This window comes from Antechinus flavipes, chromosome 4 (genome assembly GCF_016432865.1).
Source record: "Antechinus flavipes isolate AdamAnt ecotype Samford, QLD, Australia chromosome 4, AdamAnt_v2, whole genome shotgun sequence".
NCBI lineage: Eukaryota > Metazoa > Chordata > Mammalia > Dasyuromorphia > Dasyuridae > Antechinus > Antechinus flavipes.
The window spans coordinates 80,604,630-80,676,718 of record NC_067401.1 but is presented as its reverse complement, the minus strand read 5'-3'; the positions used below and the strand labels follow the sequence as shown (position 1 = coordinate 80,676,718).

At 37.2% G+C, this 72,089-nt stretch overlaps 1 protein-coding gene across 1 annotated transcript; it reads left to right on the top strand.

The window, feature by feature from the left end:
* Window positions 1–17,841: 17,841 nt before the first annotated feature.
* ACBD3 (acyl-CoA binding domain containing 3) lies at window positions 17,842–59,144 on the top strand. The gene is made up of 8 exons (XM_051993413.1): window positions 17,842–18,174; window positions 39,908–40,049; window positions 40,783–40,923; window positions 45,616–45,774; window positions 47,350–47,524; window positions 52,194–52,380; window positions 53,425–53,709; window positions 56,694–59,144. The coding sequence occupies exons 1-8, from the start codon at window positions 17,862–17,864 to the stop codon at window positions 56,897–56,899; spliced, it is 1,608 nt and encodes a 535-aa protein (XP_051849373.1). The 5' UTR covers window positions 17,842–17,861; the 3' UTR covers window positions 56,900–59,144.
* The last annotated feature ends 12,945 nt before the right edge of the window (window positions 59,145–72,089 follow it).

Sequence of the window (72,089 nt, the reverse complement as noted above, 5' to 3'; positions counted from 1 at the left end):
CTTTCCCTTCTTTAGTATTTCTTTGGGATATAAGCCCAGTAGTAACACTGCTGGATCAAAGGGTATGCACAATTCGATAACTTTTTGGACATAATTCCAGCTTGCTCTCCAGAATGGTTGGATTCGTTCACAACTCCACCAACAATGCATCAGTGTCCCAGTTTTCTCACATCCCCTCCAACATTCATCATTATTTTTTCCTGTCATCTTAGTCAATCTGACAGGTGTGTAGTGGTATCTCAGAGTTGTCTTAATTTGCATTTCTCTGATCAATAATGATTTGGAGCACTCTTTCATATGAGTGGTAATAGTTTCAATTTCATCATCTGAAAATTATCTGTTCATATCTTTTGACCATTTATCAATTGGAGAATGGCTTGATTTCTTATAAATTAGAGTCAGTTCTCTATATATTTTAGAAATGAGGCCTTTATCAGAACCTTTAACTGTGAAGATGTTTTCCCAGTTTGTTGCTTCCCTTCTAATCTTGTTTGCATTAGTTTTGTTTGTACAAAGGCTTTTTAATTTGATATAATCAAAATTTTCTATTTTGTGATCGGTAATGGTCTCTAGTTCATCTTTGGTCACAAATTTCTTTCTCCTCCACAAGTCTGAGAGATAAACTATCCTATGTTCCTCTAATTTATTTATAATCTCGTTCTTTATGCCTAGGTCATGGACCCATTTTGATCTTATCTTGATATATGGTGTTAAGTGTGGGTCCATGCCTAATTTCTGGCATACCAATTTCCAGTTATCCCAGCAGTTTTTATCAAATAATGAATTCTTATCCCAAAAGTTAGGATCTTTGGGTTTGTCAAACACTAGATTGCTATAGTTGACTATTCTGTCTTGTGAACCTTAATCTATTCCACTGATCAACTAATCTATTTCTTAGCCAGTACCAAATGGTTTTGGTGACTGCTGCTTTATAATATAATTTTAGATCAGGTACAGCTAAGCCACCTTCATTTGATTTTTTTTTCATTAATTATACCCTTGAGATTCTCGACTTTTTATTGTTCCATATAAATTTTGTTGTTATTTTTTCTAAATCATTAAAATATTTTCTTGGACGTCTGATTGGTATAGCACTAAATAAATAGATTAGTTTAGGGAGTATTATATTCACTTGGCCTATCCAAGAGCACTTAATATTTTTCCAATTATTTAAGTCTGACTTTATTTGTGTGGAAACTTTGTTGTAATTTTGCTCATATAATTCCTGACTTTCCTTTGGTAGATAGATTCCCAAATATTTTATGCTACCAACAGTTATTTTGAATGGAATTTCTCTTTGTATCTCTTGCTGTTGGATTTTGTTGGTGATGTGTAAAAATGCTGAGAATTTATGGGGATTTATTTTGTATCCTGCTACTTTGCTAAAATTATGAATTATTTCTAATAGCTTTTTAGTAGAATCTCTGGGGTTCTCTAGGTATAATGAGAAGTTTTTCAAGGCATGGAGAGGCTGAGGTAAGGAGCTCTAGAAGACAGGAAGGGGTACCATGGATTAGGATTCCTAGTGAAGCCACAAACAACTGTTTGTTTTTTCCAAATGAAGAAATTCCTTCAAGAATTCTGCATTTTGGTCAAAGGAGTAGACAATTTTCAGATGAAGAACTAAAATTATTTCTAGTCATATGAAAAGATGCTCCAAATACCTATTGATCAGAGAAATGCAAATTAAAATAACTCTGAGATACCACTACACACCTGTCATATTGGCTAAAATGCCAGGAAAAGATAATGATGAATGTTGGAGGGGATGTGGGAAAACTGGGACACTGTTACATTGTTGTTGGAGTTGTGAATGGATCCAGCCATTCTGGAGAGCAATTTGGAACTATGCTTAAAGAGATATCAAACCTGCATACCCTTTGATCCAGCATAGTTCCAAATAGAAATCAAAAAAGGGGAAAGGGACCCACATGTGCAAAAATGTTTGTGATAGCCTTTTTTGTAGTGGCTAGACACTGGAAACTGAGTTTTTGCCCATCAGTTGGAGGATGGCTGAATAAGTTATGGTGTATGAATGTTGTGGAATATTATTGTTCTATAAGAAACTATTAGGAGGATGATTTCAGAGAGACCTGGAAAGACTTACGTGAACTGATGCTAAGTGAAGTGAGCAGAATCAGGAGATCATACACACATTGTAGAGCAACAGCAAGATTCCATAATAATCAACTCTGATTGTCGTGGCTCATTTCAACAGTGAGATTATTCAGGCCAGTTCCAATGATCTTGTGATAAAGAGAGCTATCTACATCCAGAGAGAGGACTGTGGGAACTGAGGGTAGATCACAACATATCATTTTCATTCTTTTTATTGTTGTATGCTTGCAGTTTATTTTCTTTCTCATTTTTTTCCTTTTTGATCTGATGTGTGTGTGTGTGTGTGCAGCATGATAATTATATGAAGGTATATGCACATATTATATTTAACATATATTTTAACATGTTTAACATATATTGAATTGTCATCTAGAGGAGGGGAAAATTTGGAACACAAGGTTTTGTAAGGGTCATTGGTGAAAAATTATCCATGCATGTGTTTTGAAAATAAAAAGCTTTAATTAAAAAAAAAAAAATTCTCCATTTTAGTCAAACTGTCCTGTTAGCTATTTTAAGTATAATCCTTTCTCAGTTTCTATGCCTTTGCATATGTGGGCTCCTAGAGTCTAGAATACAATCCTCTTTCCTCTGCTTCTAAGAATCCCTTACTTTGCTACCTGCTAAATAGGATCCTGATCACCTCTGCTGTTTGGGACTTCATGAAATTATTTTATAATATTTATATATAATTTGTAATTACTTATTTGTTTATATTTTATATATTACTAACATAATTTAAATTCCTTGAGATTAGAGATTATTTGTTTTTCTTTTTTGTATTCCCAGCCCTTTGTGTTTAGTAATTGATCAATAAATGTTTGTCAAATTGGATAGAATTGAATTTTGAATTCTTCTTGAAATATATTTGTAGGTAATTTTTTTTTGTAAAATAATAAAAATAAAAGTAAATTATGAAGTGAAAAAATGGAATATTCTAAATAATTGAATAAAGGAATTATAACATTATTTTCCAAGGCATTTTCACTAGCTGTCCTCTGTGTGCCTTTGTCCATTCCATCTACTTCAACCCCCTAATCCCAAAAATGAGGAAACTGAAAGATACAAAGAGTTTAATTGTTTTGCCCAAGATCAAATAGAGTATCAGAAGTAGGAGCTGAACCCAGGTCTCCTGACTGATGGCTAAATGGTCTGGTCCTGGATTTAGGAAGATTTCTCTTCCTGAGTTTAAATCTGGCCTCAGACACATACTAGCTGTGTGACCTTGTATAAGTCACTTAATCCTGTTTGCCTCAGTTTCCTTATCTATAGATGAGCCGGAGAAGGAAATGGCCAACTACTCCAGTATTTTAGCTAAGCCCCAAGTGGGGTCACAAAGAATTGAACAAAACTAAAAAATGCCCAAAGAACAACTTCTGACTCTAGAGCCAGTATTTTTTTCATTGTAATAATTTATTAAGATAAAACTATTTTTATGTGTAACAGACAAACCCATTCACAAAGTACATCAGCATGCTGGGACAATGAGTTGTAATATAGTATAATGGAAATATTTTAGAAAATCTCTGGGGCATGTTTAAACTCAAGGCTGACATATGGTCCTGTAAAAATGGACTACAGTCCTTTTGTCTTAGAGTTTGTACTTACTAGTAAGTACAAGCTGTGTGGCAAGTCACTTTACTCTATTTGCCTCAGTTTTCTCATCTATAAAATGATCTGGAGAAAGAAATGGTAACCATGCTGGTATTTTTTCTAAGAAAAACCCAAATGGGGTCTCAAAGAAACACTAGTCTCTCATGGATAACTTTTATTGCTGCTTTCTCCCCCCAAATCTTATTGATCTCAATTCAATTCAATTTGCCAAATGTTTATTAAGTGCCAACTCTGTGCAGGCCACTGTAGTAAATGAAAAATATACAAAGATTAATGATCGATTGTAATGGGCTGAGGCTTGAGTTGATGCACTAAGGTCCCAAGCACGTGAGGCTAAATAGTAATTGGACAATACTCCATTAATATATATGCTTGGAGAAAGAATGTCCCCCCCTTTGTGCAAGTCCTGATGTGTTGTATAGAAAATGACATTTTTGGTGGGTGGAGGCAAGGGGGTGGGGAGGGAAGCGGAAGGAGAGACTGCTGGCTGGTGTCTTGACACAGCTGCTCCCATTGCCATTGCGACAGCCCTTCAGCTCAGATCTCCCTCTGCTAACTGGCTTCCTGTTGCAGCTGCCCATATTGCTATCACAATCCTTTTTCACCTCTTCACTTTAATAAAGATTGAAGATTTTTCCCTTAACCTGAATTCCTGACTCCGGCTGATTTTAAATACGCGGTCGTCACATTTGGCACCCAACGTGGGGCTGTTTTTCATTCCCTGTGGCAAAACTGTCCATTCATATCTTTTATAAGGCTCAGCTAAGTTAAGCTGGGCATTGAAAAGGCAAATCTTTTCGTATCCTCCTTATCCAGAGGGATAGAATAGAAACAATCCTTAATATCTATGACCCAAAGAGGCCATTCTCTAGGCAACTGAGTAGGAGATGGAAGTCCAGGCTGAAGAGTTCTCATAGTTTCCATCTGTTCGTTTACCTTTCTTAAATCAGTGAGCATCCTCCATTTTCCAGATTTCTTTTTTACAACGAACGCTGGGGAATTCCAAGGACTTAGAGAAGGTTGTAAGTGTCCTTGTTCAAGCTGCTCCTGTACTATATCTAATAAGGCCTGAATTTTATCGCTACCTAAGGGCCACTGTTCTATCCACACTGGTGTATCAGTTTTCCATTGGATAGGAACAGGTGAAAGTGTTGGCGGGCCTTCAACAGCAGCCCTGCTTAAAAAACCGAAGTACTCATTTTTAACCCTAATTGCTGTAAAACATCTCTTCCCCACAGATTGATGGGGATTTTTTCAACTATAAAAGGCATAAAAACTCCTGTTTTGTCTTCAAAAGTCCATCTCATAGGGGTAGCACTAACTTCAACTGCTATTGATCCTCCTACTCCAGACATGTAGGTGTCTGCTTTAATCTTTGGCCAGTGACTGGGCCAATTAGCATCTCTAATGACTGTATGATTTGCACCTGCGTCTACCAATCCTTCCAATGGTAGGCCATTTATATAGATAGTGAGCATAGGTCGGTCAGCTGTTACAGCTGCTGTCCAGTATATTCCTGGATTTTGTGGTCTGGAGTCAGAATCTGGGTGACTATCACCAGGATGCTTATAGGGATTCTGTATGAGTAAACCTGATGCTACTACTTCTCCTGGGTGATAAGTCACACATTGTCTACCTGTATTAGTGACTGGGATATTATCTACACATTCCCCAGTTTCCCACATCAGTGTGTGGATGGACAGTTTTGTATGTACAAAAAGGAGGTGAAATGGTCAAGCCTACTCTGCCTGGAGGTAAGGGATCCATAGGCTGGAGAGGAACAGATTTCACCTCTCTAGGGGGTATCTCAGTTGTCCCAGCTGCATACAGCTCTATTCTCCCCAATTGTAATTCCTTTCTCCCATCAGGTTGCTTCCTGGCTGGTTGACTGTGTAATCCCCTTCTCCCATCATATGGCTTTCTGGCTGATTGGTCATGTATGGGTACTGGACTTGTAGGCACTCTCTGGGTGCCCCCCAACATCCAGCTGCTCCTATGACTAGATTGCAAAAGGGACTAATTAAGGCCAAAGAGGAAGGGAGAAATGTATCAGAATTTCAATACCACATTTTTCCTATAATTCAACAGTTTAATTCTTCAGGTCAAGAAAGTAGAAGATACTCTCCTTTTGATATAGAAATCCTCAAAGACCTGAAAAAGGTTTGCATTCTTTATGGAGCTACATCAGCTTATGTTAAAATGTTATTACAGAATTTGCCTTTGAAATCTTGACCCCCTAATGACTGGAAATTTATATCAAGGATATGCCTAGAACCTGGACAAAACTACTTGTGGCTTTCTGAATATAGTGAGCTCTGTAGGATACAAGCGCAACAAAATAGTCAAAGTGGAGTTCATGCTACAATCACCTGTGACCTACTAACAGGTGTAGGTCCTTATGCAGATGTCGCAGTACAGATTAATTATTCTATAGCAGCATATGAGCAAATTGCTGCTAATGCTATCAAAGAGTGGGCTTCTCTCCACAATAAAGATGACAAGGTTGGGGCCTTCACAAAAATAACACAAGGGCCAAATGAACCCTTTGCTGACTTTGTGGGATGTTTGCAGACAGCTATCACAAGAATGAATGAGGAAAATGCAGTAAAAGACATTTTGATAAGGCAACTTGCTAAGGTTTGCAGAAGAATTATACTAGGACTGCACAAGGATGCTCCTTTAGAGGAGCTCATAAGACGCTGTACCACAGTGGGCACAAATGCCTTTTATAGCCAAGCTGTGATGCAGACTTCCCAAAATCCAAACATGGGAAGACATAGTCCCTCCTGGCAAGGGACTTCCAGAGAGAGACTTGTAGATGCTTTCAGTGTGGAAAAGTAGGGCATCTGAAAGCTCAATGTTGGTATAGAGAGAGAATGAGAAGACAGGGTGAGAGAATAAAACCCAAAACCGTCTAAAATGTAACCGAGGCTTTCACTGGGCCTCTGAATGTAGATTGACTCAGAGAAATGAGAGGCAGGGCCCAGCTCCAAGGTATCACTCAAAAGATAGGTGGGGCGTGATAGCAACTGAGGTTACACCCATTGAGTCTTTAGAAATTCAGGACTCCAATGTCATCAACCAACAGAAAAGCAATCAAGATTACAATTGGGGAGGTTACAGGCCTTTTAATACAACAGGGCAGTGTCTAATGCAAACAGCCCCACTATCTTTAGATAATTGCCAGGTGATGTGAAGAGATCCAGAAAGTGGTAAATAGAAGGGAATTAGATAGGCTAACTGCTTGGGGAAGAGGGTTTGCTTGTATTTCTACAGGTGGAGAAGGAATCAGATGGGTGCCAACGGGCAGTATTTGCCTTATCCATCACAGAGAGATGGAGCAGACCCTTGAAACGAAGGAGAAGATCCAAGTAATATCGGGTAGTTCTCTTGCTGATTATGCTCACCATTGAAAGAGCGTGGCAGTTATGGCGTTTGACTCATGGACTATAAAATTGTTGGACTTGAAAACCCTCAGGAATCATTAGATTCTCTGAGACATGATAAGATTGTTGTAGGACTTGAAAACCCTCAGGAATCATTGGATTCTCTGAGACATGATAAGATTGTTGTAGGACTTGAAAACCCTTGGGAATCTTTGGATTCTCTGAGACATAAGATTGTTGTAGGACTTGAAAACCCTCAGGAATCATTGGATTCTTTGAGACATAAGACTTGAAAGCCCTAAGAAATCATTGGATTTTTTGATAAATGATAAGACTCTTACAGGATTTCAAAATCTGCTGGAATCATTGAATTCCCTAACACATAAAAAGACTTTTGGAGGACTTCAAAAACTTGGGGGGATCATTGGATTTCCTGATATGTGAAGCAATGGACAATAGATTTGTTTTGGACTATCTCTTGGCTGCTGAAGAAGGCATATGTGTGACTGCTGTTTACATACTCTCCTTCTAGGACTTCTGGCAATCTTTTACAACACAATGTTGATTTATATTGTTTCTTATACCGTTACTTGGGTGTACAATTCATGTTTGTTACACCACATCAAGCCTGCACTGACTGTGGGGAGAGTCATCACTAATAGCCTCTGCGTTATTGCTATGTGCTTGTGTAATACCTCCCATGCTGATGGGTTTGTGCATAATAAGACTCTTCAGCCCAGAAACCTGCTAGCAACCCCCACTTCCCTTTGGTGCTTTTCATCTCCCTTCCTGAGATGTCAGGGAGGGCGTGATTATCTCCTTTTTAGTGCTTTCACCTCCCTTCCTGAGAAGTCAGGGGGGTCGTGAGCACCTCCTTTTTGGTGCTTTCACCTCCTTTCCTGAGATGTCAGGGGGGTCATAATCATCTCCCCTTGGGGGCTCTGACCTCCCTGAGGAGTCAGGGATGGCATGACCACCTGTGTTCTAAAACAAAAGAAAGTGCGAGATGTAATGGGCTGAGGCTCGAGTTGATGCACTGAGGTCCCAAGCACATGAGGCTAAATAGTAATTGGACCATACTCTATTAATATATAAGCTTGGAGAAAGAATGGCCTCCGCCCACTCTTTGTGCAAGTCCTGTTGTGTTGTATAGGAAATGACGTTTTTGATGGGTGGAGGCAGGGGAGTGGAAAGGGAAGCGGAAGGAGAGACTGCTGGCTGGTGTCTTGACACAGCTGCTTGCATTGCTATCGCGACAGCCCTTCAGCTCAGATCTCCCTCTGCTAGCTGGCTTCCTGTTGCAGCTGCCCATGTTGCTATTGCAATCCTTTTTCACCTCTTCACTTCAATAAAGATTGAAGATTTTTCCCTTAACCTGAATTCCTGACTCCGGCTGATTTTAAATACGTGGTCATCACAATTGATGTTGAGTACCATGTCTTATACATTTCAGGAAATACTTGTTGAATTTAATTATTTGGCTTAAAGCCAACCCAAAACCTACTTTCATGCTGGTTAGTCTCAGACCAGAGTGAGAAGCTTTACTTAAACTCAGATTTCTTGACATGATCCAGCTGCAAACTATGCTTCTATTTATTGCTATAGCTCTCAAGAAACTCCACTAGAAAGTTTCAGTTTACATAATCCTAATTATTCAATAAGATGACATATTGGATCATAAATATAATCATTTTCTTAACAATAAGATAAAAGCAATAAATATCACAGATACTCACAAGGTAAATTACATAATAATAATAATAAAACTTATCAGTTCACACATATGCCTAAGTCACACTCTTCCACCAGTTTACTTGATATCTGTGGGAAAGAGTGGCCATATATAAACCTTTCAGAAAAGCATATAAATAAGGAAAACCCATATTCCCAGAAAAGCTCACATCTCTGACCTAGAAACTTCATTGTCCTCTTTCTGTCTCAGAAACTGTACACGAAAATTCTTTACTGAATTTGAATGTGTTTCTATGTTGAACACATGCTTCTGTTGCTAAGCTAACTTGATTCAGTGATTCACAATATATATGACTAATAACTCATTGAGCATGATGTCTGAGACAAATTACAAAACCGGATGAGTTCTCTGATTCTAAGCTGTCACTCTGATCTGCTGGACATAATGCTCAACAACAATCACTTCATAGCCATCACTTTAGCTTTCAACTTACCTGATGGCATTTGATGCTGTAGATTGCCTCCACATTTTCTCCTCTCTGAGTTTTCATGACACTGCTTTCTCCTAGTTATCCTGCTCCTGTCTGTTTTATTTGCTGGTTTTTTCCATCTATGTTATAGCCACTGGCCATGAGTATCCCCCAAGGCTCTGTCCAAGGTCTTTTCTTTTTATTCCGAACAATCTTAGTTGGTGATCTCATCACTCCCATACATTCGACTGTCATCTCTATGAAGATGATTCCCAGATCTACATAGAATTCTTTCTCTCTCCTGAGTCCTAGGCCTGCATCACAAATTATCTTTTGGATATCTTGAACTGCTTGTCCAATAAGCATCTCAAACTTAATGAGTTCAAAACAGAACTTACTATTTTTCCCTCAAACCCCCCTCCTTTTGTTAGTTTCTCCAAGAGCACCACTATCTTCCCAATAGCCTAGCCTAGCCTCACACCTCAATATCATTTTCAAATTCTCCACAGCAGTTATTAAACAAGTTAAGCTGTTTGTTTAAGTCTGCAAGTTTTTTATTTCTAACTTCACAACGTCTTTTGGCTATGTCTCCTTGTCATTTACACAGCTGCAACCTTAAATCAGGCCTTCTTCACCTCTCTCCTGGACAATTGCATGAACTTTCTTTCTTTTCTTTTTCTTTTTTATAAAGCTTTTTCTTTTCTTTTTTTTTCTTTTTAAAAATTAAAAAATTTTTAAATGTCTGAGTTCAGAGCTGGTGCTCTATTCACTGCCACTTAGCTGCCCCCAAGCTTTTTATTTTCAAAACATATGCAGAGATAGATAATTTTCAACATTCATCCTTGCAAAACGTTATATTCCAATTTTTTCCCCTCCCTTCCCCCACCACCTCTTTTAGACAGCAAGTAATCCAATATATGTTAAACATATATTGCACAAGATTTCTAACTGATCTTCCTGCTTAAATCTTTCCTCACTCACTAAGTCACCTTTCATTCAACTGCCACTGTGACTTTTCTAAAGTATGTCATTGCCCTGCTCAATTTCTTAATATAATATTTTGTTTTTTTCCCCATTACATGTTAAAGCAATTTTTAAAACATTTTTAAAAGTTTCAAGTTTCAAATTCTGTCCCTGAGAAAGTAAATAATCAGATAAAGTTTATACGTGTGCAATCATGTAAAAATTTTTCATAAGTCATTTTGTTCAAGAAGACTTGAAAAATAAAAAAATAATGGATGGGAGAAAAAGGAAAGGAAAAAAACAAAGGAAAGAAGGAGGGAAGAAAGGAAAGAAGGAAGGAAAGAAGAAAGAAAGGAAGGAAGTGTCTATATTCAGACAGTATATGTTCTTTCTCTGGAGGAGGATACATGTGCTTCATTGTAAATTCTTTGGCATATCGTATTGTTGAAAATAGCTAAATCCTTCACAATTGACCATTATATATTATTGCTATTATTGTGTACAATGTTCTCCTGATTCTGCTTACTTTACTTTCCATCAGTTTATGTAAGTCTTTCTAGGTATTTCTGAAATCATTCTGCTTGTCATTTCTTATAGTACAATAATATTTCATCACAATCACATACCACACAATTCTCCAATTGATGAGCATCCTCTCGATATCTAATTCTTAGCCACCACAAAAAGAGAAATATTTTTGTCCTTCCCATCCACCCCCCTTTTAAAAATGTTATTGGGATATAGATCTAGCAGTTTGCTCTGCTCAATTACCTCTAATGGCTTCCTATTACTTCCATGATCAAATATAAACTCCTCTCTTTTGCCTTTAAAATTCTTTATAACCTGGCTCCTTTCTATTTTTTCAATCTTCTTATACTTTAGCTCCTTCTGGGTGTACTCTGTGATCCAACCACATTAGCCTATTTGCTGTTCCTTGCACAAGGTTCTTCAGATTTGGTTTCTGTCTTTGCACTAGCTGTCCTTTCACTAGAATGCTTTGTCCTCTCACTTCCTCTGTTTCCCTGACTTCTTTCAAGATTCCACTCAAGTCCCACCATCTACAAGAGGCCTTTCCCAGTCTCTTCTCCATTCTATCCACTCTGTTTACATCTCATATGTATCTGTCTCCCTCATTAGAATATGAATTCCTTGAGAGTGAGGACTGTCTCATTTTTTCCTTGTATCTTTGGAGCCTAATATACTGCCTTGCACATTTAATAAATGCTTATTGATTGATCCATTATTCAGACCAGATATAATGAGGTTCAGTAAGAGGGTATTAGTAGAAATGGAAAAATAGAAGAATACAAAAGATAGAATTGGAAGTAGAATCAACAGATTTGTCCACTGATTTGGCTCAGTTATGGCACTGAACCAAGCTTATGCTACATTTTAATATTGCACTCTAATGGGTTACTGTTTCATTGAAGATTTTAAACAACCGTAGAAATACATTCAATTTCACTTATCACAGAATATCTCTGTCAATAAGTGTTTATTAATTACTTACTATGTGCCAGGCACTGTGCTAAGAACTGGAAATACAGAAACAAACAAACAAAAAAAATAGTCCTTACTCTCAAGAAGTTTACAATCTAATGGAGGAAGACGATAAACAAAAGAAAAGGTGAGAGTAGAAAGGAAAATACCTTTACAGGAGCACAATGGAGAAATCTAAAGAAAAAAGCAGAATAGAAAACAAAGAGATAGATGGCCTGGGTATCCTCCTTAAATGAAGGTTCTAGGAGGGGCATTCTACCTTATATTCATTCATGTGATGGGCTCAGAGGCAGAGGGTCCTGATGAAGTCTGAATTCTAGGGCTGAAGCATCCTTAGTAAATATACCAAGAACTGAATTTTCTATCATAAAAAATAGGTACATTATTAAATGTATCCTTTATTTCATCCCTGCTTCCCGATTTATGCTGTGCCTTCCTTGTTGACTCTCAGTCTTGGCTCTGTTGTGAGGAAAGTGAGGGAAAGGAAGAGTCAAAGATGACTTTGATTTTCTGAGTCTCAGTGACAAGGACATTGAATTAAATATCAATGTCATTGAAAGAATTAGGGAAATTAGGGAGAGAAAAAGATTTAGAAGAAATAATCTCTCTTCTGCTGCCATTTAAAACTAGCTCCACTCAATACACTGTTGCTTTGACCCTCTCGGGGCCATCTGCCCTGTAGGGCTAAACTGGGATATGAGCAAGAAAGCTCTCGCTGACTACCTGTCTAATTTGGGTAGATTGTAGACTCAACAATTAAAACAGATAACATCCAAAAAGATGGCGGGGATTCTGTTATGTGCTTTTTAAAGATGCTGCCAATATTGATAAATTCTTGGAACTTAAAAAACACAACTTGGGTAGCAAAAACTAAAGCTTTAAAGGGAAAGGAGACCCTCCCAAAAGTATTTGTTGGTAGACTGAGCCCAGATACATCTGAAAAACAAATCAAAGAATATTTTAGAGCATTTGAAGAGATTGAACTTTCTATGGACACAAAAACAAATGAAAGATGATTTTGTTTTATCACATATACAGATGAAGAACTAATTTTTTTAAAAATTAGAAAATAGATATTATCAGATTGTTTCTGGGAAGTGTGAAATCAAGGTTGTCTAGCTCAGAGTTATATAGGCAGTTACAGCAACAACAGAAAGAAGGGAAGGGCATTGAAGCTGGGGTATGAGGTAGGACTAGGGGTTGTGGACTAGGTCAAGGCCAAAACTGGAACCAGGGATACAATAACTGTTAGGATCAAGGATATGAAAATTACAATAGTGCCTATGGTGGTGATCAGAATTATAGTGGCTATGGTGGATATGATTATACTGGGTATAACTATGGGAACTATGGATAGGAGCAGGGATGTGCAGACTACAGTGGTCAACAAAGCATTCCAAGGGAGTGGTAATCAGCAAAACAATTACCAAGACATGAAGAAAATAGGTGCAGATGTTAGAATAGTCTATCTTGCAGGATGATGACATCGAGGGGAGAGAGATCTTCTATTAATCTGAGACGACTATTTTGTAAAAAGTTTTAGTGACCATGACACAATTGTGTTCAATTGTATATAGCAACTGATTTTGTTTTCTGGTTTTTGCTTGTCCTTTATTATCTGTGTTAAGACAAATATGGATTTGTTTATACAAATTTCATTTGCATAATTTCATGTTAAGTGATTCTCAAAAATAAATTACTTGTGATTGTTTTTCTGTGTCAAGTACTAAATAGTTCTGTTTTTTTAAAAATGTAATTTTAAATAAGCAATAATTGACACACAGTTTATTTTCTAGATGTCATAGACAATGAGGAGAAACTATAGTTCTTTATAAATAGCAAGCAACAAATTTTGCCTTAGTTTTCTAATTCCCATGATAAAGCACTATGCTAAGGATTCATGTCCATATTTAAAATGGCTATAGATGCTGTACAAGGAGTAGAAGAACAGTTAATATGGTGTTTGCTGCCTTACAACTCCATGAGAAATTCAAGAAGAATAGAAATCTGTATATAATATTCGCATATCTGACCAAACTTTAATACTGTCAGATGTAAAGGCTTACAGAAAATTATGTCAAAATTTGATTGCCCAAAAAATTTCATCAGAATTGTACATCAATTTCATGACAGCATGTTTGCCTGAGTTCTGGATAATGGACAATGCTCTTGTGTTTTCACCTTCACTAATGGAGTGAAAGTAGGCTGTGTGCTTGCTTCCATGCTTTTTAACATGATGTTTTCATTCATGTTGTCAAATGCCTATAATGAGGACGAACATAGTATCAAGATCACTTACTGCATTGATGGTAAATTCTTCAACTTGAAAAGGCTAAAGCGGAGGGAGTTGAAGCATGATTTTTTGTTTGCAGGTGATGGTATGCTCAATGCAGTCTCTGAAACTGAGCTGCAACAAAGTGTGGATTGATTCTCTGCTGTTCTAACAACACTAAGAAAGACAAGTACTCCATTAGCCAGCAACATGTTATCCATAAGCAAATGGAGAAGTTTTGCATGCTGTGGATAAGTTCACTTACCTTGGCAGTATACTTTTCAGGGATGTTCACATTGATAATGAGCTTGACACATGCATTCCAGAGCTAGATCAGTATTTGGGAGGTTCAGAAGGAAAGTGTGGGAGAGAAGAGGTATTAGGCTGCCTACCAAACTGAAGATCTGCAGAACCATTGTGCTGACGTCATTGCTGTACATCTGTGAAACCTGGACAGTGTACCAATGCCATGCCAGGAACTTAATTGTTTCCACTGAAACTGTCTTAGGAAGATTCTGGCACAGGATAAGACATCAGCTACTGAGATCCTTTCTTGAACTAAACTGCTAAACATTAGTGCAACTCTTCTGATTTGGCCACAAAGACTATTTTATGGAGAACTTACACAGGGCAAGCATTTGCAAAGTGGTCACAAAAGACCGCACAAGGATACTCTTAAGATTTCTCTGAAGAACGTGGAATCAATTATGAATCATGGAAGATTCTGACACAGGACGGCCCAGCATGGCTTGCTCTCATCAGAGAAGGTGCTGTGCAGAATTGAAGTAGCTTAGAAGAAACTTGAGATTCACAAAATTAGAGAATTCTCCCCAAATGTTCATATGGACTATTTTTACCCAACTGTGGCAGAACATTCCAAGCTCATATACTGGTCTGATCAGCCACAGTGGGACACACTGTAACTTGATTCTAACATAATGATGTCATTTTAGTCCTCTCTAAGATGGAAGGACAACCATCCAACCATGAAATTAAACAATTTGTCCCCCACGTGCATTCTTGGGGTCTTTGTGATGAGAAGTGCTAATTCAGCATGTTGTGAATAGCTGAAATTGTTTTTATCAGAATATAAATTCCTTGACTTTTATTTTCAAGAGAAGTACCTTTTTATTAAACACCATAAAATAAGGCATAGTTAGAAATTGCTTTTTATGAGTTGACTAGATGTTTTGAGCCTATTTATAAAAACAAGCAAAAAACCCTATTCATTTTTATTGTGATTATTTGACAGTTGCATTGAATGTGAGGGTAATATATTGTTTCTAGGATGTACTGTAACCTATTTAACATGTAAAGGACTGCTTGCCATCTGGGGAAGGGGGTGGAGGGGAAAAATCGGAATAGAAGTGAGTGCAAGAGATAATGTTGTAAAAAATTACCCTGGTATGGGTTCTGTCAATAAAAAGTTATTTAAAAAAAAAGGAAGAGGAGGAGAGCCCAAAATGTTAAGACAATTCCTTAAGATTCTTCTTTAATAAATTTTCCTCAATATCTGAAAAAAAAAAAAAAAAAAGAATGTGAGTGTAAATTCAATTGCATATTTCCTTGAAACTGGATCAAAGATTAACATGGGCAAGCTTTTTACTATGGATTGTAAGTAAATGAATTGTACTCTGAAATACTGCATTATGTCACTGCTACTGCCAAAGGATAAATAGCTATTTCCTGTTGGGACACATACTTAGAAAGTTTTAGTAGAGTTAAAGTAGAAAAGGCTTTTGGCATGGAAATTTTTAGGAAAAATCATGATAGTAAAATCTATGTACTCATTTATTGTTTTGTATTCTAAATAAAGGTTAATTTTTTTCCATTTTAAAATGATAGTGCATGTGCTCTTAGTAGTGAAACATTTCCATATTGAAATAAGGGAGAGGGATGTATGGTAAGTAAAATTTAAAGCTTTAGTTACATGACATATTGTGTAAATATAGCAGGGCTTTCTTTCTATTAGTGTACTGAAATAGAATCAGGCCTTCATAGCTCTTGAGCAGAGACCCAAGTTGACATTTAATTGATTGATTAAGGTCTATATTTTAAAAAAAAAATGGTTTATATCCTCACAGATCCCTTATAGAGTATGGATTTTGTTAGACCTGAAGGATCAAGTTTGTTCTTTGGTCGTAGTTGACAGAAGTATGTCACATAAGAGGGCTGATTTCTCTTGTATTACCATCCCTGAAATTTATTTGTAATTTTATGAAGTAAAAAATTAACTGACACCTGTTAGTTTTATCCATCCACACTACTTCCCTCTCTCCCTCCCCCATTTTGTTTTCTGAAGTAAGTCTTCTTTCTCCTTTTCCAAAGGGCTGTCCAGTTTACTTTGCATTTTCTTAGCTTTGGTTTTTTCCCCCATGTTGCTAAATTGGCCTTCCTTATTAGTTGAATCTACTACAGAGATTTCTGTAGAAATTATTTCCCATTTGGAAACTGGAGGAAGATGCTTTGGATTTGTGTTGTTAGAGGCAATAGGTACTTTTAGGTATATTTAGGGGAATGATTTCTGTAACTTACAATTTTGTGATTAGGTGACAAGTTGATATTGAAACTGTCCTTTTCCTAATTACAAATTAATAAACGTTTTTAATTTTACTCTTCTAAAAAAAAAAGAAGACGGGAGGAAGAGAAGGAAGAGGAGGAAGAGGAGGAAGAGAAGGAAAAGAAGGAAAAGGAGAAGTAAAAGAAGGAAGAGAAGAAGGAGGAAGAAGAGGAGGAGGAGGAGGAGGAAAAGAGGGAGGAGGAGGAGAAGGAAAAGAGGGAGAAGGAGGAGGAGAAGGAGAAGTAAAAGAAGGAAGAGGAGAAGGAGGAAGAGGAGGAGGAGAAGGAGGAGGAAGAAGGAGGAGGAGGAAGAAGAAGAAGAAGAAGAAGAAGAAGAAGAAAGCAGCAGCTCAGTTTCGGATTTTTATTTGAAGTGAAGGCAGGACAACAAGCACCATAAAAGCCCCTGGACCATCAAATGTACAGATTTAGGAAACATCTATGTAGAAGAGGGTGCTGAAGCCTTGAGAATAGGTGAGTTTACCAAAGGGCAGACGCTAGAGGGGAATGAAATAGCCAGAGTGTACCGGAAGAAACGCCGACTGCCTGAAGTTTAGGGAGTTACGGAGCTGAAGGCAAAGCTTGGGGTCGGGGAATGAGGAGGGTCCCAGAGGAGAGGGAATGGAACTTTGTGGGCCTGATAGCAATTCAGATCAATAAGCATTACTAAATAATGTTCCAGGCCCTGGGGATAGCACGATAAAAAATGAGAAGTCATTGAGGAGTGTACAGTTTACTGGGCTGGGTGGGGCACGACGTGTGCACAGCTAATAAAGTAAATGGAAAGTAATCTCCTTTGAACTGAGGGGGGACGGAACTAAAAATTAGCGAGATCCGGAAAAGTCTGATTGAGACAGTGGGTCTTGGTAGACGTTGAATGACTTTAGGGATTCCAAAGCCAGAGGCGAGGAAAGCAAGAAGAGAGAGAGCCTGCGCAAAGGCCTGCTGGAACAGGTAGGGACCAAGCTCGGCAAGGGTTTAAAAATACCAAGCTCAAGAGTCAGTTGTGGTCTCGGGAAAAGAAGCTAAAACAGAGATTTGCCACGTCGGGGCTACGGGTCGCCATCAGGGAAATTCCTGAGCGTTTGCTCTCGCAAAGGGTTTGGAGAAGAGAAGCCGAAAGGGCGGAGCCTGGGACAGAGGAACGTCCTTGGGGCGGGGCAATCCAGACTCGTCCTGCCTCCCGCTTCCCCTCCCGGAAGTTCCTCTGTGGGCCGGCAGAGGTCAGAGTGCAGCAGGAAGTAGATACGTGGCCGCCGCCTGTCCGCAGCAGAGGAGGCGCAGCCCGAGATGGCGGGGGTGCTGAGTGCGGAGCGGCTCGAGGTCTCCATCGACGGTCTCACACTGAGCCCGGACCCGGAGGAGCGGCCTAGCGCCGAGGGCGCACCGCTGCTGCCGCCGCCCCCAACGGGGTCTGAGCCCGAGGCGGCGTCGGAGAGGCGGCAGGAGGCCGGGGAGGATGAGGCGGCGGCCGAGGGCCCGGCCCCGGCGGCGCCTCCAGCCCCGGCTCGGGTGACAGCGGCGGACGACTCTCTGTGCTTGGAGGAGTTCTGGGGCTTCGGCCTGGAGGAGCTGTACACCCTGGCACTCCGCTTCTTTAAAGGTGAGCCGGCCTTTGGCTGCCACCCGCCCCGCCCACCTCCTCAGTCAAGTCGGAGCACGGTGCCTAGGCAGCCTCCGGCCCCGACTGCCGCTCTATCTTCCTAGAGCCGGGTCCCTGGGGGCTCGTCCTGGGCCCCTCGGGCCCCTCTCTCCGCTGAGCCAGCTGCCCCTTCTTACGTTTCTCGGGGCCTTGCTGCTGCTGCGCAGTTCCTAATACTCCTATCTCCCCTTCTCTCCTGGGGTGCTCTTCTAGGTCTGATTCCACCCCAGACCCCAAAACGAACCAAAACCACCAAAAACTTTCTTTGCTTCATTTGACAACTCTCTAGGTACGCCACGTTGTTCTCTCTTTGGGGGATGGGGCAGGGAGGGAGAGAAGCTTTTTCCTGAACTTATTTCTACTTCCCGAAATTTCGGAGATTCCCGACCAGAAGTTGCATTGGATTCTCTGGTGGTATGATTGTCTCTAGGACTACCTGGAGGCAGGACCGGAGCCCACCCCTGGTAGCTCCTCCTGCTTATCACACCTCCAGGTGAAGGACTGAAGGAATGTTTGCTTGGTGACTTCTGGGCTATTATTAAAATCTTGATCCTAACTTCAAGTATTTGGATTCCGTCTGGCTATTCTTGAAACTACTTCTATTTTTCCACTCCAACCTACGACTAGTGTTCCGTGGTCTGTCTGTCGTGGTTTTCTACCTTGTAGGGGAAAATTTGAATGATTGATCTGGTCCGTTGTGGGGATGTCCTTTCCCCAGGCAAAATCATTGGGCTAATATGGTAAGGATTGTAGGATAAAACAGCAAATGTGATTTATTTGGGGAAACTTGGTTTAAGATACAGGGTAATAACTTAACAAATTACTTTCCTCTCAAAAACCCTTTTAAAAAAGATGAAATAGGAAATTGAAACAGAGAGAAGTTGTCAGTTCCCCATGATTATGATTAACATTAAATTAAGAGGTCTCGTGGTCATCTTTTTCACTCATGCTTGAAAATCCCTTTCACGTTGTACTGGACTGATGTAGATTTCAAACTCTGGGCTTTTGACTCTTTAATTTAGAGGTCTAGCCGATAATCCACGATGTTTCCCATTTCTATGTTATCGTGAATACTTTAAAAGTAGTTTCTGAACAATGTCCCTCTCATCTTATATGTTTATTAGAAGTTAAAGAGATCTTGTGTCACTAAACTGCCTATGACTTTAACTGGTTCAGACATCTCTTTATTAATTAACCAGGTTGTTGGTTAAGTCAAACTGTTTAGAATTTATTGCACCTTATTGTCTTCACTTTATTCACAGTAAGAGGTAATTGTGGCATGTGCTCACAGTTTAGAGAAATGATAATGGAGAAATAGTTTTAGCTCTTTTGATTTAAGTGATCAGTATTCAGTGCTGCCTTCTCTTTTTAGTGTTTTGCATATAATAAGGCTCTAATAAATGTCAGTCAACAAACATTAAGTTTCTGCTGTGTGCCAGCACTGTCTTAGGGGGTTTGAATTGAATTGTAAAGTAAAACAATCATAATGGCAAGACATTTCTTTGGTGTGAGATCATCGATTTTATCAGTATGTCGGGAACTCCTAGTGTAGATGAGTCCTTCACCAAAGCAGATTAGGCATTTTTCTGTAATTTATGACTTTAGTTACATAGGACCCTTGAGAGATTAAATGACTTGTCCAAGGCCATACAATTGATTTGTGTCAGAGCTTAAAGGCACATTTTCTACTCTATCCACTGTGTCTTTGTAAACCTCATTTACATACAGGTCTGTAGTCTTTATAGTTTAAAATACTGTTATCTTAAGTTTTCAGCCTCCACAGACTATAACAGAATTGCAGTAAAACTGGTATAATAATTTCCCCTTGTATTAAGAGATGCTAGATTTAAATTACACTTGTTATACTTGGATAGTAGAACTCTCTTCTGAAAGTACGAAGCTTTATTCTTAGTGCTAGAAATCTCATATCTTGAAATAAAAGCCACTTAATATGTAAAGTTTGTTAGTTTCTAGTTTAAGCTGCCTCAAGCTAAGGCCAAGTAATTATATTAAGGAACCAATATAGTTGTGATTAAAGGTCTCCATTTGTGGATCATTTGGCAACAAATGGCTTGGTATGGCAAATGCCTAATTGAAAAATAAAAAGGAGGGACCAAAAGTGGTCAGAAGAAATGTACATTGAATTAATGGAAAAAGTAGAATAATGGAATCATTGCCTTTCCTTGTCACCAAGGATAGTAAGTTTTGGTTTTTTCCCCCAGCTTGCTGACCTACATGGACTTTGATTCATTTTTCTAAAACGGTGCTACTGCAAAGTGAAATTTCCCTTGGAATGAGTGACAAGATCATTGTAATGTGGATTTGATTTTTGCTCAGAAAATTTTACCTGTTCCCCAACAGGTTTGAGATATGAAGTATTTCTTTTTACTTGATAGAATAAAACTAGACCTTGGAAAGAAGGATATCTCAGTCCATTTGAAAGATAACATATTGGAAGTCCATACATCCTAGTCTGGTTCTCCTAGTATATAGCCTCCACTGTAGGCTATAATCCTGCTAATTAATCCTCTGCACTTTTGCATTGCTGTCCATTGGGTGGGTGGGTGGGGGGAAATAACTTTTTTGTACCACAAATTAGTATGAAGATGAAATGAGAAACAGATGAAAAAAAAATTGAAAAAGTTAAATGTAAGCATAAAGTGGTTTTTTGTTTTTGTTTTTGTTTTGTTTTTTAAAGCAAATTTCGTTTAAATGGGGTCAGGAGACACAGAATGTAGAATTTAATAAGCTTTTTATTTTTTTATTTTTTAAAGCTTTTTGAATCTAGATGAATAGAGGGAATAAACCTGTGATCTTTAAGAGTTACAGACCAATTAGGTAGAATCTAGTTATAGGATAGAAGAAATTAATTAGATTAAAATCATTTCAGGGTCGACAAGAAATAGACTACCGGATTGAAAATTAAGTATTTTTGAATAATTTTTAATCATTCAGAAATTATAGATATTAAAAAAAAAAGTTTAGAGAACAGAGAGACAAATGAAGATCACCAGGAAATTTTCGGTGGGCTCAATTTGAGTTAGATGCTACCTGTCTGAAATATTTTTTTTCTCCCTTAAAAAAAAGTTTTACTTTTTAAATTTTGATTAACAAGCAACAAATGAATATTCTTTATGCAAAGCAGAACATAAAAAGGAAATCCAAAATATCTTAATTTCTGAATAATTAAAAATAATAGAAACTGTCTGGGTTGATGTCATACTTTTCTGGAAAATTTTTCAAATGGCAATAAAAAAATATGAGTATTGAAGCATCCTTTTCATGATTCCTACATAGGGATATATTTTAAAATGTGCTGTTAAGTATTTGAAATTTTTCTGTGATGACAAAAAAAAAAAACCCAGACCCAAAACCTTTTGGGGTTTTACATACCTATGCAACCAGCAAAAAATTTAAGTTTAGAATCTTGATGTTACTGGTTAGACATTCGTTTGTTAGGTCATTTTCCTATTCCTAGAACAAATTAATTTGTTCCTTTGGGATCCTTTGGGATGTTTCATTTGCAATTGATGCAGTAGTTGACTAGAAATCATTTATACAGTTTGATTTTTCTAACTAAGAGCACTGGGAATTATAGTTCTCAAGGAAACAAAGAATTTTTATTTCAGTGTTCATTGTGGACCAATAACCCGGAAGTTGCTTTGCTTTTTATCCTCTTCATGTACTCATTTGCACGTGCTTTCTCCCCTTGCCTACTAGATTGTAAATCTCTTGAAAATAAGGGATGTTTTGTTTCTCTCTTCTATGCTCCTCCCTCTTGCACAGTTCGGGTCTTGGCTTAATAAATGTTAGAATGACTGTTTCTGAATGGAATCACAGAGGAATATACACTTTAAAAAAAATCCTAGATTCCAAGCAAGCTTTTAATTTTGCTTTTTTGCCTAAATTTTTTTTCTTGACATCTTATGCATTTTTATTTGGTATACAATTTGGTAATTGAATTTTTTTTTTAAACCTTGAATTTATCCTGTATATATCTTATATGTCCATAGCTATTTGCCTGTTGTCTACCATGTTAGAATATGAATTACTTGAGAGAAAAGATTGTTTTTGCCTTTCTTTGCATGGCCCAGCCCTTAGCACAGTGCTATACTGTAAATACTTAAATGTTTGTTGACCATCTGATGTCTTGAACTGAACTATTTAAAATTTTCAAAATGTAGAAATTATATAGGTTTTTCAATCATGTTGAGGACAATAGTTGTTTAATTGACAGAGTTATTATTATCAATAGAGAATAGATAATTTTGTGAAAATTCTAAGGTTTTAAATTTTTCTTTGACTTTCCTTAAACATTTCTAAGGATTTAAAAACAAACAACCACAACCACCACCACTGCCACAACAAAACACATTAGAAAATAGGAAATGGGGTTTTAATGGGGGTGAAGGAAGGATGTTGAGAGAGTTCTCAAGAGCAAGGTGAGAGCAAATTCTCAATTTTTCCCCCCAAGGTCATATGTTATTTGAAACTGTCACTTGAGGTTTTCATTTTCATGCACTCATTTTTCACCCTTCTGTACAGATATACAGCCAGCAAAAGGAATGAATATTTAGAGTGCAAGGGAAGAAGTATGGGATCACCAGAAAATTTAGCTAGGCCTCTGACCAATTCACCCTTAAAACAATTCTGTTCTGATCTGTTAGTCCTTATCCAGTTAGTTTGAAACCAAGATATTTCTTATTTGGAGGTTATCTTAAGTCCATTTCCAAAAGCTCGATGCTTTTTAAGTGAATCAGTACAAATTAACATTCTTTTCATATCATAAAGACTATTAAATAATCTTAATTTGTTAATAGAGTTTACTATCAGCTTTAGAGGTATTTTGATTACTAGTTGTGAGAATTTAGTATTACCCTTAATTTTTTTTTAATATTTTATTTTATTTTATAATAACTTTATATTGACAGAATCCATGCCAGGGTAATTTTTTTACAATATTATCCCTTGCACTCGCTTCTGTTCCAATTTTTCCCCTCCCTCCCTCTAATTTTTCTAAAAATTAGATTTTTTTTTCTTTACCAACCTAATTATATTTGGTTTTTCATACCAGCCTAGTATTAAGGCAATTTAATTAATTGATTGACTAATTTGTTCATTTATTTTATATCTTTTTATTTACAAAACATACATGCATGGGTAATTTTTTCAACATTGACCCTTACAAAACCTTCTGTTACAAAATTTCCCCTCCTTCCCCCACCCCCTCCCCTAGATGGCAGGTAGTCCAATACATGTTAAATGTGTTAAATGACATGTTAAATCCTATACACACACACACACACACACACACACACTTACATAGTTACCTTGCTGCACAAGAAAAATCGGATCTAGAAAGAAAAAAAAACTGCACAGAGAGAGTGGAAATGCTATGTTGTGGTCCACACTCAGTTCCCATAGTTCTCTCTCTGGGTGTAGATGGCTCTCTTCATTACTGAACAATTGGAACTGGTTTGAATCATCTCATTGTTGAAGAAAGTCATGTCCATCAGAATTGATCATCGTATAGTATTGTTATAGTATAGTTGCTGTGTATAATGATCTGGTTCTGCTCATTTCACTTAGCATCAGTTTATATAAGTCTCCCCAGGCATCTCTGAAATCATCCTATTGGTCATTTCTTACAGAACAATAATATTCCATAACGTTCATATACCACAATGTATTTAGCCATTCTCCAACTTATGGGCATCCACTCAGTTTCCACTTTCTAGCCACTACAAAAAGGGTTGCCACAAATACTTTTGCACGTTTAGGTCCCTTTCTCTCCTTTAAGATCTCTTTGGGATATAAGCCCAGTAGAAACACTGCTGGGTCAAAAGATATGCACAGTTTGATAACTTTTTGAGCATAGTTCCAAAGGCAATTTTATTTATTAAATTAAATTTTAATTTTTTTTGAGAGGGGCTTACCTCAATTTTTTTAGACATTGGAAGTTTGAAGTATAAAGGTTCCATCCCCTTTGGCAGCACTATCCTTAAATCATTTCAGAAATAGCTGCATATTTCTTTCTTAATTTTGGTACATATTCTATATAAGAGAGAAGAGGTTCAAATTTTTTTTTTTTTTTTTTGGTAATTATTCACATGTATGAAGTGGTTTAAGATTTATAAAGCACTTTCCTCACCGTAGTCCTTTGAGATTAGTTTGTATGTATTATTCTTCCCATTTTTAAGATGAGAAAACTGAGGCTTAGGGGGATATCATAACTTGCCCAATGTCACATAGTTAATTAGTATCAAAGTTTGAACCCAGGTGTCCTTCTTATGTTATGCTGCTTCTTAAGTAGGAGCAGATCAGTTGATTACAGACTTGCACATTTTGGCTGGGTGGCTATAATTACATAATTACTGTCAAATTCTTTAAATAGAATAAGTTTCAGAATTTTTATTGTAAGTGTAAAGTCATTATGCTAACAAATTAAGTAAGAATATAACCTAGAAGTTGTCTCTTGAATCACTTAAGACACTCTTGCATCCTCACTCAGCCTCTCTTACCCTCTCAATAGGTCATTGAATAAATGAGAGAGAGAAAGAGAGAGAGAGTGTTGAGAGTGTGCTCACGCATGTATATGCACAGATAACACACACACACACATACACACACACACACACATATATTCCTCCTCATTGATGTAGTTTTATTTTCGGTAAAGCTGATTGAAATTTGACATATTTGTCAGTTGCTTTCTGTGCTGTTTCCAAGCTATTTTAGGCTAATTCTTAAGGTAAAATAATCCAAATTACATTTCATTATTGATTTTAATCAGTTTTGCTGAAAATGTATTTCTTTCTCTGAAGTCCTCCTTTCTTCTTTACCAGTTCCATTGCTGTCAGTTAAATCAGGGACACATCTTAGCCGGGGAGGCGGGGTGGGTAAGGAAGGAGTGTTTTTATTAATTAAACTATTAGAAGTTTTCTCTAGTTCAGGACTGTAAAAGCATATTTTTACCCTTTGAAAAAAATACTCCATGGTGAGTAGCCAGTATATTCCTAACTTAGGTTAAAAAAGAAAAAAGTAAGCTGTTAATGTTTATAGAAAATAGAGATATTGCCTGCTAATTTTTTTAAAAAATATTTTTCTTTTTTTTCTTTTCTTTTTTTCTGGCTAGGCACTTGGGATTGTGATTTACCAACATATCACACAACTAGGAAGTATTAAGTGTTTGAAGGCAGATTTTAACTCGGGTCCTCCTGTCACCAGAATGGGTATTCTATCCACTGAGCTATCTAACTGCCCCAGTATTCCTCCTTTTTCTTAAAGAGCTCAAGGTTAACCTTAAGAATTTACTAAAGCATCCTTATAATTTTATTTAGTATTTAAATTGACTAAAGGTTTAGACTCACAGAGATTCTTAATTTGCAATACTTGAACTTGACATTTGTGTTTTGGTATAGTTTCCTTTGTAAGTTCTGTATATGTTATACATTTAAAACTTGGTTCTGAAAAGAAAGGGTTCACAAACTTCAAACTGCCATAGGATACATGAGAGAAAAAAAAAAATTAAGAACCCCTGGTTTAGAGGATATTATGATATTTTTAACAGGCATGAAAATAATTTCTCTCCTCATCCTATATTCTAGTAAACTCCAAGCATTGTTGTCACATGTGGCATTTTCTTGGCAAATATACTGGAGTGATTTGTCCTTTCCTTCTCCGGTGGATTAAGGGAACCAGAGGTTAAGTGACTTACCCAGGGTCACACAGCTAGTAAGTATCTGATATCACCTTTGAATAGGTTTTTCTGACTCCAAACTCAGTGCTTTATCCACTGAGCTACCTGGCTGTCTCCCTGATTGCACTCTCCTAGGCTTAAGTTCATTCTTCAGTTGTAGAACATGATTCTTAAAAGGTATTGTGTGTTATTTTGTCTTTGGTAATAGGAATGTGTAGTGTTTAATATTATTGTACTGTAGGCTAAACAAGACTTAAGTCTTGATCTTAAAGACTGAATCAATAAAAAATTATTTTTTTCTTTTGTGTCAAAGTAGCCTTTGTATATTTTATAAATCATTGTCCTAAAAAGATTTAGGAAAAATTTCCTTTTGCTTATGAATTATGCCTCTTTTAATGCTAATAATGACTTTCTCAAATAACCAGCATGATAATTTTGTGTGAAATTTTAAGATGATAGTTAAGTGCCTGCTTTTTGATTCTTCATGAAAACAACAAAACTTTCAATCATGAAGTTGAGATGTAAAAAATTGTTGCTGTTTTGGTTGTATTTCATAATAAAACAGTCACATAGTTTTGAAATCTTGAGTTATTCTGCAGTTATTTTTTCTTTTGGTTCTGTAAAACAGCAAGACATCTTGTCAGACTTAAAGAAAAAGGCAAAGTGAAGTTATTCATCATCTTCAATAAAAATGAGAAGAAAGTCTTTTTAGGAAGCTACATATCACCAAAAAGTAACTATACTAGTTTTGTTTGCCTTCTAAGACAAAGCTACATAGCATCAAAAACTACAGTAATAACTTGATTTTTTTTTAAACTCATTTTTTGTTTTATTATTTTATTTTTTCAAATTCATGCAAAGATAGTTTTCAACATTCATCTTTGCAAAACCTTGTAAATTTTTCTTTCTCTCCTTTCCATCCCCCCTTCCCTAGACTGCTTGCAATCTAATATAGGTTAAACATGTGCAATTTTTAAAAGCATTTCCATATTTGTTACGCTGTGCAAGAAACATCAGAACAAAAGTGAAAATAAACATGAGAAAGAAAAAAAAGCAAACCAACAACAATAAAAAGATGAAAATACTATATATGCTTCCCTCTCTGATTGTGTATGGCAATTTCCATCACAAATCTCTTAGAATTGCCTTATCACTTCATGTAACAACCCAATTTTTAACTTGGGAATAGATACTAAGGAGATATAAAAGCATTGATTGGGAATAAAGAATGAAAAAGGCCGGACTTACAAGATTTACAGAAGTCTCATACACTTATATCATGACTGTTTTCTCTGAGAAGACAAGAAGGTATTGGACATGGTGAGCAATGCATAACATCACAGATGATGTAATTGATTATATTTTAAAGGACTGGAAAAGACATCATTAATGTAGGTCATCACTTGAACAGCTCTTTAGATACTTGACTTGTTAGAGGAAGAATTAGAATTGGGGAAAAGCTAGAAGAAAGAATAATAGTTCTGGATAACCTTCCTTTCCAGTACTGGCTGCACCTTTACTCATATTCCTCAGCTGGGAAGTTTGAGTATTCCTTGCTCTCCATTATCACTTCCAGGTTTCCCTCCTTCATCCATCATTCAGAAATCTCTCTTTTAATGTTCATGCACTTCATATCTATCACTATCAGAATCCTGGTTGCTGTTGTCTCTAGATTTCCCTGGTGAATTTGATACCTGACATTTTTCCTCCAACTTCTGCCTTCATAGTAGGGTACTTCAACATACATATTGGTTCTCCCTCAAATACCCTAATCTACTTACTTCCATCATTTACCTTTCCACCCCACCAGAGATACACACCTTTATCATCATAGACTTGATCTTGCCATCATCCACATGTGTACTACACCCACATTAAAAAATTCTGAAATCCTCTTATTGAACCATTCATCTGTTGGCTTTTCATCTCTCTCTCTGCCTTCCCTTACATAAACCTGTCCCTTGATCTCTCACTGCTCTCTCCTTTTTATCTTAACTCTACCTGGTACTCCTCATTTGAATCCCTTTCTCCCTGATATCACTGATTAAGTGTAGCCAACTTCAGCCTTGCAGCACTTTCACCATTCAGCACCTTTTTTTAATATATATTTGTGCTACTGAATGAAGATGGAGAAAAATCCCTGTATCTGACAAGATCCGATACAAATTTATGTTCCATAACTTCAGCTGGACTGTTCACTGAAGCTAGGCAATCCTCTCAGACAATGCCTCTCATATCAACACATTATTCCACTTTCCACAGTGACTTTTCCAATTCAAACTTTCTTTGCTAATTCCCAAGCTCATATATTCAACTTTTTTTGAACCTGCATTTCAATTTTTTTTTAACTGGAAGTCCAATAGACATCTTAAACGCATTATGTCCCAATAGAACTCATCTTTAAACTCTTCCTTCTTTCCCCCATATTACTCTTGAGAGTAGTGCCCTTGAGGGCAGCACATCCTCCTCCCAGACCCTCAGACTCGCCACCTGGGAGTCATTCTGGATTTCTTAGTATCTCTTATCCCTATATTCAAGCTGTTAACCAAAGCCTGTCGAGTTAAACTTTGCAACAAACCTCAGATGTGCTCCCTTAGCCCCATTCCTTTGATAATGCCCTGATAATAGCCCCATATCATCTCACATCTGGACTATTGTCATAGCTTACTGGTAGGTCTGCCTGGATCAACTCTCCCTATTCCAGTGAATCCTCCATTTTACTCACAAAAGTGATTTTCCCAAAGCACAGTTCCGATCATGTCTAACCCACCTCCCCACCCCCTAAAATAAACTCCAGTGACTTTTTTGTTGTCTTCAGGAATAAATACAAAATGCTGTTTTACTATGTACATTCAGAGTGCTTCATAACTTAGCCCCTTCCTACCTTTGCAGTGTTTTTATATCTTACTTTCTGACATGTGCTCTTTGCTCCAGTGATGCTGGTCTTCTGGCTCTTCCACAAAGGAGACAATTCCATCTCGTCACTAGGCATTCTCTTTGGCTGTCTTCATGCTCTCCCTCCTATGTGTGACCTTCTAATCCCAACTAAAATCCTGTCTTGTACAAGAAGCCTTTCCAACCCTAATGCTTTCCCTCTTTGATTATTTCCTTTTTGTCCTGTTTGATATAGCTTTGTGTATATGTGTGTGTATGTATAGTCTGTCTGTGTTGTTGCCTCCATCAGATTGTAAATTCTTAGAGATCAAGGACTATCTTTTGCCCCTTTTTGTATTCTTAGTATTTAATCTAGTGCCTTAGATATAGTGGGCACTTAATAGATTGTTGTTAACATTATTTATTGGTAATGGCATATAATTGAAGCATCTAATTCTAATTTATTTAAACAATTAATGAAAACTAGGCAGTGGATTGTAGAAATGACATTGACATAGATTATAAAAAATTTAATTTGTGAAAATCATTTGCCATAACAAGGACACCAAAAGAACATATTAGTCAGCAAATACTCAGATTATTTGCTAAGCAGATATGAATGGCAGCTAAAGGCACTGTTTAGAAAATAAACTCATTTGTAAAATATTAGGGAGATAGGTGCTGGAGAATTATGGTAGTATGTCTTTATAAAACAGAGACAAGCAATGGTAGAACAGAATTAATTTAAAGAAAATTTGTTCTTAGGCCCATTTAAACAAAATCAGGATGAGAATGAAAGAAGGAAAACAAAGTATAAGAACTGGAAAAGGATTTATAACAAAATTTACCATCGACGATGTTTAAAGTCACCACAGTTAATACGAATGTCACAGACCTGGGTATAATTAGTTCCGGGATTAAAAATGCCATTGAACACAGTAAAGGCCAAAAGAGCATGTAAATTAATCCATGTATTTGTAGGAAATCTATTTTGGAGATTACATAATTTTGAAGATTGATTTTAAGCTATCTGAAAGAAGAAAAGGCTCCTAAAATATGGAAAAAAGAAATCTTGGTCTTTATTAAGATTGAAAAAGGCAATTGGGAAAAATCAATGAATATATATATACACACACACATATACTTTCTCTTCTATATGAAAGTTTTTGAGAATCATCTATGCATTTGTCAGTGGTATCTTCCATGAGGAGATTAGTAGGAAACAGGCCTTCAAATATGTATAAAGATAAAAGATATTCACCACAGTGATGGACTAGAATTAAGAAATCAAGATGTTCTATCTCCAGGAAATGGCAAACTCTTTTAGTGATCTCAGATTTCTAACGGTCACTATTTTTAATATGATTCCTCCTGTATTTTGTGCAGGGACAAGTAGCTAATGCAGTGGATGAAATGCTGGACTTGCAGTCAGATCTGAGCTGAAATGCAGCCTAACCCTTTATAATTTTTCATTTTGGGGAAAAGCTCAGATTTTTTTGTTTCTTATTGGTAAATTTTCAATAAAAAGTATAATTCTTGAAAACAATCAAAACAGTCAAAAGTGGAAACTATATTTATCAACCTTTTGTCCCCCTTTCCTCCCAAACAGGAAGCCTGTGATACTAACAAGATAATAATAATATATTTCACCTAAGTTTAGTTGCCATTTAAAGTATTTACATATGGAGTTACACAATTTGTATTCTTTTGGATGTACTTCATCCTAGTTTCATGTTTTCTTTGCATTTCTGTAAATTCTTCATTCTTGTTATTTATGACTCAATGACATTTCATTGTTGGTGAAGATTAATTCACATTTCACAATTTTTTAGCCATTTACCAGTTGTTGGACACATAATTAGTTTCTAACTTTTTTAAAAAAATTACAAATTGTGTTCCTTTGAATATTTTTGTATAAATAGCATATCAACCAGAATAGTAGTATGATTTAGTGGAGGAAATAAAGTCAGGAAAATCTGGGTTTGAATCCATTTAATGGTTTTGTGACCAACGTGTTTAACTATTTTGAGCCTCAATTTCCTCCTTGGTAAATGGGGGTTAATAATAGCATAAAGGGGCAGCTAGTTGGTGCGGGCAGCTAGTTGGTACAGTGGATGGAATACTAGCCCTGAAGTCAGGAGGACTTGAGTTCAATTAGGACTTCTGACACTTACCACTTCCTAACTGTGTGACCCTGGGCAAGTCACTTAACCCCAATTGCCTCAGCAAAAAATAATAATAATAGCAGCATATAGTTCTAGGTTGTTATGAAGATGTAATAAAAATAATTCTTTACCGTTTTAGTTTTTTCAGGCATAGTGCTTATGAGGAAATTAAAGAACTTCACGTTAAAAAGCCTGACTTGTCTGATAAATTTTTATTTTTTAATCATTTGCAACCCTTATTAAAATATTCCAAAATACTCAAATATAGAAAAGCAGTATCAAGTATTCTCCTAGTTTTATCTTCAGTAGTCAAGTGCATTTATTTTCTTATCTCTAAGTAATCGTAGATGTAGAATTTGAAGAGCCCTTAGAAGCCTCTAGTTCAGCCTTCTCATTTTAGAGATAGGGAAGATGAAGCCCAGAGATCATACTTAACCATGTTCACAGGCTTTAAATGAAATGGTTCAAACCTAGGCCCTGTGATACAGTTCAGTGCATTTGCTATGCACCTTTTACCACATACCCATACCTGTCCTTTTCCTTCTCCTATAGAGTTCAGGAAAAATAATCTAAATTCATTTGACTATCTTTAGAAGTATAGGGAAAACTTTTAAGGAAATGTGTGTGTCAGAGAAGCAGCATAGCATAGGAGGTAAAGTGCTATATTTGTAGTTTGGATCAGGGCTTAAACTTTTTGCACTTTGTACTTGAGAAATTTTTATGTGACCCCCAAGTATATAAGTATATAAAATAGGTGTGCAAGTCAAACATTTACTATAGAATTAATTTTATCACCCCATATTCAGTTATGAGATCCTATATGGGGTTTTAAAGCACTGTAAGAACCTGAAGTCTTAGAAGACTCGAGTTTCTAGCTTTGTGGTCATAGTCAAAATCATAGCCTATCATTTTCAGTTTCATTACTTATAAAATGGAATTACAATTATATAATAATACCTACTTGAGAGAATTGTTTTAAAACTCAAAAAAGAGTGTATGAAAACTACTTTTCAAACTTGAAAGCACCCAGAGAGCTACATTTGCAATAAGTTGTTGTTGTTATAACTGAAATTGGTAATCCTAAATATCAAAATTCACTTATTGGGGAAGAGGGATGGAAATCTCCTAGTGTCAAGGAAGCTTTCCATTTCTTTGCTAGAGTTCTTATTATTTGTTGGCATTCTGTAATGTAGAGTGAAAGATCCTTACTCCACAGCCTTTTTAGATTCTCATATTAGACAAAATGCTGTCGTAAAGCAAAACTGTTTGGTCAAATAGTTCTGTTTCTAGTCTAGTCATTGGAAAGCCTTGTGTGTCTCATTATTCCAGTGGAATAATTCAGGGGTAGGTCTAGTCAATTTGATGGTTGAAAATTAGTCTGATGAATAAATTTCTCATTCTTTTAATCCTGGTCTAGCATCAGAGGTCTGTAATTGAACTGGCTGTTCAGAGATCTCACTGATGAGAGCCACTTTATCAATAGTTTTCACTTAAAAAATTGAATCAATGAATTTTTATGCATTTTTCGCCTTACTCTCAAACTTTATGCACTAAATAATAGAGATCATTTACTTAGTGTTTTGCAAAACACTTCATTTACATGAAGTTTTTCATTTGCTTCTCATAACAGTCCTATGGAAGAAACATAGATATATAAATATATATATGTGTGTGTGTATACATAGATATATAAATATATATATGTGTGTGTGTGTGTGTGTGTGTGTATACACACACACACACACACACACACGATCTGGAAAGGGCTCAGAGGTTTTTTTGATCCCTACATTTTACAGATGATGAAACTAGTCCAGTGATTTGCTTAAAGTCAAAAGGCAAGTAAGTAGCTACTCCAACCTGTATTAGCTTCATTTTATAAATGAGGAAAAGGAAGCCTCAAGTAAGATGAAAATTACTCTTGGTCAGTGAACCTGAAGTGTCTGAGGTAGAGTTTGGAGGTGACCCTTTTTGACTGCCCCTCATTGTTTCTCATGTTATTTCTATGGTAATAGGAATACTAATCTCCCCCCAAAGAAAGAAAATTATCTAGATCTTATAAGTTAATCATTTTTAGCGGCAGATTAATTTAGTTTCCTATGAAATTACGTTGGAATCATTTGTCACAAGTTTCTGTGACTGTTGCCTTTGTTATATGCTTCTTTAATTTTATAATTCTAAACTAAAGCCATTCTCAATTACACGTTACTTTTGTTTCAGCTTTAGGTGGTATTTGAGTTGGTGTTTATGCTGTTCTCTTTGTAGGATTACTAACAGGACTTTCTGCAAGTATTTTCAGAAATGTGCTCCATTCTTACCCATATCCTGTTACTCATTTTCCTGTTTTTTGTAATAACTAATTTAGTACAGATAATTGTAGGGGTCTGTATTGCTGAGTATAATGCTTTATGTTGTTGCACTTTTCTATGGTTTTATCGTTAGAAATATTGATCTCTAAAAATACCTTTTAAATATTTTAATGCTATTGAGCCTCTATAGAAACCTAAGCATTATGTGCATTTTATATGGATATGAGAAAGTAACACTATCAGCCATTTTTCTATGTGAGGCTTTAGAGAATTGTTTTCAAAATTCAAATGTTCCAGAACTTCTCAGTTCTTTCTTTTGTAAAATGGGAGGATTAGATTAGAGTTCAAAGGAGTCCCTTCCAGCTCTAATTTTATTAGTGTTTTTCTCCATCTTTTACTGGTAGCATCCTATGTATGTTATGTAGGCCAAGGAAAGGCCTAGTTCTTGCTTTGCAAGACCTTCCATTTTTTTATGCCCATCTTTGTGAAATTTTTAAATGGGATCATGTTTGGGAAGACTTGTGAAAACTGTAACAGGCTACATATATATTACTCTAAGGTATGGCTTTTATCCTTCCTGTTTACTGTGGAAATAGCAGAGTAGGAAAGTTAGTCCTATCTGTAATGTAACAATTGAAGTTTTGGCTTATAATTTTCTTTTCAATATGAATAAGATGACCAATTAAAGACCACTAGTGTAATCTGAGGGGAGTTAATAGAAATTTTAAAGTAGTTCTTAATGTATAAAGCTGTGTCCTGGAATTGTATTACATCAACATTTTCGTTTGCCATTAAATTTTTTTAGGTACATTTTTATGTGGGTGAAGTAAACATTAAAATACATAGTGCTTTTTTTTTTTTCTTTGTATATTTTGGGAGGAAAGGAAATTTTTATATAATAGAATGTGCCATTGAAACTTGCTGATAATCAGGATTTCTTATTTATTTGCTTAAGTACACATCATTTGGGAAGAGGTTGCTTCTATGTCCCTTTTCAGGGAATAGAGGCTAATTAGAATTTCTTTGGTAATTTTGGTTTTATTTTTAACTGACAGAATGGAAAAAGTAGTCAAAAGCAACTAATGGTTGGAATGGATAAATTTTGAATATAGCAATTCAAGATACTTATGCTGTATTTTGCAAGCTGGATGCCCTGTTAAAGCTATAAAAAACTGAAATTACCATGTTGATTCAATTTATTCTCATACCCCACATGTTAATAAGGCCTGTTTTAACTATCATGTTTGTAAATGGGTGGTGGTGTTACTTAGTTTTGTCTGACTTTTTGTAATCGCATTTTGGAGTTTTCTTGGTAAAGATACTAGAGTGGTTGGCCATTTCCTTCTCCAGCTCAACTTACAGATGGTGGAACTGAGGCAAACCAGTGATTTGCCCAGGGTCACACAGCTAGTATCTGAGATTGGATTTGAATTCAGGTCCTCCTGATTCCAGGGCCAGCATTCAATCTATGTGCTACCTAACTGGGAGCATACACAGGCAGAGGAGCACGTCCGAACTGCTTAAGTATATGGCTTGATTCAAGATGCAAGCTATTGGACTCTTAACTTGAAAATGAGTCAGCTTTTTAGAATGTGACTTATGTAAACTTTGAGGCTTTATTATATTTTAAAATTCATGTAATCATGTCATCTACAAAATTACAAAGGACTTCTGTTGCATCCATCCTGAAAGGAGTGCTGATCCTGAAGTCAGGGCCGACCTAGTTTTGAATCCTGGCCCAGTAATTTTTGATCATGGACAAGTCACTTAACTTACATTTCAGTTTTCTCAAATGTAAAGATGGGGATAATTATTGTTTTAGTAAATACTTTTATGTGGTTATGAAGAAAGGCTATTATATAAAATTGGATTTGCTGATATGTTGAACAGATGATCATTCCACTGCTAAAGAGTTCTAGTGACAAGAAATTCACCACCTCATCAATCAGTACATTTCATTTTTGACTGTCTCTAAGCATTAAAATATTTAAAATACTTTTCCTTAATATTGGCCAAAGTCTGCTTTTAGGTAACTTCTTAAACAGATTGATCTGAATTTGCCATACAACGTAACTAATCCTTTGTTTATATTAACCCTTCAGATATTCAAAGATAATGATATATCTATAATATCTTTCATCTTCCAACTGTTACTCATATGATAATTTTTGTGGCCCCTTAAAATCCAATCACTCTTTGATATCTACTTTTAGTATTAATGTTGTTATTGAAATGTGACTTGAAGAACTAACACACATTATTTTGGATATGAGCTGACCAATACAAGGAATGCTGTCTTTATGTGTCCATTAATGCAGCCAAAGCAAAAATTAACCTTTTTGGCAACATGTTTCACTGTTGACATGCTACATTGGGTTAATGGCCTGTTTTAAATTCCCTAGTCTTTTTCCTCACTTGATTGTAAACTTGCTTTGTCCTGTGATTAAGTAATTGAATGGGGGAGTGGGGTGGGCAAAAGGAAAATATGAAAATTTAGGACTTTTCATTCCTATTTAAGTTTGGTTTATCTCTACTTAAAAATGTAGTTATTTCCCACATTTTTCCAGTTTGTCATTGTTTTTGGAACCCTATATTTTCTTTCCCAGTACTTCACTGCCTTTTTTAAGTGTTGCTGTCTAAGCCTTTGCCATATCCTTTGTTTTGTAACCCCCCCACCCCCCACCCCCCATTGGGGTTAAGTGACTTTCCCAGCTTCACACAGCTAGTGACTGTTAAGCATCTGAGGTCAAACTTGAACCTCCATCCACTGCGCCATCTAGTTGCCCCATATATCTAAGTCTTTGGGGAAAAAAATTGTTTATAAGTAAAGAATAGAACTGTGCTATAAACCATTGAAAATCCTTTCCAGGTTAATATAGTTCAGTCTGTTAATACTCTTTGGTAGTTTAATTAGTATCATCTAGCCTATATTGGTCCACATTTCCTCATTTTGTTCTTAAGAAATTTCTTGAGAGACTTTATCATATGATAAAGGCTCAGTTTTCTTTAAAAATTTTTTATTGTAGCTTTTTATTTACAAGATATATGCATGGGTAATTTTTCAGCATTGACTTTTGCAAGACCTTCTGTTCCAACTTTTCCCCTCCTTCCTCCCACCCTCTCCCCCAGATGGCAGGTAGATCAATACATGTTAAATATGTTAAAGTATATGTTAAATACAATATATGTATACATATCCATACAGCTATTTTGCTGCACAAGAAAAATCAGACTTAAAAATAAGGTAAAAGTAAGCTGAGAAGGAAATCAAAAATGCAAGCGGACAAAAATGGAGTGGAAAAACGATGTTGTAGTTTACACTCATTTCGCATAGTTCTTTCGCTGGGTGTAGCTGGTTCTATTCATTATTAAACGAATAGAACTGATTTGGTTCATCTCATTGTTGAAGAGAGCCATGTCCATCAGAATTGATCATCATATGTATAATGATCTCCTGGTTCTGCTCATCTCACTTAAAGGCTCAATTTTCTTATATGTAAAACGGAGATTAAAATGCTTTTGGTTGAAATCCATAACTTTTCCTTAATCTTTCAGTTCAGTAAGCCTATAAGGAGGAAATTTGGCTAATTTGGCATGAGTTCTTCTTAGTAGACTCATACAGCCTCCTCCTAGTTATTGCTATATTCTTTTTTTAAGTACTTAATCAGCCAGCCAGTTAATATGCTTTAGGATGTTGCTTGGGATCAAGTTTACCAGCCTGTAGATTAGGAAATAAATTGTCCCAGCTCACTTTCCCTGCTTGCCTTGCTTTCTCTTGGAAGCCTGACAGTATATATTTTTTTTCTCTGCTCTTTGACCTGTTGGCAGTTTCTTTGTAGCCTGGGGTGTCATTCATTCTGGCCATGTGTTTTGAATTCCTTTAAAGCATCTCAGTGTTCTTATTCTCCTTACCTGTATTTGATTCTGCTGTTCTTTAAATGTTTCTTTTAGTCTTTCTGATCAGAGCATCATTCTTGAAAATCAATCAATATAAAAGCATTTATTAAGCTCCTGCTGTGCGCTAAAAAGCATGGTGGATATATCTTCTAAGAGCAAGGGAGATACAGATTTAAGTGTTGCCTCTCATGTGTGCTGGCTATGTGGCCATGCCAAATTATTTAAGCTCTCTGTCTCCTGCCAACTTTTTGAGACTTTAAATTGCAAAGTATTGCATGCTACTTGCTTTGGTAGAGAATTTCATCACTGGCAGTTCCCTCTGTACTAATGAAGAAATAAATGTCAAGCAGTGTCCATAGTTTTGGGATGTCCTCAGAAAGCTTACATTCTATCTGGGAAACAACACATATAAAGTATATATTAATAATATAAGTATGTATTAAATAAAGTTAACTTAAATTTACTTAAGTTTAACTTTAAGGAATGTCAGGGTGTTAACCTGAGTGATTAGAAGAACTGTGAAGTTCTCAGCAGAAACAAGGAATTTAGGAAGAGGGATGAGCTTACTGGAAAAAATGGAATTTTGAATTTTGAGATGCCTTGAATGAAAGTAAAATAGTATTCTACTTTATCTTTGTTAATCATTATCATTTACCATTTACCCCAGTCAATAATCTTTTCCTTTTTTTGTGCTGATGTAGTTTTTTTCTCCCATGGCAAACTGAATTTTATTTGACAGATGTAGGTTAAACTTATTTTCTTTCTTTTTAAGAAATTTTAAAATTTTTTTGTCATCTTTTGTTTTTGTTACCTGCATATTCCATTTTGAATCTCTTTATAAACAGATATCTTACAGGATAAATATCTGAGATTTCTTAAAGATTCTCAGAGAATTATCCTTTATAACAAAAAATAGGGGAAAAATTTTTCAAGCAAACTAATCAACATATTGGAAAAAAATTGGTAAATATTCAGTCTTCTAAATCCACAACTCTACAAAAAAGAGAGGTGGGAGATACATTATCATTTTTCTTATTTGGGATCAAACTTGATCATTATAATTTCACATCATTCAGATTTTATTTTCTTTCCACATACAGTATAATAATAGGCATTATATATATATATATATATATAGTTTTCCTGGTTCTTATTTCACTTTGTAGCAGTTTATAGAAGTCTTCCTATATTTCTTTTTAGACATTTTTTTATGGCACAAATAATATTCAGATACGTTGATGTGATAGAAATCTTTTAAATCATTGTACAAATGGATGGATACATATTTTCTTTTCAGTTTCATATTACTATAGAAAGTGTGGCTATAGATCCTGATGTGACTTTTAAAGTACTTTTTTGTTCTTGTCTTTTTTTTTTTTTTAATCCCCATAAGTTTTATGGCCTTTATGCTTTTGTGGTTACATAACTCTGCTCCTGTCTTTTACGTGTCTAAAAAACCTTAGCTTAAAAATAAATTTAAAAATTTAAAAACCTTATAATAATAACCTCTTAAAGGATAAGGTTTTTTATGAAACCATTTTAAAAATCCAATTTCCTTCTTTTATGAATATAATTTGCTATTATTTAGTCAGAATTATTATTATTATTATCAGGTGTGTTCTCCCTTGACCTGTCATTTTAAAATTTCTAGTCAAGGAATCATGCCCATCTTTTCTCTGAACTTTTTGAAATCAGCTTCCCCTAAATTTACAGAGGATATTGCTTGGGCATGTCTTTTATTTCCATCTTTGCTATCAAAGGTCTAAACTAGGATGATTTTCTGCGTCTTCAGCCAATTCTTCTCTGGTTGGAAATTACCTCTAATGTGACAGTTTATATCATCACTTCTGCCACTTTTCAAATAAGGTGGAACTGAAAAGTCAAGTAAATGGGGAATTTCAGAAAATAGATTACCATATCATAGCTGTATCCTGCCTCTGTATCAAGAACACATCCCTTCCTTATAACTAGGCCACTTGTACATAATCCTACCATTTTATCATGTGTTTCTGCCTTTTTGTCTTAATCTACCTCCTTATTTATGTATATTTCCACAGAATTCTATATGTTCTTGATATATAATGCTAATTCATTTAATTCAGAAATGGTGTTTTGAAAATAATCTTTAAATTCTGTTGTTCTAAAATCCTTATTTAAACATCTCAATTTAACAGGATTTTTTTCATGCTGAAAATAATCTTTGAATTCTGTTTTGTTTTAAAGTCCTCATTTAAGCCTCTCAATTTTACAAGTTCTTTTTCACGTGTTGGCTGCTGCATTGGCAAATAGACTACTTTCAGTATATAGGTCTTAGCCACATATAGTGCCACACAACTATGAATACTCTCTGGAGTAGTAGAGAATGTTTTTAAGTAGTAGAGGTTAGTGGAACTATTTTAGATTTCATCTATGGTATTTAGTTACTAAAGTTAAAGAAAAATCTGTTTCATTAGCTACAATAAAATAATTCTGTGGAATGGCTCCTACAGAGAAATTTTGGTGCAGGATATAATATAATGGATATTATAAATCTCAATTATTATGAATTTCAAACAATTAAAAAACCAATTAAGCTTATATTGTCAACTAATTAGACTTCAGACCTTCAACAACCAGTTATTTATTAAAAATGACTTCTATGTCCCCTTTTCATTGTCTGTTCATTTGCCTCTGTCTTTTTTGTAGTTACAATCTAGAATTATATTTTGCATATATGTGTGTGTGTTTTTTGTTTGTTTTTTTTTTTACAGATAAAGATGGCAAAGCATTTCATCCAACTTATGAAGAAAAATTAAAACTTGTGGCACTATACAAGCAGGTTCTTTGGGGTCCGTGTAATCCAGACACTTATCCGGAGGTTGGATTTTTTGATGTCTTGGGGAATGACAGAAGGTAACATGGATTTCTTGCTTGAGGAATTTAATGAAAGGGCTTCAAGACAAGCTGACTAGGAGGGAAATTTGACTTAATGTTGAATATTGACTTAGGTGTTAGAGTCAATTCACTTTTACTTCTATTTTTTGGAGTCATCAAATATTCAGCTTAGTGATATTTTGGCCAGATATTGTGAAAGAATCATTCATTTTGTTAGTAATAATAGAGAACTGTAGTTTTCATTTGCTATTTCTTGACCAAGAGTTACAGATCAGACTTTAAAAAAATATTTTCTTTTTAATAACTAAATACAATTATTGTTTGATGTCAGTTATCTCATTCAGCTCTCAGACCCTGATTTGCATAACAGGTTTATGACAAAGGAAATACACTGAACATTCTATCCACTTTTTCAAACCTGGTAACTTTTTTTTTTTTTTTTTGCCTGTGAAAAATTGATGTTTAAGATATGCCTTATGGTAGTTCTCTGGATTAAAATAGCTTCATACTTGAAGTATATTTTTGTATCTAAGTCATGTGAGCATAATGATCTAACAGAAATAGTAAATAGTAAATTATTTTAGAAAATAGATGTAAGATTTTATTTGAGGAGGTGGCTGGGGTTCTCATGGCAAAATAAAGTATTTCATTTTAGTGATAGTTGGGAATTATTCATTTTATTATTATATTTTTAAATTAAATAAATTTCCCTTTAAGGAGGAATGGTGATTGCTGTTGTTTAATTTTACAGGAAAGAATGGGCAGCCCTGGGAAATCTTTCTAAAGAGGATGCTATGCTAGAGTTCGTCAAGCTGCTAAATAGATGTTGCTATCTGTTTTCAACATATGTCACATCCCATAAAATAGAGAAGCAAGAACAAGAAAAAAGAAGGTGAAATTTAAGGGCACAGAGTTCTTTTCCAGTCGTATATTGATGATTTGCTCTAAGGAACATCGGTTTCATATCAGACAACTTTTTCCTTAGAATTTTGCCTTGTTGCAATGTTTTCTTTTTCTCAGAATGAGCTGGTGTTTTGGAATTTTTAGTTTTCCCTAATTATAGGTATAAAATATTCTATCTACTCATCTATAGAGGTGACAAATTTCTTTTTTCTAATGTAACATTTCAATAATTTTATTGTAACTTTTTATCTTGTGAAGACTTTCATTTGGATCATTTTACTTTGGTTATGCATGAAAACTTAAATATTTAAGTTCTATTTAGTAAGACTAGTTCAGTCATTCATATTACCTGGTTGGGCTAATGTTGAAGGCCTGGACTACTTAAATAAGAATGTATTAAGTGCCTACTTTGTTCAAAAGCTAGAGACATAAAAATAAAATTGAAAAAGTCTGACCTCAGGGAACTCATGTTCTTTTGAATGACATGAAGAAATAAAATACAGAAAAAATAATAAGATAATTTTAAGAAAGAAAAGCAGTGGGGCAACTAGGTGGCGCAATGAATAAGAGTGCCAGCCCTGAAATCAGCATGACCTGAGTTCAAATTTAACCTCAGACACTTAACACTTCCTAGCTGTGTGATCTGGGCAAGGCACTTAACCCCAATTGCCTCAGCAAAAAAGAAATAAAAGCAATAACAATAGGAGAATGAGGTAAGGCCTTGTATAGAAAGTGATTCCTGAGCTCTTCTATGAAGTAAAGATGTTACATTCTAGATATTAGGTGTCATAGTTTTTCTCAGTTATAAAGTAAATGAATTAGTTGACTTTCTGAGGCCCTTTCCAGCTCTGATCTGATCTTCTGGCCACTTTAGGCAAAGGCATGGAGACGGAATATAAATTACTTTACATAGGAAGTAGCTAGCAGATCAGTTTGATTACTAATATGAAGTTTGAAGAAAGGTTGGATTTGGGAAGGGAATATGAGTATTCTTTTAGATATATTGATTTTAATATACTTTCTTGACATTGGGTGGTGATCTCTAATAGGTAGTTGGTAATGCAAAGAAACATTTTAGGACTTAGCTTATAGATTTAGGACTCATGTAGAATATGCTGATGAGACCACAAAGGGAAAAATTGAAGAGAAAAAAATAAAAGAGAGCACAGGATACAGCCTTTGCAGGGGTTGAGTGGAGGGGTATGATATACATGATGAAAAGATAAAGAATTAGATAACGAACCAAAAGAGCCTAAAAAAGGATGGGGGAAGTGTCCAGGAGGAAGGGATATGAGGGGGAGAGCGGGGGGGGGGCAAAAAGGAGGGTAATTAACAGTGTCAGAGGGATCAAGTCGTATAAAGACTGAGTAAAGGCCATTGGGTATAGCAGGAATGAATTTCTTAGTGGGTCTTGCACAGGGACGTTGAGAGTAGGAATAGAAAACAGATACACTACTTTAAGAGTTTAGGGTGAAAGGAAATTAATTTAGATGCTCCTTTCTGGAAGCTTAATGTGAAAAGGGAAAGTGACATAGGATGAGAGCTTGGGGAGATAGCTAAGTTAAGTGAATTTTTTTAGGGAGGAGGAAGTCCTTCAGGTGGTAGGGAAGGAACCCAATGGCTATGGGGAGGTTTAATATTTAAAATGTTTGTTGAACTGAAGATGAAGAAGGGAATGACCTGAAGAAGATTGGATTCAAGAACATGAGTGGAGGGATTGACCTTGGTAAGAAGAGAAGCCGCCTATTTATTAGAGACTCCAGCAAAAGAGAGGATGGAGTTGCAAATGTATGGGATAAAGTAGAAGAAGGAGGTTAGATTGATGGCCTCTGTTTATTTAAGGAGGAGACCAGCTCTTCTGCTGAGAGCTTAGAGAGGGTGAGAGAAAGGATGTGATGGTAGAAGTTTGAGAATCAGCAAGGGTTTGAAATTGGAACTGTTTAAGAATGTAATTAAGTTAGTCAGGGAATAATAGAAAGATTAATAGTGAAAGCCTGGTGGAGATTAGGTGACATACATTTGTCATAACCCTAATGACTTTCTCCATGCATGACTATTTGCATCTCATGATTAGCAATGAAGAAGGAAAATGGTGGAGAGAAGTTAGGTTTGGGGCAGAAGATTCAGGGCTAGTTGATTATGATAGTATATTACTTCACCACAAGAGTGAGTGTCCAATGAGTGAAGTGACACTAAAATGGTCTGAAACCAGACCAATAGACTAAAATATAGAATAGTGGGGAGATTGAAAATCAGGGGTGAGGACAGAGAATTGTTTAGAACTCCTAAAGGGTGAGATGGTGGTGAGAAAAGGACATAGTTAGAAATCATAACAGAAAATTAGAAATTTTTTTCAATTTAGACTTTTTTGGGCTAAAATACCTCATTCATATATTTGTGTGGTGTGCATATATGCATATACACACATATATAATATAAAAAGATAGTAATATATATAATTTGAGTTATCCATCTAACATCTAACCCTAAATCTAAGCAAAAGAGGCTACTGAATGGCCCAAGTTAGAAGTCCAGAAGCTCAGAGAAGGAGGCAGCATGGTCAGAAGAAGCAATATTGAATTTGAGGTCAGAAGGTTTGGGCTCACTACTCTTTGATCACAGGTAAATCTATCAGTCCTCCTGACATGAGTTTGGTCATCAGTAAAATGAGGGAATAGACTAACTGACCTCTGAAGACTTTTCCATCCAGATATGTGCAGGCAGAGCCCTTTGACTCCTAGTCCAGGCACTGTGATTTTGTATAATTAACCTAGTTTTACAGCCAGTTGGAAAGAGACAGAGCTCTCAAGAGGAAAGGACACTAGAAGCAAGGGTCAGGCCTGACAAGATAAATTCCTGCACAACTTTAAGGAGTGAAAGTCTGAGATCATTCAGGATGGGGCAAGATAGCCTTATATCCTTTATAAATCCAAGATGATAGGATGACAGATTTAGACACAAAAGGAATTTCAGAGGTCCAGAAGCCTAAAATCACAGAGATGGCTGTGTAATGCAGAGAAACATTTTAGGACTTGGGTTATAGATATAGGATTCATGTAGAATATGCTGATGAGATCACAAAGGGAAAAATTGAAGAGAAAAAAATAAAACAGAGCACAGGTTTTTTTTACTTCAAATCCAGTTCTCTTTTGCCTTGCAGTGATTGAGATTTATAGTAATAATAATTTATTTTTATAGCACTTTTAAGGTTTGCAAACTGCTTTATATGCTTCATTATGTTTGATGTCGGCAGAATTCCTTAGGTAATTGCTAATTATCATCTTCCTTTTACAAATTAAGAAAACTTCGTCTGAAAGAGGTCCAGTAATTTGTCCAGGGCCACGCTTCTAATTAATGAGGCCCCAAGTCACTGATCAGTCACCAAGATTAGCTTAAATAAAAATCAACTAATTAAACCAGTATAGTATGTATTGAAATACCAGAGGAGATTATAATACATTTTAGATCTTAATCTCATATAGTTAAAAATAAAAAAAGTTTTAGCACTTGTGAAAATAAAAAATATCTGTAAAAACTAACTTATAACTTATGCAGTATAGCTCATTGCTTGGGGCAAATAAGGTGCTGTTATAAGAGCTTTACAAATATACATAATTGCATTTTGATATGAAGTAATTCATTGTATAAACTTTACATGGTAAAATAAAAAACACTTTTTGGTCATATGTACATTCATTTTTAACATTTCCATACAAATTATGTTGGGAGAGAAAAATCAGAAAAGGAAAAAAACCACAAGAGGAAAAAAAAAAGAAAGTGAATATAGTATGTGTGGATTTACATTCAGTTTCCACATTTCTCTCTGGATGCAGATAGCATTTTCCATCCCAAGTTTATTGGGATTGCCTTGGATCATTGAACACTGAGAAGAACCAGGTCTGTCGTAGTTGATCATTGTACATTCTTGCTGTTACTATGTACAATGTATTCTTGGTTCTGTTTGTTCTGCTCAGCATCAATTTGTTTAAATCTTTCTAGGCCTTTCTATAATCAGCCTGTTCATCATTTTTTATAGAACAATAACATTCTATTATTTTCATGTACCATAACTTATTCAGCCATTCCCTAGATGATGAGCATTCACTCATTTTCAATTCTTTGCCACCACAAAAAGAGCTGCAACATTTTTGCACATGTGAATCCTTTCCCTCTTTTTTGATTATTATTATTTTTGGAATACAAACTCAGTAGAACACTGCTGGATCAAAGGGTATGCAGTTTGATATCCCTTTATGCATAATTCCAAATTGCTTTCCAGAATGACTGGGTCATTTCACGATTCACCAACAATGCATAAACTTTTTCTTTATTAAATCTAACATCTGTCTCAAAGGACTATTGTGAGGGTCAATTGAGTTATGTAAAGTTCTTTGCAAACCTAGAAGCACTAATTGAATGCTATAATGATTATGATGATGGTGTTTGTTTTATCAGTTGACTTGTTGACTATAGTAATACCTGAAGCTAAATATCTTCTCTTACTAGTTTTTCTATTCTTATGTTTAAATTTACCAGAAACATATTGCCTAATATTATAATAGCTGTACAAAACTACCTTCAAAATTATAGAACCTGAAATCTCAGTTCTCTCTTTTAAAAAAGAAGAGGAGAGTTTCATTTTAATATACTCATTCTTTTTTTTTTTTTTAAACACTTATAGAAAGGAAGAAGAGGAGCAAAGACGTCGGGAAAAGGAAGAAAAAGAACGTTTGCAAAGGGAGGAAGAAAAACGTATTCAAGAAGAATCTGAAAGGTTGAAAAGGGAAGCAGAAGAAAGGAGGCGAATAGAGGAGGAGAAACTGCGGCTGGAACAGCAGAAGTAAGCCTCCTCCCTGAAAATGACTTGCCAAGTTAGTCATCGGAGCCTTGCTCTTCATCCTGTGCTTTGAAGCAGTGCGAATTCTTATAGCTTGTTGGCAATTTGTACCAGTGATAACTTAATGATCAAAAAAGAGCCTTCTCCCTCAAGGCTTGGCCTTGAGAGGAGTGTAGTGACCACTATCTCTGGGCATGGGTGGGATTTTTCCTCCCTTACCTCTGACCCTTCTGGACACTTTGATTCAGCATTGAGTAAATGCCTGCCTTGTGCAGTGAACTTGGCTGATTGCTGGGAGAAATGGAAAGATGCTGGAGATCCTGTCCTAGGGTCATAAGGTTGGCTCTCAAAGAAGCCATTTTGCAGATGAAGTTGCCAAGCTGACAGAGGTGATTGTGCCTTGCCCAAGGTCACACAAGCAAGAACTAACAGCTGGGATTCCCAACCCCCAGCCTTAGTTTTTCTGTCAGCTGCTCTGCCCCCTGGAGCCTGGTCTTCAAGTACTGGGAAATGTAATGGGGAAAGATAAGGCTTTGACGGATGTTTTCCTTGGTATTATAAGAGTACTTGGAGATTAGAGGACCAGGGGAGATCCTATTTGTGACTGGCAGTCATTTCTGCCCTTACCTGAGGGAAGTAGGGGATGCTGATGCTATCTCCCAAGCACCTGTGGCTGCCTTGGGGGCCCCAGGGCCTGGTGGCTTGTGGGTGTTGGGGACTTGACCTACATGTAGCTCTCTATTGATGAAACCTTCTAGATCCCTGTTTGCTTAATAGTGGGAAGAGCAAGTATTTTGGTTGGAATCCTCTCAGTTAACTTCCTGTTTTCGTGACCTGGGCAAATCACTTTCTCTGTCTCAGTCTCCTCGTCTAGGACAGAAGGGAATTGGAGTAGATGGCCTGTGACATTTCTAAGATGGGAGATAATTTTACCTTTTTTTGTAAAAAGTTTTACATGAAATAAAGTGTGATCTTTTTAAGGTAGACCTAAGAATCCTATGGAATCCCCAAATTTCACTGATTTCACTTGCTAATTCTAACCATGTTTATCTAATAAGGAATCATTCTGCTTTCTGTGTTATATAAGTACGCACAAAAGGCAACATATGGTGAATGGTTAGAGAGTTGGCCTTGGAGGCAGGAAGGCTAGAGGTCAAGCCTGGCCTCTGGTCCAACCTGGCTGGGTGATCCGGGGTAAGTCATTTCACTTCTTGGCTCCCCAGGCAACTCTCAAAGTCTGTCAAAGATTGCCAGTGTCAGAGCAGGGCACAGTCTCTAGTGATAGAGGGAGTTCTTCACCAAGAGCTCCTTACACCATGAAAATTGCATTCCCTTTTGAAAAAAGAAAGAAACCTCCCAAGACATATTTCCTTGAAAAGTTAGCTGAAATTTGATAGAAAGTGTTTATTATAACTGAAGATTTAGTGCCTTATTTCTTTTACTTCAGAGGCACATGTTAATGAGCATAACTGGCCTAGTCATTTCAAAGGGTTTGGAAAATTTAAAATATAATAATGACTTGCCTTTCATAGTAAACAGTCCTTTGTAGTCAGCCTGGTCTATTTTTAACATTTTTAGGCAACAGATAATGGCAGCACTAAACTCCCAGACTGCTGTGCAGTTCCAGCAGTACGCGGCCCAGCAGTATCCAGGGAACTATGAGCAGCAGCAGATTCTCATTCGTCAGCTGCAAGAGCAGCATTATCAGCAGTACATGCAGCAGTTGTATCAAGTCCAGCTTTCGCAGCAACAGGTATGATAGACTCAGAATGCAGTGTTAGGGAAGGTACTCAGTTTGATTGAAATGGAGATTCTTTTTAGTACTTGGTAGCTGAGAGACCCCATGCTGCAGTAAGAGAAGTTCTTCACTTGGAATCAGGAGAGACCTGAGTTCCTCTCCAGCCTCTGGTTCTTACTAGTTCTGTGAGCTTAACCTCAGAGTCTATGTTTCCTTGTTTGTAAAAGGGAGATAATCCCTAGAGTATGGTACATCCTTTATTGTTGAAAGGAACACAGATCATCTCTGGAAAGCACCATAGAAGTGTCCATTATAACTTTAATGACAGAGAGGATAGAGAGGGTGGAGACTCCTTATATAACCAGAAAGTGTGACTCCTTGTCCCTGACTCCTTTGGTGCCCTGGGCAGCTCTTTCAAGACTCTTGATTGCAGAGAAGGTGCTGATCTACCATAGGGAACATTTTCTCATCGGGAGCTCACTGTCAGTGAATTTATGGGGTCAGACCCTGTCTTTAGAGCAATACTAGTGAACTTTAAACTGTGATCCAAGGTAAAAGAGCTTTAGTTTTGCCGTTAGGAAAAAAGATCCATTTTGGTTAGATTGTAGATGTGATTTCATGGACAGTTATAAAACAAATTCTACTTGAGGCATTATTCTCTGATAGTTTTTAAAAATGAGTGTAGACTAATAGCAGAGTGCTTCCAGAAGCTGGGAAACCTGGGAAAAAATGACAGTGTATGTTGATACAGAAATGCCAGCAAATTTTGTTGTCTGAAGCACCAGAGTGTGGATGAGCTTTTGGATCTCCCCTAGACCAGAGAACCCCCAGGAGCTAGACAAACCTGAATTTCCCCACCAGTCAAGGCAACCTATGTGATAAGATGGAAAAAATGTCATAGGGCAGGAGTGAGAGGATCTGGCTTTGCTGTTTATTCCCTGTCTATTTTTAGACCAATCATTAAATAACTATTTAACATTTATATAGTACTTTAAAGTTTACAGAGCTTGGTAAACATTATTTCATTTAATCATCAAAACAACCTTATGAAGTAGGTGTTATTATTCCAGTTTTACAGATGAGGATGTTGAAGCTGGGCAATGTCTTAAGACAATTATGACAATATGAAGAGGGCAAATGACTTACCAGGAGTCACCCAGCTCTTTGGTGTCTAAGAGAGGATCTGAAGCAAGACCCCTTACCTATCCATTATGCCAGGCTGCCTCTGGTTTTCACCTGGGGCTTCCTTTTTTGAGTGAGAAAGGTTAAAATCTGTGTTCCAAGGGCTCTTGCAAATATAGACTCTTCTGATCCTGCATCTCCTTCAAAGTTACAGCGCTGACTTGGACTGAAAGCAGAAATTGTTTTTCCCCCTTCATGGTTGTAAGTGTGAATGATACTGCCAGAGGGTCCTGACTTGACCTTGACGTGGGCTGGGAGGCCCCTCTGACTTGCTAGTTGTGGTTAGATCATAAGGCAGAACTCCTGGAACATTCTGCATAGTGTATCCTCAGAGTAGTTCTACCCTTAGGCAAACACCAGACTAGGAGGCCAGCGGGATTCTGTCAGAATCTCTAGGAACTTAAGCAGCTCATTTGAACTTCAAATGATCCCCTCTGCCTCAGTTTCACAGTCTCCCAGAGAGTGGTAATAGAACCTTCCCTTTCCTCATACTTATCAAGATTAGAGGGATAAAGTAAAACCTCAGCCCTGGGGCTTTTTAATGAAATTGCTCTTGGTTTTTAAGAAGGCTACATGTGGGATCAGATTCTTGACAGCTCCTACTAGCCCTGAGAGGCATTATCTTACAATCCTTTCATTTACAGGCTGTTTTTATTTATTTAGCTGTGACAGAGGACTTAAGAGCAAAAAATCTGAGTGAAGTAAGAGAAGCTATATTTCTCCCATTTTTAAAATAACATAAGTCACTCCATAGAAATAGGTTTCCAAAGTAAATTAATGTATAACTTATTTTTTAGAACACAGAATTTGTGAATTTTTTTATTTCCATTATATTTAAGAACTGTCACCAAGAATATAGAGGACAGCATGAAGTAATCTAGCATGTTGAGTCATTATAAAATCATATGCTGTATCAGAAACATAGTTTTGTTTATGACTCACATCTTTGATGTCTGTGAAAAGCCACATCCACAAGTTTCTCTTGAAAAGTGGTGGGTGCAAAATGAAAATTCATTTCAGTTCCAAATTGTATTTTTGAAGTATTATGCAAATAGTCCTTGACATCATATATGTATTCCCCAAAAACCACCTGGCTGTATGCAACATCATGCAATAAAAGCCACAGGGCTTGTGAGAGAAATAGGATTTGGGATATAAATATTTGGTCAATAACATATTAAAAAAATAGGAACCTAATAACTTAATAACATATGTTTAATTTGGAGAAATGCATCAATGCTACAATAGTGACTGCATCTATAGCCCTTGATCCAGGCTGCTTAAGCAACTTGGACAGGACTCTTTTAACTCCAGGCCTTAGGGTCAAAGCTTGGCAGAAAGAAAAGGGTTGTGTACCAACCCTCTTTCGTCTACAGTTCCTGTTGTGTCAGAAGATGTACATAAATCTGGAATTTTAACTTGAAAAAAATCTGACATTTCCATTTGATAATGGGTATTGTTTGAAAAAGTTACAGTTTTGTAGTAATTGTTAAGTAGTACAGTCTTTTTTGCATTCTCACTTTTTATTGTAGAGGAAATTTTATAAAAGCAAATTCAAAATTTGCAATATGCTCCGTTCATCCATTAATACATTAGTTGCACTGGAACAAATTTACATTTTCAAACAAGTGTTATAGCTGAAATGATTATGTTTATATACACACTTTAATGGCTATATGAGAAAAAATATTTCATGAGCAGTTTTCTTTCATTTATCATTTCCATCCTTTGTGTGTTTCTGTGTCTGCGTCTGTGTTGCTTTACATACATTATCTCATTTGATCCTCTCAACATTTGTGTGAGGTAGGTATTGGTGATTATCATCTCCATTTTACATTTGAGGAAAGTTGGCTTTGTTCAGATATAGGTTAGACTAAATTGACCTCTAAGAGTCCTTTCAAATTTCTGTGACTCACTAAAAAGTATCAGAAACAGTCATTTCCTTGCTATTGCTCTTTAATTTTAAGTTGCATGATCCTTCCATTATCTTATGCTACAAAAGACTTTTTAAAAAAAATTACAGCTCATGCTGGCATACATTTTTGTAAATAGTTTCTCAATTTAATAAGTGTCAAGGCATGCTGAATGTATGAAAAAAAAAAACACCACAGAATCTTGGAGGATAATGCTATGGGTTATATTAGAAAACACTGGTAAACTCCTGGTAAGTCATTTGAAGAAAGTCACTTAACTGAGCTTCAGTTTCCTTATATGGGGAGAGGTTAGATATGTACCAAAATATTTGTAATAGCTCTTTTTTTTTTGGTGGCAAAAAGTTGGAAATTGATAGCGTGCCCATCATTTGGGGATTGATTGAAGAAATCATAGCCTGTGAGTGTGGTTGTGTTGTAAGAAGGGATGAAGAGGACAACAGTAAAGTCTAATCGTGATCGTCAACCATGATTCTAGAGGACTCCTGATGAAGTGTGCCCTGTATCTCCAGTTAGAGATGTGATAGACTCAGTACAGATTGAGACCTTTTTTTGGTTTTGGCCAGTGAGAAAATTTTGTTTTGCTTGACTTGTAATAGGAATTTTATTTATCCCACTTCTCCAATGAAGGAGGATAAGGGGGAAGAGAGAGAAGTCAGATCTTTGTGAAAATAAAATTTAAATAAAAAATAAAATGAGGGGTTAGAGTAGATCTCTGAAATTCTTTTCCTTATGAAACTGAATTCAAAAGCTATTGTTCATCTGTCTCCCTTTTTAATTTCTGACTCTTTGAAAATAGTATACAGTCTGTAAATAGTATTGTGTAATGGATAGAACATTGACTTGGAGTCAGCAAGGCTTGTGTTCAAATCCTGCCTCAAACACTCACTAGCTTCGTGACTCTGGGTAAATCACTTCAGCTCTTTATGTTTTACTTGATTAATTTGTGAAATGAGAGGATTGGATTTAGTAGCTTCCATGATTTCTTCAAACTCTAAATCTATGATATTAGTATTCCATGAATACTAAACTTTCTTGATACTTTCAGTTGCGATTTAAAATTTTCTTTTTCTCTAAAAATAAAACAAATTATTTCGAGAACTGGCATTTTTTTGAATATCCCTTATTTATTAAATGGTGGCAGTTTTCATTAATGTGGAATAATATAGTCATCATCAATAGCAATAAAAGATTTAGTTTGAAAAAATTTCCTGACATGTAGTTGATAACATTGTTTTATGTGCTTTTTTGGGGTGTGGAACTAGCATTCTTTTCAAGCGTAACATAGTAATAATTATTTTGCTTAGATAGAATTTTGCCTCCTGGGGAAAAAAAAAGCCATTTTGAAGCAATCCATTCCCCAAGTGTGCAGTTGTTAGTAGGCTCAAGCAGTTCACATCAGTAAGGTATATTATGTAGTCTCTGCTAACTATTTTGGTTCAGGTGATTTCAAAACACATAACTATTTCAAGTTTTTCCACATATTCCCCTTTTTGCTGAAAGGACAACATCGTATTCTAAAATAGTCATTCTTCATATTCAGTACATTTTCTGTTTTTCTTGAATTGTAGGCAGCATTACAGAAACAGCAAGAAGCAGCAACAACTGGAGCGTCTTTGCCTGCAGCATCAAAGGTGAATGCAGCCACATCTGGTGAAATGCTCTCTGTTAATGGACAGGCCAAACCTCACCCAGAAAACTCTGCAAAAGAACTGGAACCAGAAATTTCAGAAGAAGTCCTAGAGAATGGACCAAAAGGTATTATTAGGAATTTGTATATATTTGCCTTTCTATTGAAGACTGTAAAAATGAGAAATCCCAGGGGGTGAGTTGAGCACAATTGAATATTTTTCGTGAGAGCATTAACAATTGTCAATCAAGCAGCATTTTTTGCATTTATAAACTAAAGATACATCTTGTAGACCTAGTTCTAGAGTTGTGAAATAAATTATTGAGTATTAATCTTTTGTATGTGCTCTTGATCCTGTTATTTATCTAGGAGATTTAAAAGTAAAAATATTACATTATGTGGTAGACATTTCTTACTAGGCCTATATCTGTCTTGAATGATGGCACCAGCAGGAATGAGAGTAGCAGTTATAATTCAAAGAACTAAACCATACTTTGTGGCTTCTCTCTGGAACATTTCATAGAAAGTAGCATCAGAAGGAACCTTAGAGATGGAGCTATCAGTATCTTCAAAAGGGAAATTTTGGGTAAAATCTCTGTAATTAAATATAAAAAGCCTGTCTAGCATTCCAGGACATATGTCTGCTTCTTAGTATCCATTGTTCTCCCATTCACTTCAGTCTCTAAGAAGTTTTAAGTTAGGTTTCTTCTGAGATTTGTTTGTTTTACCTTCTTGAAGTGTTTCTAGAACTTGTAGAGATAGATTTCTTTTCTTGCTGTGTTAAAGTGCTCCTTCATTTATTTATGAGACTATGAATTACTATGGAAACATTATTGCTGAAGCACACTTTACAAGTCAGATATAAAAATAGGTATAAATAAAGTTTTGAATTGTATTTGACGAGGAAGAATTGATGAGAATTGAGATATTGCATAATTTCTCTTATATCCCCATAATATTGAGATACTATCATATATGTTGGGCCTGCAAAAGACAGTTCCATGGAGTTTTTTGCTTTGTTCATAAATCCAGAGAAGTAGCCCCTGAACCTTATCACTAGGTTGGTAAATCAGAAATATTAAAGTAATATTACATAAATGATATTTAACACATGTTGTCATTTAAATACAGATGGTAGGCTTGTTTTAACTTTTGAGTCCTCTTGTTGCTAGACTCTGTTCCTGTAATAGCCGCACCTTCCATGTGGACGAGACCTCAGATCAGAGACTTTAAAGAGAAGATTCGACAGGATGCAGATTCAGTGATCACAGTCGGCAGAGGAGAAGTAGTTACTGTTCGAGTACCGACCCACGAGGAGGGCTCTTACCTCTTTTGGGAGTTTGCAACAGACAATTATGACATTGGGTTTGGGGTATTTTTTGAATGGACAGAATCTCCTAATACTAACGTCAGTGTGCATGTCAGTGAATCCAGTGATGATGACGAAGATGATGAAGGTAGAGCAACTTTTTCATAACCATACTTAAAAATACAGATGTTATAAAACTTTTTGGCAGAAATGACAGAAAGAGACATGGCATTAGAGATAGGTGTTGACTGGCAGAGGTTGGTGGAGGGTTTGGGTGGGGATGGTGTTCCAGGTAGAAGAGGTTCTGAGCAGAGAACCAAGGTGGGGGGAGGGGAGAAGCAGGGGTCATGCAGACTAAAAAGCTAGAGTGAAAGCTCTTGTGGCACACCTAGAATGCCAGTTATTACTTAGGCATTGGGGACCCATTGAAAGATTTTGTGCATGAGAGTGACATCATCCGAGGTGTGTGCTTATCAGGTTAATGTGGCACCAGCGTGAAGGGTGGTAGACAGCGGGGAGTAAGAGGGTGAGCCTGTGCCGAGCTGCAGGTGCCACTGCTAGGTCCTAACAGAGACATCCTCGGGAGCTTTATGCTCAGTGTTATTCTCAGCCTTGAATTCTCTTCTGGAGATTAGTATGCAGGAATCATCTGTAGAGGAAAGGGAAGCCTTGGGAGTGAATGAAGAGTAGTGGAGCAGTGGGGAAAGGCAGAAGAGATCTGAAGATTGCAACTTGTGCAAATAGAGTTGCCAGAGGAACCATGAAGACAGCATGTGTAGTAGATTCTTTAGTCAGCATTCTGTGTCTGTATTGCTAAGTAATAGTTTTATCACTTCCCTTTTCCCAGAAAAACCCAGAGCTACACATTTCTGGATACCACATAGCGTATTAGTGTTTGCCCATTTGAATGGCAACCACATTTTAATGTTTTTAGTGTTAAACCATTTTTGCTTCCTTTTAACATTTGATGACTAAAACCTGTTCACTGAGTTGGTTAACATTTCCATAGAATATTAAAAAACAATTCTTTAGACAAAGTTGAAATATTTAACAAGTAAGATACTTATTCTTTTAGCCTCATGAGAGAATAGAGAATATTTAAGGTATTCGCCACAGAATCCTAGGATTTGCTGTTGAAGGGGACCATTAGAAATTATCATAGGCCACTCTCCCTGTTTCTGCAGAGGAGTAAAATTCCTGGATTTTGGAGTCATATGGGTATTAAATAACAATTGGGATTAAAATTTAGGTCCCCTGAGTCTTAAGTCCAGTGCTAGTCACATTACTCCATGCTGGCTCTCTTTTCACTTCACATCATTTGCCATATGCACGATCATAAAGTCCTTTGCAAAAAAACTACCCTTAAAATAACAGCTTAATAATTTGTGGATGAAATTGTCCATATCATGGTGATGGATTTTCACTCCTTATAATCTGGGCACATGCATACACACACACACACCTATATACATACATACATGCATCTGTATACACACATATATACATGTAATTTTCGGGCTAATTTTCTGGGAGGTCCTCCAGAAGGGCCTTGATCTCAGCAGGACATGAGAATGGACAAGAATAGAGTCCAAACTCTTTATTGTCTTTTACACAGTCTGTGTCTGTCATAGTCTGACCCAGTCTCCTCCAGCAGTTTGATAGTCTGCAGTCTCAACCAGTCTCCCTCTCCCTCCCGGTCTGACTTTGTCTCCAGTTTAAATACCTATTACAATTACATCATTACAGTATCCTGAGTATAAGCCAACCTAGAGTGATTATATCCTTATATCATACTAGATAATGTGAACTAGAAAACTATTATCTCATCAATCACTGAGTTAACACCTTGTTCCAAGTATAATTCTTTCAAGTATACTTCTCCAAAGTTCCGCTCTCTATACATACATACAAAAGGACAAAAAAATCACTAAATTCTTTCCTCCGTGGTATACATTTAAAGAAGATTTTTAAAAATTGACTTTAACCCAAGAGCTTTTCAAACAGGCTTGAAAGATAGGATGAGTGTGGTGAAGAGGTGCTGCTTCCAAAAAATATATATATATATTTAAGGCCAGAGGATCATTCTCCTGTATTACTTTGTACTTTCCGAACAGGGTTTTTTTTGTTTTTGTTTTTAACTGATTTAATCGTCTTTTTCTTACCTTGTATGATGGTACATAGTGACCTTCATTTGTCAGTCTGTCTCTTATATACAGGAAAATGGAAAATTTCTCATCTGCAAATGAGCCCATTTTAAGGTTGTTTTGTTTTCCTGCAGTAAAGCAAATTTGATGTTTTTTGGATGTACCAGTTTAAAAATTTGTTTTATATTGGTACTATAGAAAACGATTGCCCTGTAATTTCACGTTCCTTTATTCTTCTAGGAAATATACATTAAGTTAATAGGTGCTGGGAGAACCTTTAGGAATCAATTAGTCTAACCCTCTTGCCTGCAAGTTGAGGGGCCCAGGTCCACTACTGATCGATATAGTAGCCTTGACCTGTTCCATGTTCTACCGGGGCCTGTTTATCCCTCCTTAGGCAACTTGATGATTCCCCTCTCCCCATCATTTTAATAGTGTTTAACATTTATTTAGCACTTAAAAGGTTTATACAACTTGTTACAAATATGATTTTATATTCTCAGCAATCCCAGAAGGCAGGAAACTGAGGCACAGAGAAATTGTGACTTGTCCAGGTCTCAAGCTAGCTAAGTATCTATGCCAAGATTTGAATTGTTTCAGCAGTGTCATGATTCCACCTGTGTTCATGGCTCAAATATCTGATTGGAATGTCCTCCCTGACATTAGATCTGCAGCCCCCCAGGCTCCCTTCTCTCTCCCTTCTTTGATCAAGGGGAAAACTGAGATCCAAACAACCAAAGTGCTTTTTCCCAGAGTTGCTAACCTCAGTGCTTTTATTTTCTTTTATTTAAGGAGATTAGACTAGGGTAAAGAGGTAAGAATCATGAAAACACAGGAGCTGTACAATTGTGCTGCCATGTTCCACAGTTCTTTTATGGAATGAGGGAAAATATAACTGTTCTGAGAATCCACAGTAGTAATTATTCGAAGTGGTATGATTTTCTTAAACTGGTGATGATTTTTCTATCTTTATTTTTTTTTTAAACAGAAAACAGTGAAGAAAAAGCCAAAAGGAAGTCCAACAAACCTCAGCTAGATGAAATTGTACCAGTATATCGACGAGACTGTCATGAGGAAGTATATGCTGGCAGCCATCAGTACCCAGGGAAAGGAGTCTATCTCCTTAAATTCGACAACTCATATTCTTTATGGAGATCAAAAGTAGTCTACTACAGAGTCTATTATACTAGATAAAGGTGGTGTTACAATGTTATTTGAGGCTTGGGCTGGGCAGAAGATGTCCTTTTATTTGGGAATCTCTTCTAACATTACAGAGCATTAGTGTCAGTGTTTACCCCATTTGGTTTTGGTCTGACAGTCTGTGAACTCTTGAGAGTCAAAATTATCCTCCCCACTCCCCCAAGACTCCTTTTCATTATTACAAGAATTCTTTGGTGTTGAAAAGGGATCTCCAGACTCATCCAGCACTTAAGGGTTAACCAAGAGAGTCACTGATGGATGGTGCTTAAGTTAAATTAAGTGAGTTAACTTATGTTAAGTCCCTCAAACCCTACTAAGTGAAATGCCCCAGTGTGAACCTTCTTTAGTTGATGGTTAGTAGACTGTTGACTGCTCCATGTGCTTTGTGATTGCGAACAATTTGAATTGCCTTTTAATTTGAAGTCCCTCTGTTAATGGACTATAGCTATGTTTTGAAACATCCTGGTTTTTTGGTACAATTAAAAATTCAAATTGTTATCTAAAGCAATTTTTAAGATGAGTTATCTTGCTTTGGTTGTGTTCTGATAGCCCCAAATGGCAAGACTTAGACAGATAGACTTTATTTTTGATTAATCCAAGGTAATATAAAGGATTCTCTGGAAGAACTGGATGCTTGAATTTATTAAAACCAGGATGATGAATGAACTGTATGTATAGTACCAATATAAGTAGTGGTAGTAAGTAAAATGTCTCAGCTGACCAGCCTCCCATTTGTCTCAGATTGACTATCGTAGCAAAACGAAGTTAATAAATTATTGGCTTGATTGGCTTTTTATGTCAAATATCAAACCTAGTTTTCTACCCAATTTAGTAACCTTGCTTTGTGTTTTATAAATGCAAATTGGCACCTGGGGCATTAAAATAATTTAAATCACTTTAGTATAATTCAGTGTGTGGGGATTCATGTTGCACTGATAAATCACTGCCACTCCATTTTCTCATTTGGTATCACTTGTGCACTAATCCTATGTAATTTTACTTTAGAATTAAGTACTATGGAAAGTTGAAATGGCCCATCACATACCTAAATTTTAAAGTCTTCTGCCTTTAATCTTCATTGTCTTGTCATGGATGATGTTGGAGCATCTTGTGGTTCTCTTCATTCAGTTCAAACAAATATGGATTTGTCTGGCCCTTATTTGTGAAAATTAATTGGCCAGTATAGGGAGCCTTGGAGGAATGTAATATAGACAGATGTTAATATACATTTAACATTGTTAATGTATGTTATTAAAATATATGGATTTTTTAAAAATCACAAATCACTTCTTGAAGAAGGATTTCCACACAATTCACCACCTAATGGGGACACTTGAGTTTTGTGTATTGGGTTTGTTTCTGTTTGATCCTTGGTTTTGTGTGTGTGTGTGTGTGTGTGTGTGTGTGTGTGTGTACACACACACACCCCTATATATTTCTAACTTTTTCTCTCATTCACAGACTGGGTTTTTTTCTCCTACGTAGCTGCACAGTGCTTAATTTGGAGGTTTTGTATTTGGTTCAGAAACGTAGTACCAGCTTTTGGCTATCAGTGCTGTTACACCCAGAACATTTTTAAGGCAGTCTGCTCTCTTGTACATACAGAATGTAAAACTGTTGGGTTAGACAGTTCCTTGCTTTTTTTTTTTTTTTTTTTAATGAGAAAAAAAATCTGTATTAAAAAATGTAAAATAAACATTTAAAAAAAACAGACATTAATATATTTCTTCTAGGATATGGTTACAGATTTTGACCTTGTCTACATTGAGGTTATTTCACTCATAGAAGATATTGTTCTTGGGAGCAGCATATATCATTTTAAATGGCAACAGTTCATGAAGTGTTCTAAGCAAAATTTTTTGGTTCTAAACTTTTTTTTATTCCCTTTGGCTGTTGATTAGAACAGTACAAATGCAATTTCAGAAATACTTTAAAATAATATATTTAATCAATTAAAATACATTTACTTCTAACTGCTTGACTTTTTTTTTTTTTTTTTAAAGATATGGTTGTTTTTGGAAGTATTAGTACTGTATTTCCCTATTCAGGTATGACAAAAAGAAATGTAATAAAGGGCCTTTTCTGTTTTTAAGAAGGCCTACCTAGTTTTTTAAAAGAACAACACACAAAAATAATCTCTTTTCTGACCAACTTCTCTTTCTGCTGTAAATTATGCTTGTGTGTTCAAATGGATTTTTTTCAAACTTATTGATTAAAAGCACTGCCTTTGTTTATTCAACATCTTGTTCTAAAACAATTTTTTCTTCCCTCACAATTGTGTGCACAAAATGTTACTTGAGACATATGAAGAATATTCTGAAATAGAACATGAAATGGGGCAGCCAGCCATCTGATTCTGGAAGTTGATGTTTGAGAAGCAGTGGAGTCACACCTTATTGGAGTGATCTGGAATGCCAGAAATTGACCTATTTAAAATCAGCCTCACTTGCTTCTAGTGATTGCAGAGTAAAGTTTTTTTTTTTTTTTTTTAAGAGATACTTGGATATCTTAACCTACTTCCATTTGTTACCTGGAGTTTCAGCAAAATAAAATGATTAGGTTGGCACCATGCAGCCAGCACAGGGACTCATTGAGACCATTGGTTTGATATTTATAGAGGACTTGATGGTAGCTGCTGTTTTATGAGACAGACAATTCTTTTGTCTTGGAACCTAAGAAAAAACTTAAGAATTATTTGTAATGCAATAGTAAACATACCTATTGTGTCAGCCTCTTAACTGTATGTAAGAGTAACACCATTGTTAGAACCAGGCACCCAGTGTAGTCTCAGAGGACTGGAAGTTAGTTACTCATCTTCCAGAAGAACTTGATCATCAAAGAGATATGAGCTACTTAAGAATTGGAATTGAGTAAGGAGGAGAGAGCTTATCTGTCAGAAGCAGAACAAGTGGGAACAGTCACTCTGTTACATAATTTTTTTTCTTTTTTTTTTTTTAATAACTTTTTATTGACAGAACTCATGCCAGGGTAATTTTTTACAGCATTATCCCTTGCATTCACTTCTGTTCCGATTTTTTCCCCTCCCCCAGATGGCAAACAGTCCTTTCCATGTTAAATAGGTTACAGTATATCTTAGATACAATATATGTGTGCAGAACTGAACAGTTTTCTTGTTGCACAGGGAGAATTGAATTCAGAAGGTAGAAATAACCTGGGAAGAAAAACAAAAATGCAAGCAGTTTATATTCATTTCCCAACATTCTTTGGGTGTAGCTGCTTCTGTCCATGTTTGATCAATTAAAGCTCTCTTTATCGAAGAGATCCACTTCCATCAGAATACATCCTCAAACAGTGTTGTTATTATATAATGATCTGCTGGTTCTGCTCATTTCACTTAGCATCAGTTCTACATAATTTTTTCAATCTCTGATGTTACATTCCGATTCTTGACTTCATATTTCTGAATCTAGAATTTTTTGACTTAATTTTTGATAATTTTTTTTCAAAGTTTAATTGATTATTGTCTCCCTCATTCCCTGCCTGGAATGCTTAAGAATAGTGATCTTTCTGATTGGAGAGATAGGAAAGAAACATCAGCTATCCTAATAGATCATACTCAATAAAATGATTTATAATTATTACCTAGGTAACAATGAAAAATTCTATCTTTGCTTTTAAGCTTTTCAGGTAGTCTTAATTGTAGTCAAGATTCACATTAACAATCTTGATTCATATCTGGTAATTACAGTAGAAGTATAAAACTGATTCCTGATTCAGCCACTTGACAAGCTGTTGGAGAAATGTCGGTTTAAATTGTTTCACACATTCATGGGGAAATAAAATTTACAGCTGGGTATTTTAAATCTAGTTCAATCCCCTCAATTTATAAGAAATGAATATAAGGAAACAGAGAAATTAAGTGACCTAAAGCAACCCCATTGGCAATGAGCAGAGCCATTTAGTTTTGTGCCTTTATGTTCATATGTATACATATGTGTGGATGTGCACTTTAAAACATGATTTGTTTACTCATCACCAAATAGAATATGAACTATGCTTAATTAGGACAGATTGTGCCAAATTTTCATTTTCCCAAGAGCATAATTATGAAATAGCTATAGCTACCTGTGCTTGGGTATATATAAATATCCTTGAAATCAATTTCTGTCCATGTTAAGTGAAGAGATCAATAGGGAGTTAGTTTAGATGTTCACCTATGTCCTCTTAGCATACCTGTGTATAACTTATAGATCTAAAAGTCCGAGATGCTTCTTGATTTTGGGGGAATTATTATTTGCATGGATTTGATCTGGATTGGTGCAGTCCCCCTATGTTTTTTGTGTAAGTTGCAGCAGAGCCAATGGGGTTTTGTTAATACCCATACAGAATGTGTCACAAATAAGCAAACATACTTAAAAAGGGTCTTTTGGGTGGAAAGGTGATAATACTTAGTCATGAAAGCCTTGGTCATGCTTGCTGCCATGAAGTAATAGGCAGAGATTCCCAGGAGAGCTGACAGCCTTTAACTTTGCATTCAAGCTTGAATCTTAGATACTGCATTTAGTGGCCCAGGCTCCGGGTCACCCCCAGATTTGGGCAGCACCTTGGGACTAAATGGCTACTACTTTGCCTGTCATGTATACATTTTTCTGAAGGAAGTGATCAGTTCTTGTATCCTCATGTGCATGTCTTACCTCTCTGAGACACTTAGGCTTCTTCTACTCAACTTCTCAATTGTATTTTCTTCCATAGAAGATTAGGTATGAAACAATCTGTTCATATTGGTTACCTTTTTCCCCTGAGTGTTTTTATCCTTAAAATCTTATGCTCTCTTGTTAAAGGTGTCTTTTAAACAGCATCCCCTGCCTTGTCTTTTAAGACTCCTGATGTTTGTATCAACCTAGATGGCAGCCTTTGAGGCGGGATGCTTTTGCCACTTGAGCAGCTGCATCAGGAATTCTGGTTTTTAAACATTGCGTGAATCCTGGAGGAGGATTTGACTGGTCCAGGGAAGGCAGATTTTACCATTCCTGTAACAGGATTGACATGGCTATCAAAGGAAATTCACTGAAGCTAAGATCTGGCTGCTCGATAAACTCCAGTGGCTCCCTGTTGCCTCTGGGATCTATCACTGTTCAACCTGCTTTTGTGACTTAGCATACGTTGTTCCCATTTGTGGACTCTGGCCCATCCCAGCTGGCCCTCTTACAGTTTCTCACATTCAGCTCCCCATGTCCCGTACATGCCTTTGCCCAGGTTGTCTCCCTTGCCTGGAGTGGATTCTCTGCCTGATTTCTTTCAAAGCTCAGATCAAGTGCCACCTTCTACAATAAGCCCCTTCTTGTGTTCCCCAGTTTCTAGTGCCTCATTCCCCAAATTATTTTTTATTTATTTTGCATATACTTAAATGTATAGTTGTTATTACCCCCTTATACTATGTAAGCTCCTTGTGGGCAATGATTGTTCGGATTCTCCGTGCTTGGCACATAGTAGGCACTTAATGAACGCTCATTGGTTGACATAGTTCTGGAAGGGATTGGGATAGATCTCTCATTTTATAGTTGAGGGTTTGGAGAGGACCAATAACTTCTTCAAAGTTGTGGAAGTGATACTAGCAAAGATGAGGTTCAGACTTGAATTCTGTGACTTAGGAGTTATGTTTTTGCCACTGCCTTATGACTGCCTTCAGAAGGGTTTGGGGGTGTGCCAAAAAAGCATTCCAGGACCAGGATCTGGATCAAACCAAGCTTTGCTTTCCTCAGGGTGTCCCTACCATGTGAGTATGGTTAATGCATTGAGAGAGCTCGGCATCCCAAGGCCAGCGCCGCTGGCTTGTGCTACAAAAGACCTCTTCAACATTTCACAGTTTATCTTTTAAGGGCTTTTCTTCTAGGGGAAAAAAAATAACCAAATAACAGGAAAAGAAATAGAACAAGGCCCAGCTTTAAACACAGATAGGGAATTTGAGCCTTAATTCTTAACTATTCTCCCACCTGTGGCTATCAGGGGTCAACTATTCCTGAATTATGCAAACTAATATCCCTCAAATAGCAACTAATGTTATTTGTTTGACAAAACACTTACCCTCTGGGACCATCTGCAAAATGTACCTTGCTCATATGAGTATAAGGTCTGGGATATCAGGTTTCCACTATTAGGTGGAAGATTTCATCACTCTTCAGATATAGATGTTCCTTTGGAGAGGATACACATGGTTTTTTCAATAAAATTAAATCTCTAAATAGGCTAGCAGCACTAAGAAGTAGCCAAATATACTCTCTGAACATAACTTTTATACTCAGTGTAAACAGGTTTGACCAGGTGACTGACAATATGTTTTGGGGGTCTTGGGAAAATATGTATTCCTTACTACAAAATATAGAATTCCCATGCATCTAAGATATGTCCATCTCAGTGCATATTACCTTATGCAAAACAACTTGGTGATTATTCTAATTCTGACCCAAAATTGCAGATATACCAGATGGATGCCATGGTCTTTCTGAAACTTTGGGCTAGTAGCAGGAAGTCAAGTACTCTAGACACTTCCTTTTGATATTTTTAAGGGCATTAATGTATAAAACAGGGGTCTGCTATCAATAGCCAGTCTGATCTGAGAGCTAAGAGTGATTTGTACATTTTTAAATAATAAAGCTTATGTAAGAATGTAAAAACCATTTTTAGTTCTGAGGAAGTATAAAAAAGACAGATTCCAGGAATTTGCCCAAACCCCTTGGTGAGGGAAGGCATCCTGGAGTGAGCTTTTGGAGGTAAGTATTTTCTTCCTCCATTGCCCCAGCTGACCAGTTTGTAGGACCCTTGAAAGTGGCTACCTCTCTGGTCCTTAGTGTAAGCATCTGTAAAGAAGTGAAATTGGACTGGATTGCTAAGGTACTCTTCTGTTCCCTTGCCTGTATTCCAATACTAAAAGTCATCCTTGACCTTTTTGCTTCTGGTGCCAAGATTCTCAATCTTTGTTGATGTCCAAGAGTGCCTTGAAAGTCGATTTAAAATTTCAATTTGAGGAATTGGATGATGAAAATATCATAGGATAGGCTAGCCTAAAAGATCGCTTGCAGCCCTCATGAGTGCCAGGATAGTGTTGTGGTTTTTTTTTTTTGGGGGGGTGCGTTTGGTTGTTGTTGGTTGTTATTTATTTTTTTTTGCAGTTGCTTTCTGTTGCCTAGTTACAGACCTGAGGCATTTTTGGCATTTCAGATTGAATCTTTTTGTGGGTCGTCTTATCATTGCTAGTGTAAGACACAAAAACAAGTCATGTTTGAGGTAGGCCAATTGTAATTAAGTAGTTTTTGTTTTTGTTTTTTACTTTGAACATCTCAGATCTTTGCAGGAACTTAACCATATAATCTTAGATTTATTGAAATTAGGCTGTTTGAATGATGAGTTAATTTTGCTCCCTTATTGTCATGACCTCTTAAATACATTTTTGAAATGTTTAAATTTATTAATACTTTTTTTTTTTTTTTTTTTGGTTTTGGTACCTGTTAATAATGACCTCCTTAACAAACACTGAAACACTCCTTTACAAAGCTGCTTTCCTGGAAAATGGTTAATTTACTGAGTAACAGAAAGCAGAATCTTGTCTTTAAATTTAAACATTGCCATATTAACTATAATTCAGTTATTTGATCAGAATTTTGTTGTCCCTTCATGTTGACTTGGTTGCCATTCTTACAGTCATTGCAGTATTATTCTTTTGCATCTGTTTTCTTTTCTCTGCATTACTTCATACCAGTCTTCCCATGTTTCTTTGGTACATTTTGGACAAAATGCTTTTCCTGCAACATCCATTTATTGTGACCACATTATGTTCCTAGAGGAAGCTCACATGATGGGGACCTTTGGGACTTGTCCTTATCTTCCCAGTAAGGAAAATAAAGATTAAGCCAGGCTTGGCTTCAGGGAGGAGGCAAGGGGGAAACAAATAAAGCTACTTTTTTGACTTCTGCTAGAAAGAGCTGCTTAGAGGAGGAGTTACTGGTAAAAATATAAAGCCTCCTGTGAAAAGAAAAAAATTGAATAAAAGGAATGTCCCCACAGCCAGATTTTTAAAGTAACTTAACAGATCCTCAAAAATAATTAGAATTGGTTTGATCATTTTTCAGCTGATGTTTTGCCTTTTGCCTTTTATCTAATTATGAAATGAGTTTTGAGGAAGACAGTGGCAAAAAAAAAAAAAAAAATTCAGCTGGGGGGAAGTCACCAGTCTCATGCCAGCATCTGTATGCTGTGAGCTGTGAGTTGTTTCCTTCGCCTCGGGCACACTTTAGCTCATATGCCATGGTGGGCTCCCTATGTCTGTCACCCTTGGAAGAAGAGAAGGAAAAGCAGCTAATAGCTTTTCTAAGACCAACTAGTCTTTGCTTTCCTTGGCACAATCCCTAGATTAGGTGAGTAAATGGGATTAAATCAGCTGTCAAAGTTTCATTTCTTCCAAGGTAACTGAGAGTAGATTGATAGTTTGCCTAATTGCTGTGGTGGAAGGTGTCCTTCCAGGATCAGGTAGCTTTCCATTCATCCCTTATCTTCCCCCTTCCTCTTGTTTGTACCAGGGAAGCTTTTCTGAGGAAATAGGAGGAAAGAGAAAATCATTATGTCTGGTTAGTCCCCACTGCCTTACATTTGAAACGCACAGATTAATTTGAAATGCCTGGGAATGGGAATGAAAGTTGAAGCTGGCTCTGGGTTTATCCCCTTACCTATGAGTTAGCCTTCTGTGACAGTTATATCGAAGGATACGGATGAAAAACAAGAAAATCCCTCGCAGAACTAAACGTTAGACTAATGGTCAAATATTTACATAATATGTATGTCAAGGGCAGATTTGAAATAGAGCAAAACCAAGGAAGTTACACAGTGACTGACTGAAATTGGATCTTGTTTTAGTACCAAGGTCCTCTGTGATCTGGGAAGCTGGAATGCAAATTGCATCTTATTTTGCTGATGAAGAAACTGAGGTCCAATGTTATGCCATACTGCCAGGGTTATTGACTCCAAATCTAATGCTTTTCCTATTTTGCTAAGGAGAGAAAATGTATCTATCAGCCTCTCACCCTTATAAGGCAAGAAAGGCTCTGGGGAGATTAATTGTCTAAATTCTGCAAAACTTTCTCACTTAGACTTGATAGAGAACAGCTTCTCTATTTGATGGCTCGCCAATGAGTTGAGATTAATTTTTATTAACTGTCATAAGGAAGTGAGTTGTTAGAAATGAAAATATAGACTTGCATATTTTTTAACAAATGAAAATTAAATTCAAATCAAGCACCCATTGTTGGCAAAACACTGTGTTAGCGCTGAGGAACTCAAGAGTTTAGATATTTCCTCTTAATAGGTTTTTAATCTGGTAATGATTTACGATGTATATGTGGGAAACTGCAACATATAAGTGTATATAATATGTATTATATATCTAAAGAGTTGGTGGCAAAAGTTTAACAGCCTGCTATCTGGGAAAAAAAGGCAACACAGTTAAGTTTAATTTACATTATTAGCATTTTCTCTACCACCTTCTTAAGTCTAAACTATCAAGACAATAAATCAAGCCCATATTTGTAATGTATGCCCGATTTCCAAGATGTAAAATTTAATAATTCCTGTGGGAGCCAGTGTAAGTTGGCTCAAGCACACCTCTGCTACATGTCTCTAAAATGTATGGAAATGTTTATAAGGAATTTTTGTTCTTGTTTTTTAGGGGAAAAGGTCATTAGCAACTGAGGGGAGTGTCACGGAAGACTTCAGGGAAATGTCATTTGTGTTGGGTTATAAAGGGTGGGTAAGGAGTGAACAGGTGAGAGAGGGTGCATGAGGAAAAAAGAACGGAAGAAAGGCAGGGACAAGATGTATTAGAGCTGAGGCTTTTCTGGAGGCCTTTGGATTCTAGGCAAAAGAATTTGATTTCCATCAGAAGTTAAGAGGGAGTGACTAAGATTTCTGAAAAAAGGAGCAACGTTGGCCAGGTTGATCTTGACTGCCATTTTTAATATTGAGCAAGCCATTTACCTGTCTATTTCAGCCTTCCTTTGTTTGGAAAATATGGCTGCCCTACCTTACGGGGTTGTGAGGAGAGTGCCTTCTAACATTGCTGCGTAAATGTGGGCTGCTCCCAAGTATGATTGGTCTGGTCTTAGTGTAAGAGAAAAGGTGCATGAAGCTAGTTCTGGGGCTAGGGCTTGGGCTTGGGAATAGAGAGGAAGTAGAATTGATAGGACTTAATATTCAGAGAGGAAGAGGTCAAGGACATCCCGAAAGTACCTAGCAACAGCTCAGCACCATCACTCAGTAAGCACCTGTTGTATGCAAAGCCCACATCGGACTTAGAACAGGGTCCCTGGGCCAGAGTTCCCTGTGAGGATCAAGAGGTAATGGCCATGCACACGCATCCCTCCGAGTATCAGTCTTGATGGAGGGTGGAATTCTTTAGTCTCTTGCCCTGGGAATTCATCCTTGTATTATTCCTTTGTACTTAAGGAATTGGATAAAGGAATGGTTGGATTGCAGCTGTACATCCTCTAGTCCAAAATTATCCAGTACTCTCGACAGCTTTCTTGGTTGGCTGATGACAGCAGGAATGGGAGCAGATGTTAAATGTGTTTTCCGAGCCCCCAAGGTATGAACTGCATTCCCCATCCCACGGGGTGGTTCCCCCTTCTTTTGGTCTCCAGCCCTTATTTTGGGGCCTGATTTGCAGAAGGAGAACCTAGTTCAGGAAAGATTCTGTCCCTTTGCCCTTTGATCAGCTCAGTGTGGTAAAGTTCAACAAGACACATGGCTCCTGCTCGGTGGGCAAATATGTGGTGTGCTGGGCACTGCTGGCTGGACAAATGCGAAGGGCCTTTCCTCCAGGGGAAATCCTCCAAATACAAAATAGGTCAAAAGACAACAATTTCAGTGTGTGTGAAGGGAAGAGCTACAGGAGACACTGAGCTGAAACTCCCCCATCCCTGGTGTAGAGACCCCCGGGGCAAAGTAAAGGGCTCACCAGTGAGAAGATCTATATTCCAGGCCACTTCTGAGCTTGTGTGACTTGGGGAGAGGCACCTGATCTCCCTTTCATCAGTTTCTTGAAATTTCTGGCTTCTGATCTGTCGAAAGCAGCCTGATGAGTTAGTTACCAGGGCAAGAACAACCCTGTCCCCAGTTAAACACTGACACAGTGTCACACGTACATAAGGAAAATCCAAAGCGAGCGCAGTTCCTGGAAGGAGTTTCTTTGAGATGGGCTTTGGGAAGGAAGGTTGGCAAAAAGCTTTCTGGAGGAAGCGGCTTTAATAGACCCCCATTCCTACGTTCTAGGGTGGGTGTGGGAGGAAGGAGGAGGATCCCCAGATCCTGGAGAGGTTGGGATGCAGCATTTTGTAGCCAAATAGGGTTTGACGTGGGAAAACCTTAACTCATCCCTACTGATGAGGTGAATTACAGTATTTGACAGGGGCAAGGGTATTTCATTAAAAATAAAATGTGGGCTGAAATTGGAAAAAAGGGATTATAGAGTTTTGAATTTTTTTTATTTTTATTGATACAGTTGCTTTTACATGGCTTTTTTTTTTTTTTTTTTTTGAGGCAGTTGGGTTTAAGTGACTTGCCCAGAGTCACACAGCAAGAAAGTGTTAAGTGTCTGAGGCCAGATTTGAACTCGGGTCCTCCTGATTTCAGGGCTGGTGCTCTAACCACTGAGCCACCTAGCTGCCCCATGGCCTTTATTTCTAAAAATGTTTCTCCCCTCCCTAGTAAACCATCCTTTATACCTGAGAGAGGAGGAGGAGGAAAAGTTTTCCCAAACTGACCAACACAAGTCTGACAGCTTGCGCTGGGTTCCACACCAGAGACCACCTCCTTAAAGCTGGAAGAGATGGTTTTGTCCAGGCCCACCATTGTACAGTTGAAGAGATGAGAGTTCGTCTATAATATAAATGATAATTTATAGTAGTGCTTTTCTGGAAGGCAGCTACTAGGGGCATTGTCCTCCCTTAACTCGTTGAGCTCACGGTCATACATCAGCGCTATCCAAGGCAAAGTGGCTAAGATGACTTTGGGTGTTCCGAGGTGGCCTTTGAGCCCGGCTCTGCCTGCTGGCTCAGGACACCCACCCCCCACTCTGCACTCCCTCTTCTCCTGTGCTCCCCTCCTGCCGAGGGGCTGGAGTTGGGGGTGAAGGGGAGGGCGCTTTGAGAAGGTTCTGAGTGACTGCTTGGAGAACAGTTTGTGGCAGGGAGTGAAGGAGATGGAGAGGGGATCCTGGGGAGCTCGGGGATGCTCTTTCCCAGAAAACTCCATCCTCCGAAGCAGCTGGTGCCTCGGAAGCCTCCCCTGAGCTTCTGTTGTTTGCTCAGGCCTCCCCTGGGTGTGTCGGCTGGAGCCGGGGGAGCTGGGCTGGGCTGGGCTCGGAGCCACCCGGGCCTGTGAGAGAAACTGGTTTTTCCTGCTGAGCCCAGGCAGGTTCTGTGTTAGCACTTCCCTTAATGGCTTCCAGCCCTCCTGCTGTGGGCAAGTTGGGGAGTGGCCCGTAGGGAGGGTCTCCCCGCTCCCCCCCCCAGTATTTCTCTTCAGGTTGTGGACCCTCACTCCTGTTACAAAATAAACTCCCCTGGGGAGGAGAGACACAGAAGCTGATTAAATCAGTAATAATCATTCTTAGAAGCAGAGGCCTGACCTGGGGAGTTGGAGCCAGGACCGAGTTCTGCCCTTTTGTCAGGAAGCTGAACGACTTTGCTGGGGTCACTTTATCTCGGGTGCATCTGTGTGGATGGGATCTCCATTCTCCGCACCCCTCCCCACCTCACTCCCAGTTACATTCCCCGGTGCAAGCATCTCCATTTTGCCCGTCAGGAAGCAGGGAGCTTGGCCCTCCATCACCCCTGCAGGCCTTGAGCCGGGCTGGCATGGGTGTGTTCTGTTTTCCCCTGGCTGGATGCATTTCCTTCTGTGTCACCTGCACCTGTCTTGTTGAGTGTGGATTCGGAATAATAGAATAGGCAGGAGACTTTAGCCCTCGCCCAGGCCATCTTACACACCATTAGCCTGTAAATTCCTTAAAGACGGAATGAGACAAGGGGCCCTGCGCTCCTTTGGGTGTACGGTAGGAAGTAGAAAAGGAAAGCTGAAATCAGTAATATTTTTCTTTAGACTCACCTGTGAGAAGTGCCAAACTTGTCGGCCCTGGGGTCCCCATGATCTGCCCTCCCCTGGCCTGCTCTGGGGCTCAGCTTCCTCCATGCTCCCATGGGCATTGCTCTTCCCTCCTCAAAGCCTTCCACCTGGACTGGAGGTCCAAACTCCCTGGGTTTGAGCCTTGGGGGCAAATCGTTTCATTTGTCAGATGAAGTCAGCCCATTCCTGGGCACCTCATGGACTCATCCCACTTTGTGGGGCTCTCCCGCCTTTCTGTCCCATTGTTCAGTCCTTTCCCGACTGATGGCCCCCACTTTGCTTAGTTGTTTCCTAGTGCTGCTGTGAATATTTTGACATGTACTTGGAATATTAGGTGACCTAGAGCAGTCTGAGGAGCCCAACTGAGGAATGAAAAGAAATCCTGGTCCTTTTGATTTCTCAGGCCTACCTAAATTCTCCTTCCTCAGTAGGACTCAAACCAAATAGGAGACTTGGAGGAAAGGTCCTAGTCAGTGGGCCCTGAAGGTGGCAGGGTCCTAGGGGCTGTGTGATCAATTAATTTATTGGAAGATGAGAGAAAAGGTTACATCTTCTTCCCTTGGTAGCTAGCTTGGTCTCAACTCCCGGACAAAGCCTTGTAGCCCAGCCTTCTCCCACTGCACCCCCCCGCCACCTCCCAGCTCTTCACCTTCCCTGCCAGGTATTTGCCCAAGGACGTGGATAACAGGAACTGTGTAGATGCACAGAGAAAATTCCCTTTACTCTCCCGCAGGCCGGTTCCCTACTGTCTAGGGAAGGGTGGGGGGCTTCTTTAGGAGGGCAGAATCTGCCTTTGGGTCAGTGACCTACAAGAACCCTTTTCCACCTCTTTTCTGGGTGACACGGGGATAATAAGCATTGCAGATCTGGTTGCATTATCTTTTGCCCCAAAGTCCCACCTCCTAAATCCCTTATTGAGAGCATCATCATTGGCTTTCCCCTTTCAGTCATTCCACCTAACCTAGCAATTGCCCCGTGTTGTAGTTTCTGTCTACGGCATTTCATTCCTTCCCTTTCCCGCACAGCTGTTACCTAGTTCAGGCCTCCATCACCTCTTAGCCACAATGGCAATGGCCTCTGAATTTCCCTCCCCTTCTCCACATACCTTCCAAAGTGGTTTTTTCTGAAATAGAGTTTCAACCATGTCTTCACTCTTTAAACTGATTATTCCCTACTAATCTAAGCAAGTAAATATAAAAAATGCTGGCTTTTAAAGCCTTCCATAATCTGGCTCCAACCTACCTTTCCAGTCTTATACATGATTCCCCTCTCTGCCCGCTGCAGTCCGGCCAAACTGGTGTTGCTACTTCAAACTTTAACAAAAACACAACATCCAAACATGAATAAGAATTTAAAGTGTGATGCTACTAAGCCGAATCATGTAAAGAAAGACATGGGTTTTTAAGGAAAACTTTCTGCTGAGTTGAAGTCAGATAATTCATTTCTTTTTTCATTGTAATATTTCTACCAGCAGAAATACATGAATCCTACTGAAAAGCTGTTATATTCACTGACTGTTAAGATTTGTTATTTGATTATTGTATTGTCTGTTTTTCAATTTAAAAAAATCCAAAAGCAACCAGAAATATTGGCTAACTACATTGATCCATACATATGGATTAAAAAAAAAAAGTATGCATGTTCATTTATATTGCTGTCAAAGAGAAAAGTGTTTTTAATACCACTTAAAATCATTTAAAACTAAAATGAAAGTATTTAAAATTATATCATCTTTAGCTTACCTTTTAATTCTATTTTTTGAATCTTATAATGTACATAATATTAATAGTATTAGGTGACACATTTGTAGTATAGCAAGCATGGAATCAGGAAGATTCATCTTCCTGAGTTCAAATCTAGCCTCAAGACACTTCCTAGCTGTGTGATCCTGGGCAAATTACTTTATCCTGTTTGCCTCAGTTTCCTCGTCTGTAAAATGAGCTGGAGAAAGAAATAGCAAAAGCACTCCAGTACCTTTGCTAAGAAAACCCACTGGGGTCATGAAGAGTTAGACATGACTGAAAAATAACTGACCAATAATAATAGTATTAGC

What these genes read in the sequence shown, in the direction of transcription:
- ACBD3 (XM_051993413.1), top strand. Translation starts at nt 17,862, where the DNA reads ATGGCGGGGGTGCTGAGTGCGGAGCGGCTCGAGGTCTCCATCGACGGT. An exon ending in CAAGAACAAGAAAAAAGAAG is followed by an intron (nt 40,924 to 45,615) that starts GTGAAATTTAAG and finishes AAACACTTATAG; the next exon opens with AAAGGAAGAAGAGGAGCAAA. An exon ending in TCCAGCTTTCGCAGCAACAG is followed by an intron (nt 47,525 to 52,193) that starts GTATGATAGACT and finishes CTTGAATTGTAG; the next exon opens with GCAGCATTACAGAAACAGCA.